The sequence below is a fragment of the Agelaius phoeniceus genome, chromosome 1 (genome assembly GCF_051311805.1).
Source record: "Agelaius phoeniceus isolate bAgePho1 chromosome 1, bAgePho1.hap1, whole genome shotgun sequence".
NCBI classification, from domain to species: domain Eukaryota; kingdom Metazoa; phylum Chordata; class Aves; order Passeriformes; family Icteridae; genus Agelaius; species Agelaius phoeniceus.
In genome coordinates this window covers 122,763,835-122,835,923 of record NC_135265.1, presented here as the reverse complement: position 1 = coordinate 122,835,923, position 72,089 = coordinate 122,763,835, and the positions used below count along the sequence as shown (strand labels likewise).

Below are 72,089 nucleotides of genomic sequence, written 5' to 3'. Positions count from 1 at the left end.
AAAGTTTCTTGTCTGAATCTTGCGAAATTTTTAATTATTGCAAAATGGCCTAAAAAATTAGGCAGAATATTTTCAGAGAAAATTATTATTTATCATCCATCAGTTGACAAACCAATCAAGAAGCATTTTCAGAGAAGTTTGCAGTATATAATATCTTGGGGATAGTCTGCATTATGTGTACTATCATGAAAATGTAATCAGATAGAAATCCCATATCTTCATATTACAGTTTCCAAAGCAGCTGTAACTAATCCAAGGTAAGTTAGAGATGCATCAGGACCTGTAATTTTAAATTTCATCATCTTCTTTGTACATAACACTTTATATCTCTATAAACTGTATCTTCTTTTATTTATGTCTTATATATATGCATAATGTGCTAACTCAACATTGCTGTAGGAGGCATAATTTGGTTGATAAGTTTCTAACTTATGCTGTTAAGTTCTCAACAAATCTTATGACTAATGTTGCATTAACATATTATTTGCACAAAATTCCTTTGCTCTTAAAAACTGTGGTGAGTAATTGCACATAAAATGGATAAGCATTTTGTGCCTCTTTTGAATGTGTGGAATATTGAAATATTAAAAAAAGAGATAAATCCAGCAAGGGGAAAAAACACCCAAACAACTCACTTGATTGCAAATTTATATAAATGCATGGAGTAATTCGTTTCAATGTGCAGTGTGAGATTCAAATGTGATAATATGCATCCACATGGCATTCTGCTCAATGCTTTCTGAAATGGCTGCACACTGAAATAAACATGATAAATTTCAACCTAGAGAATAACCTTCCCAGAAAGTTATAAGAGCTTGAAAGTTGCTGTTTGGAAAGAATATACCTTCTGAGCCATAGAAGGAGACTAGTTCATATAAAGTTTCTGAGTTTTATTCAGATCAGTCAAGAGCTACAAAAAAAAGAATTTATTTTGACTGCTTTTTAAACAATAAATTATTTTTTTGTTTTGTTTTGTTTTGTTTTGTTTTTTTACTGAGGAAATTAATTAAATAAGCAAACAAAAAATCACAAAATTCTAAACCTGGTTTTGGGTAGTTATTTGAAATAGTTTGGGGGCTCAAGAAATGAAGAAAAATATATTAGATCTCTGTCAAGCAGATCTCATACTTCAAGCCTCTTTTATTGTGAGAAAGTTGCACACCAAACATTCATAATTCAATACTAGAGTGAATTTGCTATAGTATTTCCAGCTAGGTTTGCACATTCACCTGACTCTCTTTGCAGTTACACTTCACTTCTTAACTGAGTACCAACACAGATGGGTATTCTGAACACAACCTCTCTTTGCTTGAGAAACAAAGCATAAGCAGGTCCTCATACCATTATCATCATCATCATTATACTATAGACTTTCCAGAAAATTACTTCCCTTTGCAGAATCCTAAGTAATTCTATCATAGCACTTTATGTTCCACGGATGTCAGATGTGGTGCTTTTTTTCTCAGAGCTTTTGAAATAATACTTTTCAAATAATTTTCTCCTAGTTTCATCACTGTTAAATGCTAGATGAGCCTTATGGATTTCTCAGAACAAAGTTCCAAATTTCTATATTGATAAAGCAAATGTAACAAGAGTTTCATGTGAGGGAAAAAAAAAAGAAAGAAAATAAAATAGGCATGCTATACTTCTGAAATCTTGTTCAGCTTCCTATCAAGCCCAGTAGATCATGTTCATAGGATGAACAATTTAACTGAATAAACAAAGCTATTCTAAAGACTCTATGCTTTCATTTTTGTTTCAATCCTCTCTGAAGCAGGAACTCTTTTTTCAAAGTCTGCAGGAGACAAACTCATTAATGTTCTTTGTGGCAAAATATCTTGAACCTAAATGTTATGTTGAAGTCTGTGTTTTAAATGTAATGTACATGCTTACATGGGTTACAAAATTAAAGGTATTTATGCCCTTGCTTAAAGGCAAGTATGTGCATTAACGCTGCTGAATGATAATTTTATGATTGCTCATTGTCTAGAATAATTGCTTTTTTAGAGTGTAAGACTCTTATGTAACTCCCATTTTCTTCAGTGGGAGTCTTTTAATAGCTTCAAGGAAAATTGGAAGGAATTTGGTACTTGCATGCAGAGTTCAATGTTACCACTTCCCTCAGCACTTGACACTTAATGTATGCTAGAAGAGTGTTCTTAATGAGGAGAGGAGGTTACTTGGAGAGGGAGAGGGGGCAAAAACCCATTAGTTTCTCTGTTAAATCCATGCCTGGAATTTTATGAAAGGACTCCAAGAAGTTGTAATGCAATAGTATCCGGTCCTCACAGCTATTTGCTCAACAGCCAGTGACAAGTTCAGATGATGTAATGCTTCTAGCACGTACATTGTTACTTAAGTGAGTTGCTAATTAATACCATGCTGAAAGAGATTTAGTTGGGTGTCAAGCTACTCAGAGTTGGTCTCTGCAGCTTAGGGAATATTTCTGCTTCAACTCCCTCTGCTCTTGCTGTGCACAGTCTTCTCATAGCAAGTAATATTTTTCATATTCAGGGTCATGTTGTTTGGGTTCCTTTCCCTTGATTGCCTCAGGGCCCTTAATTGCTATACACACCACACATTACAAATGCTGCTCCCAAATGAAATTTCTTGTGTGCCCTGGAAAATTATCATTAATTTATTGACACCAGAAAAATCATTCTGGCAGTAGTTTTCTAGGATGGGATTTGAACTGCAAGAGGAAATTTTAAATGGAATGGAAAAGCCATTTGAGAATGATCCTCTGAAAATATCTGTGAGAAAGCATGATACACACATCATATGCTCTAGGGATGCATGCGATTTTTTTATTTTACGTGCAGCTGTTTTTCAGTACTTGCTCTGGAAAGCAGTTGTAGTGATTAACTGATATGCCAGGAATAAAATACAAGTCCAGAGTCAGCAATGAGCTTGCTAGATAAATGAGACAAGGCCTTCAACCTCAATGATGTTTAGAGGTCTAACACCTACACACAGTTCCTATTTCCAACTGAAATAATAGATGTTAAGCATTTAACTAAGGACCAGTCATACAAATATTTTCAATAAACTAAGCCTTATCAGAGTCTTGCAGTAGTAATTTCTTAGTGATGTTTCCTGATAGGCAGTGAGTATTCATATTTTGAGGAATGGAACTGGAAATAGAATATATAATAGAATATAATAGGATATCCTATTTCTTTCCCAGGAAAATGATTATTCCATGAGAGGTGTAAACCAAATTGTGATGCTCAGGCTTTTTATTTACAAACTAGAGACAAGTATATTTATATCTTCCCATTTTAGGTAGAAGATTTATAAACTTCAGCAAGAATTTTATTTATTTATTTAAATAAGGACAAAACAGTGAAGAACAGGCATTGAATTACACACATACTTCTCATTGCTGAAGTCAGTGACCAGAGTTAATATGAAATAAATCCTTATTAAAATGTATTCACAGAGTTAGAGCTGTCTCTGTCTGGGACTATCTGCTCTCATAGGTATACAAACACATCAGCATGCCTGCATCAGAGCCACGCTTCCGTGCCAAGGCCTGGCACTACATCACAGGTTACAAAACAAAGCTTCCAGCAAACACACAAACTTTTTTCACAGATCAGCTCCAGACAGTAATACACCTACCTCACTCATTGAATTAATAATTAGATATGATCTCTCTATTTGTAATGCTGGAATTTCATTCAGGATGTCTGCCTTTTTTAAACAGTTCAAAGGAACTTACTAAAACTCTGTCTGTTTCAGCTTTATTCCTATATTCTTTCAAGATTACCTAGACCCAGGGCACATTTCAATTGGTTACTAGGAATTGTAATATATCACTATAACTACTTAAACATTATTGAAAATTACCCATACAGCCAATATATTGGGAGAAAGATAATTAAAAGCCCCTAAAAGAGATTAGTATAGGTTTGCTGAAAGCCAGCTTCTCTGAGACAGTCATGAAATATTCCCAAACACCAGCTACAATTCCTGCTGGAAGTACAGCACAGTACCCTGAATGGCATGCCTATAAAATGGCAACAGAAAAGCTGCTTCATATAGTTAATCTATAGGGTGAATTTGTGAAGGCTGTGAAGGTTAATCTAGAGGCAATAAGATACAAGTAAACAACCAAAATCCTTATTATATTTATTGCATTTTTAGCTAAAATTCTGATTGTATGATAATTCACGAGCAATAGACTGTGAAGGGTCAAGCTGGGATTGATAGAAGCCCTTGGTTAAAATGCTTGAATGTCTTACTTGTTTACAGAGTAAGACTAAAACCACTTCAGTGAGAAAGTATGCTTGTGTCCCTAGCTAGATTTCTTGTTTAGTTCACTAGGGGTTTTTTTGGCAATATTACTCCTCGGCTCTCTTCAGATGGCCCTAAATGGATTAGGAATAGAACCAGTATTCAGAGAAAACAGCTAAGTGGCAGAATATCTGAATTAAAACACACGTCATTGCATCATGTCTTGACTAGGTTGCTGTCAGGATGATGCAAAATTAGCAGGCACTCCATAGAATTAGATCTTGGCAAAAGCTCCAGGTAAGTTCTTTGTGTTATATATAATAATGACTCAGTTTCTTTCAGTGAAAGAAAGCATAAGGAAGGATCAGGTGCAATTTTCTTATGTTCAAACTTTCGAGCCTAGAAGATACCAAATGCTGATATGAACATACTGTTTTTCTCAGATTTAAAAAATAAATCTTCAGGTACTTAAACCTAGAAACTTATCCTCTTACGCTTGTTTATGGCAGTTCAGAAATCTTAAAGCATCTAAAAGCCAGACAGGTTTTTCATGTGGAAGCTGGCAGAAGTACAGAATTGTCTTTAAGTACATAAATTGTTTTCAGTACACATAGAAAATTTTTTATCCCAAAATCCTCTAGGAGATGACTGATCCTTCCTCTGGACAGCAATATAGAAGTGCTGATACATTACAAGGATTTTCCTCCATGAAAGTTCAATGTTTTTCGCTTAATAAACTAAAACAACTAGAAGAAGGTGACATCAAGGTTGGACTTGATTTCAGAGTCTGTTTTCCAGCCTAATTATTCTGAAACTCATTCTATGATAACATTACATCATCCAAAACCTAAATCTGACTTCAAAGGCATGAGACACAAATGCAACATTTTCCTTAGTAAACTAAATATGGAACCAGGTTTAATTCTCTAGCTCTGAGGGCATGCTGCACAAGAGTACAAATACTTTCCTGTGTTTTCTAAATCTGTATGTCTTTGCTTTCAAATGACCTCTTCTCACTTCTCATTGGGAATTACCTCTGGACAGTTATTTTCCCAATATTTTGCCAAGACAGTATCTTAAAAGGTCCTATCAACTGTTAGGAAGAGCAGTGTTAGAGCCCATGACCTCACCATAGAGTAGCTACACCTGCAAAAATAGTGCAGCATATACCATTTGGTATACAACAAAAATATAATATATAATATAATATACAACAAGCAAACAAACATATAACTTCTGAAGTTTATATAATATGTTACAAGAAAAATAGTGGTAGATTACACACAGGAGTTGTGGAAGACTCTACACCTCCTCTTCAGGATGCCCAGGAAGCTCAAAGTATCCTATGTGTCACCAAAAGTGAATGACTACACTCCTTGGGAACAAGGCAGTGGGTGTGCATTTGGGGTGAACTACATCTCTTTTGTGGCCCTATTAAACATGTTGATGATTTCTCTGTTGCTCGTACTGGACCTGGCAAGTATGCAGAAGTCTTCATACAGACACCTAAATTTGGGTCAGTTTAATTTAATCGAATCCACAATTAGTATAAGGATTATCTGGTTTGTGCCTAAGACATGAAAGAGGTCTTTTTTCACAAAGTAAGGACAAACAGAATGATAGATAATCCAATTGCTGTTTCATATCTTTCTCAATGAAAACAGTGAATACTCTGCTTTTTCCAGCTCTTCAAATGCAGCTGGACAGGTCTGGATGTGACAAAAATCTGCAATCATTCAACACAGAAAAATATTTTTCTCAACAGAGCATCCATATTTTTTTCAACTATCATTTACTTTCTAGTTTTCCCTTCATTTCCTACTAAGATTTGCCAACATACTCTTCTGAAGAGGGGAAACATTTGGCAGATCACTCATTTAGGAAAATTTCTGCCTGAACTACTCTGCTGCTGGATCAAGAAAGGAAGTGGGAGGAATCTGTGTCTCTCCCAGTCATGTACCTTTGCCACACCTGCCATGGAAAATTAAGTAAGTGAATCTATTGAAAATAATCTACTTCATTGTTTTACCTCTATAGCAAAAATGCCATCTAAGGTATTAAAAAAGTGAAATGAGGTATTTTATGCTTGAAAGCATAAAAAAATTCTAGAAGGATTAATTGGGAAAAAAAAATCAAAATTTTTAACAAAACTCTCAAACAGTACTAGCTATATAGAAAGAATTAGAAATAATTCACTATCTTTTCACATGGATTAAATATAGGAAAAGGATGGATTTAAATGAAACCCTTCACTACCATAACTCTTTTTTGGTCCTTGAAACTGCTGTGTGGGCAATATAAGACTCAATCAAATGTTACTGGCAAGGGGTGTCAAGCCTTATACTAGCATGTAAAACTAGCAGAGATTTGGAGAATAGCATGATAGACTGGCAGTCAGGAAACTTGGTTCTAGTCCTAACTGCTCTGCTTTCCACCTGTGTCACATTGTAATATGAACAATTTTCTAATAATGTATTTTGCAGAACCTTTTGGTTTCTCTTAATCTTAAAGTTGTCCTCCCTGCCCTCAAAAAAAAAATCCCAAAAATCTAGGTAGCATTACAGATATTCTCAGGTATAATTATTTGGCCTTGAACACTTCCAGGAATGGGAATATCCAAGTGACTGATATTGATGACTGATTGAAAACATCTGTTTTATGGCAGAGGAAACTGGTAATTGACAATTGCAAAGGACACCTCAAACATTATATAAACCTCTTAAGCCCATTTTGCTTTTGGAATTCAAATGTAGTTCAACATCTTGCCTATGTGTGTCCGGTCCTGCAAAGTTTCATATTTATTCAAAAGTTAGAGGTGTTCTAAAAACATCTTAGGTATTTATTTAACTTAGCCTTTACCATTTATTCAAAAGGTAAAGATGTTCTAAGAACACATATTTGCAGTTGTTCAGGTGCCTTTTCAGCTGGTTACATGCATGTACATCATTCCTCAATTCATCCAGATTTTGTCAGGTTAAATTTGGGGTTTTTTCCCCATATACTAGTTTGGAGTGTCTGAAGAAATAAAATTATACAGCCCAATACATCTTTTTGGACAACAGAAATTCTATACCTTGTGTGAGGGTAAATCAAATGAATTCCAATCTCAAGCCAATTATGTAAAGATTAATAGGTTGCCATATGGGTAACTACAAGAGTTTAAACAAGTATTGTAATTATTTCTCTTACTGGAGATACTGAGCATATTTAAAACATGGTATGAGAAGTACAGCTTGCTAGAAGTGCTGGTTTTGGGGTTTTCTTAATTATTTTATGCCCATAATAATAAGAAACTCTTTTAAGACAAAACATAAAGCAGAGCTTGTTTAAAAAGTTAATAATTAACTACAACTCTCGGCACAATATCTCCATTACATGTATGTGAAGACAGTTCTAATATGAAAAGAATGATATCTGTGTCATTCACCAGATCCTTAAACACCTTTTTTTTATTATGTGGTTTAAACTGGTGAACAATATGCTATATAAATATTCCTCACAGAAAGCTATTTAAGAATGAAACTTATGGCAATATCATTATCCCTCTGTATAGAGAATATGTTTTCCTTTAGACACAAAAGGAATTGATTATTTAGAATTATGTCAACATTTATCACTGAACCAAATTAGTCTAAGACCAATGAAATACTTAAGCTCAGCCTTAGAACAGATAACACAATGTAAGTGGCTTTGGACCTCACAACTTTGTAGAGAAAGATGATTTCATGCAAAAATCTAAATAGACATTGATTTTGCCATACAGTCATTTAAAATGTATAATAAATCATCTTTAGAGAATACAGAAAACAACTGCTGTGATTTTAGAATGGAACTTATCAGTCTTTACCAGCAATACAAAACAAGAGGCAGAGGCACTCTCCAAGGGAATAGATAGTAGAAAAATTCCAGAAATAGGCAAATAAAATAAAATAAACAAATAAAATAATTGACATAAACTATCGATTCTCTCTTTTCTCCCATACAAAAACAAGAAAAAAAGTTTTGAAATGAAAACCGGTTTTAGCTTTGGGTTTTTTGTTCATACAAAGGCATACAAACAGACATGCAAGCAATCACTAGGTAAGGATTTATGCTGAGAGGTATGAAAACTAATAAATGCAAGTCTCACAGAGGGCACTTAAGTTTTAAAAATATATTTCTTAGGACTTTTATTTCCTATCCTAGAATCTGTTTAGTTATAGTCAAAGAAAGACATAAAACAGTGTGAAAGACTGCTTTTGTAAAATTGTCCAGTGTCAGGTATTGAATAATAATTTTTGTTATGTCTTTTAACCTTAGCCACAGCACGTGAAGAGGCAAAGTAGAGTCATGGAGGGAGATTTTTATAACAGTCCATTTATTCCTCTTATGGAATGAATAAGATTCCAGTGATGTTTTAGTATATATTTCATTAATATAAAAAGGGCAAGAGGCAAAGTCAAAGTTTCACAGTTTGATTGTCCTCTCCAATCAAAATGTTCAATAACTGCAATGAAGTGAATTCTGCTAACACTGCTTACCTTTGTTCATGGGACAATGAAAGGACCACAGATGATTGTATTGCTTATTAAGAGCAGTATTGCAAGCAATGCAGTCTTTGTGCTTGGTGTCTAAACAGGGTTGAATTCCACCTGCGGGCAACCTTGCCCTTTTGTACTAGCAATTACATTATTATAAAATATGAGCTTTATACATGAACTAAATCCCATCTAGAATCTTCACCCAGTAAAACCAGCACTGCTGCGCCTTGTTCAGAATTTTTGTATTCCAGAGCTGGCATCCAGGTGTGTACTTGAAAAATATCTTTGATTTTACATCTACAATAAGCATAACACAATTTAAAAGCATAGATGCCACAGAGCTTAATTTAGAAACTGCTGCTTTTATTAAATTTAGCTACTTTTCCCCTGCAGCTTTACATCAATATTGACTTCAAAGTGATAGTAGCTTTCATTAAATTGAATTACTTTCTCCTGTAATTTGAAAAGTAATGAGGCAGTTACTAAATGAAGCTGTTGACAAGAACAGAGGCTATTAAAAATTACATGGCAAAGTATGAGTCATAAACAGTGATGGTTAGTGTTCAGGGGTGGTTTCTGGATAAAATTGCACAAAATCCACAAAATAAGGAATTTTTCAAAGTCATCTCCTCTGTGCAGCTAAGAAATGTGAATTCTACCTGATTAATTATGTTTCTGTTCTGTTTCAAACAGGTTCTAAAATGATGCCCTGCTCATTGTACCTTCCAGTTGAGCATTAACTGATACAATTAGTATCTGCTACCAGAAATTTCTGGTTTGTGTCATTTGTTCTTTTATTAAGGGTTGGACTTGATGATCTTGGATGTCTTTTCCAACTTGAATGATTCTACAGTTCTGTGATTCTCCTTAGAGAGAGAAGTAGAGTTTGCTAGAGAAGTATTTTGTGTTTTGGTGTGCTTTCTAAGTGCCTTTCACTTTCCAAGGGAAAGTTTCTCAGTTTACAGACAAACATGTAAATATGGTGTTCTATAAAACTGATTAAAAGCACAACGAACAGTATAGGAAGAGGATGAGTACAATGCACCTTCGGTATTCTTCAATGATTTACGCATAGCAGCATTCACAACAACGGGAGTTTTCCAAATCCTAAAGCCTTTATACCTGGAGTTCATTTTCCTGGATTCTGCTATCCAGGAAATGGGAAACTCTCCTGTTTTACAGGATGACAAAGAATTGGCCATTCAAAAAGAAATAATCTGAGCACGTTCTCCTTTGATCTTGAATCTTGAGCATACTCTGCTCTGGTCTTCCTTCTGTCTTGCTTGTTTTTTGGTAATTTAATGCTGAAATTGACTTTAACTTTGCAAGTGGTCTCTGGATTTAGTATATCAGTCCAATGTGATGGAACTTTGTACCAGTAGCTCATGATCAATTGAACAAAATGGAGACGTTCACCACTGATACTCTTTGGATGTTTACCTTTGCAAATGGTGCAGACAACAGTGATCTGTGGTCTGTGATCTGTGATCTGTGAACTGTGATCTGTTATAGTTTCAAATCAAATGTCTGTATCACATTTTTGCCTTCATGGAAGCTTCTGCCAGTTCCCAATTCTATTTCTTACCATATATTAATAACGAGAAAATTGGTGAAAAACTTTATGTACACATTGGAAACAGGGCATTCTAGATAGGTGGATGGTTTCAAGCTTGTTTCCATCAAAATGTGCATCTTCAGAGCTACAGTAACACACTTCAGAGTATACAGAAACACTCCAAGTGGAGCTATAGGGAAAATTCACACCAGAAATAACCCTTCTCTGCACTCTGTCACTAATATTATGGATTCAAATGCATAATTTTCAACATTTCTTTTAGAAAATGTGAGTTTCTGTATCTTACTTTAGAGTTTAAAGTGAAGTCAATGTCTTGCTCAAAACCAAGGATCAACTGGTGGTTTTCCATTTACTAGTGCTAACTAAATCTAAGAGAGGCAACGTGCCACAACTGCCCCCACCCCAAGTATTCACATTACTGTTTAAAAGCCCAATTTAGTAATGTGTCTGCCACCTCAGACCACTCAAAAATATTTGAACTAAAGGCAGTAAATGTTGCACTATGAACTAACTCTGAACACCTTGTCTGTTAAACAAGAAATGTGTTCATGACTTCTAAATAAACTTATATCACAAATAGGTCTTACTAGAAGTGTTGCATGTTTGGCATTTGTCTCTGAAAGATCTTTGAAACAGGCACTGAGCACAGTAGTCAGTAAGTATCCTTACTTGCTGGGCTGCAAGGAGATTTATGAAAAATGGTTCTTAATTACATGTTTCATGGGTGATAGCCAATTCTACTACGACTAAATGAATGTACATGGCAATATTATTGACTCTTCTTTCCCAAAGTCCATGTTAAATGCTTAGTGTACAGCCCCATATCTGTAAAGATCCATGGATCTGACAGGAATTTCAATGATTTTTCAGTAGCTGGCTTGTTCAGAAGTGCAGAGCAATAGAGCTGAACACAACTGAATGCCTGCTCAATGCACACTCTCCAACCTTATAGGTTAAAGTAACAAAGAGGGGAAAAGAAAAACTAGTAGTAGTGTCAAATCTGTCTCCCAGTTACTTCACCACTTCAGTGCAATTTGATGGTTTGCTTTATTTATTTACTGAAGTTCCATCAGTATTAGAGGGGTTTTAAGGACCAGAACATAAATTTTTTTGAGAAAATTTACATTCAGTGAGAACTCAACAAGCATTTTAAAAACTCCACCCCTTCTGCTAGCTGAACATGGCGTTGAAAGTAACTGGTTCTCTTGAAGAAGGACCTGGTTGAATACTTAACATTTTTACATTCCAATAAGTAACTAAATCAAAATGCATTCTGCAAAACCTGACTCTATGTCATATATATCTCCCTTTTCTTTAATGCTTAAGTCACAGGAGGCTAGAGTGTAGATAGAATGAAGTAGAGAGAAAGGAAGGAAGTGTAGATTTATATATGGAACAAGTTTCCTAGTCTTGCATGAAGTACAAGAAGATAGTAGAAGGTAAATATTAATAACAGACTTGGTTCAGTTTCAGGATTAAAGCACTTTTCAAGGGATTCTCTTGGAAAATTATATCCTGTAGAAATTGTAGCAGATAGAATGGAAAAATTTAATCACCAAAAGCTAAGCACTTTTACTGAGTTATCTTTACTAGGAAATTCCTTATGGCAGGAAAAAAAATATTTCAGTTTTAGAACTGATGCATTTTGAAACTGCTGCAGCTACCCATGAGCTTGTTGCCTTTTTGTGGGCCTCCATCTTGTCACAGTCTCTAGCTGAGTTCCTTTCATAGACAGCTTCAAGATCACTACACCTGTGGTCTGAGCATAGGGGATGAAATCCAGCATAGTGCAAGAAACTTTGCAGCCCCACTGTCACCATGCCCAGCCTGATAATGCCCTGATCCTGGATGGGTTTCCAGACCCTGCCCTGCCCCTCCAGGGAGCCCCTGCTGCCCTCAGCCCCCTGGATCAAGGGATCTTCTGGCTCACAGGTGGCCAACAGTCTGAGAGTCCAGAAGTGGATGATGTCCAGGTGGTTGGATCAAAGGGAATGGTGAACACCAGTGTCAGTCTTTTGACCCACCACCAGTGTGTGGTACCTTTTCTAACTGGAGGAATTATGCTCATATAAGAGAAGGTGTGTCTTCAAATGACATACCTGATAGACATATTATCACTGCCCAAGCTTCTTGAAAGGTATTGTTTCTGAAATTATTAGAGGTAATTTTAATTATGCCAAATTCAGGAATCTCAGTCTCAGATAAGGATGGGAGAAATACATTAAGATACTAGTAATTCAAATATATCAAGACAAATATTTTGTTGTAGCCCATAAAACTTTGCTCAGCCAAGTTCCAGTCAAATGTCAATTTTAATTTCAGTAACCCTTCTTCTTCAATAACTAGTAGTAGTTTATGCGGGAACTGTAGATTTTTCTTCTGTATAAAATTTAAGGGGTTTAAAAAGATTATTATAAAGGGTAGCACACTTTTTGCCCCTCAAACATTGTTAGTCTCATCTTACCCCATTGACAAATGATTTTGCCTTCATTCAAATTTGCCTGTTCACCTTTACCTCTCATATTAATACATCTGGTTTTGCTGTGCATACACTTTGTAGATCTGATTTTATTTTTACTGACCCTGCAACAACAAAATCAAAATTATATTAGATTGCTTATACATTCAAATAGAAAGGAAACCCTGCCTGTGGGGATAGAAATAATCATCTGCAATTTAAACTACCCCTTCAGGACCCTCCAAATATAGAGGATGTCAAACAATAATATGTGGACAAAGGACTGTGTGAGTGATGACATTTTAGAAAAAGCAAATGTTGGCATGGGAGTATAGTCAGTAATGGAAAACGAAATAAGAAAATTTTATTTCAAAACTGATTATGAACTCCTACTTATTTCTCAAGCAGGATAATTTTTGGGTTTGCCCTTTGAAAGTGGTGGTGTGCAGCATACATTGTTTTCCATTGTATGTCTGCGTTATATGATGGAGCAGTGGCACAGGTTGCCTTCAGAGGCTGTGGAGCCTCCATCCTTGGAAATATTCAAAAGCTGTCATGGTCCTGGGCAAGAGGTTCTAGATGGCCCTGCTTGAGCAGGGGACCAGAACCTGCAGAGATTCCTTCTCAGGTCAGCCTTCTGTGATTCTGTGAAATGTGACATTAATTGTGCTTATACAAATTATAGTATTCCATGTAAAAAGTTATTACTGAAATTTGACAACCATCTTGGCAGATGATAGTATAATATTTTTCCAGAGTTCAAATTGTTTGATTTCAAACAAGTAAATGCCAAGCCAATTGTTAGCACATTTTACTTACTATCTGGTTAGAAAATGGCTCTGCTTATCCATTCCAACAGAATGCAAATATTGTCACACCGATTTAACATAGAAATAATTCTCCCAATCTATAAAAGAGATATTTCCTTTGTTTTCTTTTCTCTTAGTCTCTTCCTTTCCCTACTCCTTAATATTTTCTGCATATTTACATATATATATATATATATATATATATATATATATATATATATACACACACATACACTAGTTTTCTAAAAGGCTGATGGAAACAAACAAGAAAAATATTAATATCACATTGTTTCATAATGCAGTATAAATATGTTCATGATTTAATAGCTATTTTTCCCCAAAATCATGTACTAAAATGCTTAGGTTTTCAAAATACCTCTGATCTTATCTACAAGTGCCTTCTACAGAGATAGATTTTTCAAAGGACTAGGTGAATTTAGTACTGTTTTACTCTGATTTTATGTACCTATTGTAGTTTCTAACCCTGTACTCCAGAAATCAGATTTTTTAGAAAATTTCTCCATAAATGTACAGGTAGTGTACCAATAAGCATACATGAGTACCCATATATGTACATATTAAATAAAAACCCACCATTGTTACTTCATTCAGGCTCAATTAGGACTGTTTGTATCATTAGATTTTTGCCCTGATTAATAGAAAACAAGAGGTGTGTGTATTTTTCCCTCTGAGTGTTCCTGAAGCAATGCTAAGGAACAGAGGTTTGGGTTCTGCAATACCATACATATTCATAGGATGTAATCTATATTCCACCAAATAATAGCAAAGACTAAATCCACAAAACTAATTTAGAGAGCTTCTTGTTCCCCCTCAATATTCACTAGATGTAGAGGAAAAAATCAGAGCACTCCCCTGGGATTTGGCACATTTTGAGGTCTGGGAAAATATCATCTAGAACTGGCTCACCAGGACACACCTATAAAAACAAATACCTTTTAGTTTGTATGAGATTGCTCCAAACACCTGGCTTTTTACATTACCCATTATTTTCACTGTGCTTAGCTTAAACTCTGGCTCTGAGTTCAGCTTGAATAAATAGGTTGTGTGCTGGGGGCTCTGCAGGGGTTGCCAAAAGAGCCTCTCTCTCAGTCAAAGAAAATTAATGACAGTAAAATTACTTCATGGTGCAAGCTAGAATTTCTGTCCCATCCATGCAACAAATCCAATTCTCTCCTGCTTTATTTCCTGAAACCTTCATGCTGGAAGAGATATACTCCACTGTATAACCATTTATTTATGAAACATTTATTTCAAAAGCAGTAACTTTTTAAAAACACCATCAATTTAAAGTGAGTTTTGTTTGTTTCCCTGCATTACCATTTTGTGTTGTTGACCAGGAAATGAGCCTGGGAACAGGAAATCATGCATGCTCTGTTGTATACATTTATGGAGGTGACAGACTATGAAACCAATTTAGATGTCCTTTTAAAAAGCTTTGCCAACGTTTATTTTCTGTGAGTTTTTGAAGATTGTAGCTTTAGAATTCTAAACTATACCATCAGCTCATGTAAATTAGCAAATTTTCCTTGAAGTCAAGATCGCTGGCCTGATTGACACCAGCTGAAAATTTGGCTTGAGCTTTTAACAATCACTGTGAAAAAATGTTGGTGTTGTTTTTCTTGACTAAGATTGTTTGCCAAAGTGGAAAATGAAGCAAAAGCTTCAGGGCTAGAAGAGTTTCAGCTATGCAGCTCAAAGACAGCTGGGACAATGGGCCATTGCAGGCAGTTGCTTCTTCCACATGACAGTAAAGTTAGATGATTTTTTTTTTACTAAATCTGTGTCCTTTAAACCAATAAATCCTGTTCATTATGCCAGGGCATTTATGCCCTAGCAGAAAGAGATCAAGGGAGCTGTCAGCCGTGTCAAGCACAGAGATTGTCTGAAAGCCAAAAGAACTGTAACTTCATCTCCAAACTTGGCATACCAAGTTTGAGACCAGCCCACATAAGAGAAGAGAGGGAAAGCTCAAGGCTTATCTGGGGCAGAAAGGCCTCTAGCAATGAGACCATTCCTGTTTCATTTCTTTGGTGAAAGTAAATTGTACCTTGTTTGGAAGAATGTCTTCCTGTGTCTCTGTGCACTATTCTTGTTCACAGTAGTAGAGGGCAACAAGATTGGTCAGCTTGCTGTGCAAAAAAGCTGGCATACAGAGAAATCCACCCAACTGGATCATAGCACAGCACCCCAAAGAGACGGCAAGGATAAGACTGCTGAAGAAATGTGTATAGTGGAGAGAAAGGAGTGAGATCTAAGATTAAGCCTCCACCTGGAATAATAAACACTTCAACTCAGGCTGCCTGAAGTAAAATCAGAGTCAGTCATTCTTATGTGATAGAGAAGCAAAGTATTTTAAATAACTTGTACACTTCTTTGTTAGCATTTTTCTCCCTCTGAAATAATTTCCTACTGTTTTGAATGTTCTATAATTCATGCTATTTCCTCAAACATTTCTAAACCAAAGTGCTTCACTTCTTCTGTTCCCCATAGAGCTGTTCTGGTGAAATCAGACAAATAAAACATTTTTGAAATCAGTTCATTCATTACAATCAAATGTCTCTGCTTTGTTTATGGACATAATGTAGAAAAAAAACATTTACTTTTTACAGAGTTTTGTCATATCTCATGGTATTGCAACACTTGCCACTTTTACATTGTCTTCTGAATTGTGCCTATAGCTGATGCAGACACACATGAACAGACTGACACAATGCTTTAAGTTTGAATATGTCTGTCAGTGATTACAAGACTGGGTAAAAGCCACCTGAAACAGCAAAACTGGTCATCACTTTCAGCCTACTGCTCCATTTTGTAAAAGGCATGTTCTGAGGTGGGTATTTCGGGCTCCTGACAGTGGAAATTTGGGGCACTGTTTAGAACTCCATGGAGGCCACAGATGCACATCCAGCTCGAAGACTCATATGATGAGACTGAAAAGGGTTTTTTTGGAAAATAATATGAAAATATGACTGCATATATATATATATATATATATATATATATATATATATATATATATATATATATATAAAATTAAGAATAGTGTTTGCCAATGTCTGTAGACTGCCCCCACCTAAAGAATGAAAAGCATCAACTAATCCCTACTAATCCCTGCATTAAACTTCCTGATCCTGCAGCCACTGGTTGAGCAGATTAATCGCAGACTAGAAAAAAGCACAAGAGCCAAGGCATAAAGAGGATACTTCCTGTCAATAGATCAACACCACTGTTTCCCTTAAGACTCTTGCAGAGATGATTAATGAATTATGGCCTTGATGAGCAGAGAGTGAGGTAGATTAAAACCTGGATGAACAGCGGCACCCAGAGAGTCATGATCAGTGGCACAAAGTCTCATTGGAGGCCAGTGCTCTCCAGGCACCTGCACTGGGTCCAAGCCTGCTCAACATCTTTATTAACAGTCTAGATGAAAGGGGACAGCATGTTCACAGCCAGTTTGCTGATGACACAAACTGGGAGGAGTGGCTGAAGTGCCAGGTCATATGTCACAGTCCTACAACTGAAGTGGAACAACTCTGTGCACCAGTATATATATACTGGGGGACACCCAGTTGGAAAGCAGCACTGAAGAAGAGAACCTGGGGGCTCTGGAGGACACCAAGTGGGACACAAGCCAGCAGTGTGCCCTGCCAGCAAAGAAGGCCAATGGTGTTCTCCTAGGCTGCATTAGGAGGAGTGTTGGCAGCAGATGCAGGGAGGTGATCCTGACCTTCCACTCAGCCATTGAGAAACCCCACCTGGAGCGATGGGTCCAGTTCTGGGCCACTCATCATAGGAGAGAGACACAGACACACTAAACAGAGTCCAACAAGAAGCCACACAGATGATTAAGGCACTGGAGCTTCTCTCCAATGAGGAAGGGCTGAGAGACCTGGGACTGTGCAGCCTGGAGAAGAGAAGGCTCAGAAGGATCTTGTTGATGTCCATAAATACCTGAAGGGAGGATGAAAAGAGGACAGAGCCAGGCTATTTTCAGTGGTGCCCGTGACAGGATAAGAGTTAATGGGCACACACTGAAACACAAGAGGTTTCCTCTGAACATCAGTAAACAAATTTTTACTGTGAGGATGACTGAGAACTGGCACAGGGTGCCCAGGGAGGCTGTGGTGCCCTTGGGGACACTCAAAAACTGTCTGGACATTGTTGTGGGCAATCAGCTCTAGGTACCCTGCTAGAGCAGGGGGGCTGAACTGGATGATCTTGAGGTACCTTCCCACCTCAGCCATTCTGTGATTCTGTAATCATGCTCCATTTGAATGTCCCAGTGAAGTGGATTAGCTACCTTTATAAAGGTCTCTTCATATTAAAGCACCTAGTACCAACATAAGACATCATTCAGAACAGGCAATGTTGACCCTTCTTCCACTAAAAACATTTGAAACACCAACATAAAAATCATGACATCATCATAAACTTTTGGCTAACAGCTAAAGTATTATTCTTATTAGGGAAAGAAAAGCTACCCTTATTCAGTTTTTGAGGATTCTCACAGATATTGGTGTGATTATTCTGTCAAATTACTTATACCAGTTTAACTAAGAAGAAAATCCAACCTCTCATTTATCAAATTTATACCATTTTATTGAGCAATAAAGAGCTTGATTGCTTCATAATGCTTTTTGCTAAATTTTCTAGTGCTCAAAAACTGTCTGTTGTCATTATTATTACAATGCTGAAGATGCTTTTGTTATCATGTTTCCTTGTACATGCTCCTGCTATGGCAGGACTCCTTCCCTCCCTCCCTCTCTCTCTTCCTCTCTCTGTGATTTCACATGAGCATTTCCAGTGACAGAGCCCTTCAAGGAGTCTGCCATCCCTCTAGCCCTGCTGTGCAGAGTGATAGCACCACAGACATCCTCTCAAGATTTTCTCTTCTTTTGAAACTCACACCTTTGACTAGGAAGGAAAAGAGGCATTTATGCTCTTGCTGAGACACAAAGCAGCTGGGTTAGGTGGGAGGAGAGACACTGCCTCTATTTCACAGTCACTTCTGTCACCAGGCATGAGTTATGAGAGTTGGGTAGCAACTTCAACTGTGCAGATACTTTTTGTAACTCCGGGGTCAACCCCAGAAGTTTTACTGAATAACAAGTCCTTCACTGACACATATCAGTTAAGCAGTAGGTTGAAAGATGCTATTTCCTTTACACTGGCTTTTGGGGGAAAAAAAACTGCATTCCACACAAGCAGATTACTTTCCTAGCACTGTGAGGATCATCCACATATTATTACAACTTTTACAACCTTTTACCAATGCATATTTTCTGGATTTCCACTCCTAACCCACTGCTGCCTAGAAATATATATATCAGGAGAGTATTACTGGCCAAACTGGCAGAGGTACATGGTGAACTAAAGATTGGAAACAACAAGCAGAGAGAAGAGTCTTGAGCTGAACAGACTACAGGAATATGAATTCAGTTTTAAGTTCTTGTAAATTATTAAAAATAAAATTACAGGTTGGCCCCTCTGTATCTACAAATTTAATTAAATATCCTACTCTAAAAATTAGGACATTGTTCAGTTTAGAAGACAGGAAGATGTACTTGCTAACTAATCTAAGCAATTTGAGAAACCTATTATGGCAAAATTAGAAAACAAACAACTCCCCCACCCCATCTTCCACATCCATAACCTCCTGACTCTTAGAATATTTCTTAAAGATGGAAGATCCACAATAGTCTTTATTTCATCAGAGAACAGTGAGAGCTGTAGCTCTGAATTATAAGCAGTTTCAAAGCATAAAGAAGTATTTCTGAAATACAATAAGAGATATTTCTTATTTCATCTTACAGCTATCACTAAATAACTTCAGACCCACATTTGTTAAAACTAATTGCAAATCAATTTCTTCTGCCAGTCCTACAAAACACGGGAATGTAACTCAAATAGATACCCATTTAAGTGTTTTGTTGGCAGAAAGAATAAAGCTCACAGGAAAACTGTTTTCTGAGAGTTTGAGTACTTGTGAGTGAACTAGAAAATTTGAAAATTTGCATAAGATTTTTGTGCATCAGTATACCTCGCCAAGTTCTTATCCCCCTACCAGTCAAACTCCAGAAAAATTCTCATTCTCAGCCTCCCTGATTTCAGTATTTGCCTAATTTTACAAACCAAAAAAAAAAAAAAAAAAACAAAACAAACCAAAACCAAAAAAAACCTAATGAACTTTCAGATGTTGCTTAAAGGTTATTTGGTTTGGGATAGTAAACAGACAGTTTTAAAGTATTGAGATCGCTCTTTATTAATATTTCCTCTGTTTTATAATAGTATCTGCCAGTTCTACTCATGGATCATGTGATACAAGCACGTAGGCTTATCTAATAATACATCAAAGTGCCCTGCTTTCCTTAAGAGGCATTTCTCATTTTCTCTGATATCTCAGCTATTCTAGCTTTTACTGCAAATTTGTCTCATACATTTCCTGTTAAACATTTTTCCATGCCTTTGACTTATGTTAAATCAGAAGCTGGGTTGGAACCTCAGCCTTCTCAGTGGCCACAGACTGACATTTTTATAGGAACGGTTCTGAGTTACTGTTGGGGTGATGTACTGATGTGAGAGAAATAAGAGCCTAATGTCTTCTGAGAGATTCTGGTAGAGATGATGATTTTCCTCAAGTATATTTAGGTGTTCTGATTGGACCGTATCCAGGACTTGTAATGAAAACTACAAATTGAATTGAAGCATTAGCAGAAAAGAAAGAACAATATTTTTATTGTGTAGTAGAAGCAACAGTGCATCTCAGTCAAGGTGTGACTTCCTTATTTCTAGGACAAATCTTTGCACATTACAAAACAGTAACAAATTAGAAACTAATTGCCTTATAACCTTAGAAAACAGCTTTAAAATGCTTTAAAAGCTACCAGAGAAGTATCCAAATTTAAATCCTTTTAATATTAGTGTCAAGCAAAAAAAATCACAGCATCTGCACCATCTGCACATCACTGAATGTGTTTGCTATAACATACATAAACCCTCAATCCCTGGCAGAAGGGCATGTCTTTATTAATAAGCCACCTAACCCATCTGTCTAGCTATTCCTGATATTTAAAAATGCAAACCGATCTACTTTACCCTGCAGCTCTTATTGGATAAGAGAGAAGGGCTCAGAGTATTTCACAAAATTATTCCTTGGCTCAGTTTTGTGGCTGTGCTGGAATAGGACTATCACCTCCTGTACAGCAAGCACTAAATCAACTCATACAATGCACTTCTTTGTGTACTGAACTGAGCTAAATCCAAAATCTGAGACTAAGTCCTTTTGCATAAAATGATTGCTCTGTTTCTGTGTTCAGTGCAGCCTCCAGCCTCAAAGGTCTTGGAGTTGTTCTGACACAATGAAAGAAATACTTATTCAGAGGACATGATCTTCAGTAGGCAAACAACCACCAACAAGAAACAGATGGATTTCAACAGATAAATATGGAATAAAGATTGAACTGACTACAGGGAGATTTATTTAGCAACTGTTTCCAATTTATCTTTGAGATGTACAGTAGCAGCAATTTATAAGAAGTCAGAGCCAGCTTGCTATTTACATTGCATATAAACAAGCCTAAGTGAATAATTAGACCACTGAAGTACTTGTTTTTCAAACTGTGTAGGCTGTTTGGACACCCTACTACCTCATAGCACTTCTAATTTCTTGAGGATCCTAAAAATAATTAGTATTACTACAAAGTCTTATGAGTTTCTCAGCTTGCAGACACATAAGCAAATCTAAAGGCAAGTTCTTCTATTTATTTTAAGATCATACTCTTAATATGGATATTGTCATAGAAAATCATTCATTCAGAAATAACTGCAAACGCATCAAATAAAGTTTTTCAACTGCATAACCAGACTTCATATTACATTTCAATATTATTGTTAATATTGTCATAAATGCTTATGCTTTAAATTAAATTTGGAGATTTAAAAGCCCAAGAGTTACTGATATTGGCAACTGAAGTCTTTTCTGTGCCCACTAAGACAAAGCGTTGAGGGTTGTTTGGCCAGTATATCTCAGTTTTTAACCAACAGCTTTGCTGCCAACCCTCAGAGACTAACCCCATTGTTAGCAAAGACAAAACCAATATTGGATAGAGCACTGGGGGCAGATATTGAATTGAATAACTGGGCTGATTACTGCAGGAATTGATGCAGATAGTAACACACAGGAGCTTCATGGCCATTTTGGTTGCATGTTCTTGATTTTCCTCCTGTCTCTTCTATTTTCCGGTGCCTTACCATACCAAGCTGGTCTGACTGAGGGGCTTTGCTGGCTTCTGAATATTTAACACCCATTATTAGCACTTTTTAAAAAATGCTATGATGGTTTAATGATGTAGGAATCTGTCTCCCAGCAAACAAGACAGAACAGATCATTGAACAGCCGATGGCAAATTTCAGGTGTCACATTAACATCCTATGCTAACATGGAGCAGGAATCACATTTTATTGTATTTTCACTTGTCATGTCAAGGACTTCTGCTTTACTAAGAATAATATCAATAATATAAATAGAGACCATATATAAAATACTATCTCCATCATTTATTTCTGACAGCAAAGACAGGCTAAAGCTAGGACTGCCAGCATGGATTCTTTTCCTATATTCACAATGCATGTTTTTATAAAATCATATGCAATTTTCTGAGTGTTAAAGTATCCTGTCATTTGTATATCCAAAGCTCTCTAAGATACATAGTATACACTGAATGAAACAAAAATCTTCAGGGGTTTCACTCCTTGTATTCACCCCTAGAGTTCCACAGATTCTATAAAAACCTTTAAGCCATAGAAGTGTGACTGTATAGTATTTCATACAGTATTTATATACATTTCTGAACAGAATATTGCACTGTATGAATAATCTTTGTAACTTCCAAATATTTACATTTCTAAATCTTGCCCTTTGTATGACTGCAGAAACTGCAGGAAATAAACCCTCCCTTGTGTATTCACAGGAATCTGGGTTATCTGGCTTTTAAACCAAATTCAAAACATACTTCAAAAGCAATTGCCACACAGAAGACACTCTTAATGTGAGTAGCTTGGTTACATCTCTGCTATATGAAGTAAAGGGTCATGCATTGTCCTGAACATAACTATCAATACACACAACAAAAGCTGATGTTATTTTCCTCTTCAAATCCACTGAGAATCCATAGACAGCTGATACTCTTGACATTTACATACAACTTGAATCAATTTCTTCATTTTAAAAGCTGTAAATTTACACAAAGGTTCTCCCAACCTGTGTTTCAGGTTTGGTTTCAAAATCATTTTATGCAAAATTTTTAGATCAGATAGTCCTCCATGCAGAAATCAAGACACAACAAAGTCTGTGAACCCTTTAATAAAAATTCCTCAGTATCCACATTTTAGGAAATGCTTATTAAGTTTCCTTAGTTTATGTCCAGATAGTACTATGAATATATGTCCCAAGTTCAGTAAAGCAAAAAATTGGCTTTTCTGTATTTTTTTTCATCAGCCAAGTTTTCTAATACTGTTAGTTATTCTTTTAGGCTTTGTGTGAATTAGTTGTGAGCATCTGGCCTACAGTTGCTTCTGCTGCATCAAGAAATACCAAAGTGTAGCTCCCACTCTACAACTTTCTGGAAATGTCTGCTCATTGACTTATTACTTACAGTAAATACAGAAGAAAGTTTCTCAAAGAGGTGGTGCTAGCTGGAATATTTAGATAAGAACAGGATAGTCATTGCATGGGGGAAAGCAACAGAACTCCAAAAATTTGGGCAATGGAATATGTGATGAGAAAGGGGTGTGAGTAACTTTCTTCTTGTTGCTCTGTTGATTAGCAGAGCTGCTCACAGCAAATATTCACCCATGGAATGTTGTAGCTATCTCCCTACTCCCACCAAGCACTAATTTTATTGTTCCGGCCCCAAGGGTCCACCCCTGCCCTATTGCACTGGAACTTGCACTTTGGTTTCAATCCTGAAAAATGGTTAATGCCAGTGTTGCAAAATCTATATAAAAGCTTCTTTCAATGGCCACCACTTGCAGAAAAAAAATAGGGTTGTACATAAAACACTCTTAGTCTCCCTCATCAATTTGACCCTGGTCAAAACTTGAAAAAATGAGGTTTATCCATAAGACTTCTGATGCAATTAATGAAAGTTTTGGGTCTAGACTGCCTTTACAGTTTTAGAACCTCAGATTATGGCTGCTTGCAATGTTTAGGTCAGAAAAAAAAACCAAACGAAGACATATATTCAGGGTGTCTATTACATTCTTTCTCTTGAATCAGGACAAAAAAATCAGTGAAAGGTATTCTTACAATGTAAATTAATTTTATTCAAAACAGATTAAAAAAACCAACAAAGCTTGCCTAACTACATGAGGTAGTACATGTAGCAAAAGAGAAGGCAGAATATGGTATTCTGAAATATGAAGAATATGAATAAGTTTACAAGTTGGAGTGAAATAAATTCAACAGCAGAAACAAAATATACCAAAAATAAAGTTTAACAGCTTTTCAGTCTTAAAGCACCAATACACTTTTCATAGAAAGAAACATAGTATCACCACTACATGTTCTTCATATACCATAATATGGTAAAATTAATGTATCAAGCTGTTCACCATAAATGAATTCTTTAAAATTGTGAAGCAACAAATGACATAATTGTCACTGGGCTTCGTACCACTATACTTCCTGGCCTGCAGGAGTATTTGCCAGGTCACAAGGAGCAAGGTGAGCCTTTGTTACCATTTTCTTTGGTTTTTTTTTTTAACATTTACTCCTATATTATTGTTTAGCATATTGATAACATGTACAGCTCAAGGCTGTAAACTTGCAAATTTTTTTGAATGTGTACAATTCTACATTTTCTCTGAACCCAAATTTAGGTAAATTGAAGGAATCACATGGCAAAACTAAAGCATGTGTTTGTGCAGAACTTCAGGCTTATTCCTTAATTTTAGGTTACTGCACTTCTAAATACAAAGATTTTATTAGATCCTTCAAGGTTATATATGTCTGTTTCACACACCCATCCCAAGACAGTGGAATATCTGTGAAGGATTGGGCCATAATGAATTATGGATATTTGAAGGAAAGAGCTTAGCAGCATCCAATAAATATTTTATTAATCTATTTTTAAAATAATAGACATGAATGGCCCAGTCTCTTAAGAATATTTTTTAAAGGAAAGCATGTTAGCATGACCTAGGGCTTCTTCCTATATTTTATAGGAATTTATCCCAATTTATTTCAAAACAGGTATTTGTACTTGTTATGATTAGTGTGAAATTGAGAACAATCTAGCTCTTCATTGATGCTTTCATGGCTAATGCTACTTTAAATCATTAAAACGTTATATATGTATTTATTTTACTTTAAGGCATGATTTATTTTATCAAAATATTGGGATGACTTCTTTTATGTACATTGAAAATAAAAACTCAGGCCTCCCTCTGGTATAGTTTTAAGGTTACTGTTAGTGGCATATATAAAGCACCATATAATAATATATTCAGATGAAGAAAACAAAGAGCTTTGAATTACTGTATAGGAGTAACTGCTAAGAAAATATAGCAATATTTAACACAGGATTCAAAGTAATGTTATATATCATTATAGATTTTCAAATGAATTTTTCTCCCATGTTTGTTTTTACAGATTTTTTTCATTAAGATTTATATGCAACTTAATTTTTTTGGTGGAAAGCAGTATACATCTTCTGTACAATAATGTTACAGCTTTATACAAATTTCAGGAATCACACAAAATGGCCTGTATTAAACTTTTCCAAGTGCTCTGGTTTCACTTGCCTGTTACATGTTTTACTTGCTAGATTCAAACAACAGCAAATACTCTGAAAGCCTTGCTTCCTGGTGGATTCTGTAAACTGAAACATAAAACCAGTTTTTATGTTATTTTTAAGACCATAACACTCCAATAACAACTTTTAAAAAATTTTCAATTGTTAATTCTAATATCCTGCAGCACTTCTTGTGACAACTCCTCAATTTATCTATCTAGGATTTTTTAAAACTGCTACAAATAAAAACTACATAAATTTCAGATTTTTTTCCCGAAACAGCTTAATAGGAACAAAATACAACATAGAAAAATTCAAGTAATCCTTTGTGACAAGGGAGAGTGGTTTAAAGAATTCAAGAAAAATGCTATAAGTGTTTTGGAAATAGAGAAAACATACATCTTATGCTTACTCTTCTAGCAACTGTATTTGGAGAGAACTTGCAGACCTAGGAGATCACTCATTTGTTAATTGCTTATACAATGAATAATAGATTTCAACAAAGACCTAATGTCTAACAAAACCAAAGGCAATGCCTTCTGAATGGATAAGAATCTGCTTCAAAAGAAAAGAAACAAAAATGCCCAATTCCAATGAAACGTTAATAGAATAAGTATCTTTGCCTTAAAAGTTGGACCGTGGACCAGCATGTCTTATTTAATGGTCCATTTTTTTTTTCTTCAGCCAACTCGGCCTGAAGATTGTCTGGGAAGGAAAGGGAAATGGAGGTGGAAGCAAGGAAAGGCACAATGGAAGAGGTTGGCTTCAACAGCATTAGAATTCATCATGTTCTGCTTCACAGAAAACTTGTGACTCTCTTCCAAACTTCTGACCTCCCAAACTTTACCAAGATTATTAATATGTAAATATATGTGTATTTATACATATTTTAAATTTATATTTATTTATAGTATCTAATACATATATTAAAGTATAAGTAATCATCAAATTTGCAACATTCTTCCTGTCTGCCTATATTCAAGAAAATTTATATGGACAGCAAAAGTGTCAGTAAGGAAGAACTCTAAGGGAATTGGATGATCACAAAGTAAAAAAATATGTAAAATAAGTCATCCATTGAGCAAAGAAAATCTGTATTTTGCAAGCTTCCAAAATTGTTGAGAGGTCTGAGAAAAAGGGAGAAGACATTCTCCTACCCACCATTAAAAACAAGACAAAAATACTCATTATTTTCCTACTTCTGAGTTTTCTGCAGAAAATTTTTTGAAGTTTTTTCCCACTTAAATTTCTCAGAAAGACTATAGTCTAGTTAGGTAGCCATCATTTTTAGTCTAAGAAACATTCTTAGCTTTACTGGACGAAAAGAGTGGTACAATATTTTTAAAATAATTTATTCCTTTGGAACTTGGAGAACCCTTTCAGGGATTAAATTAAATCTACAACACACAGCCATGTGTTATCATCACACAATGTACAAATACACCCAATACTGAACTTTCACAGCATCTCCATGTCTTTCACAAAAACACTGTTAAAAACAAATTATTTTAAAAAAGAACATCAAAAATATGTTTAAATTATTGTGAATTTTAATGTTTGTGAGTATTAAGTATGATTCAGGATCACTGGTTTGATACCATGTAAATCACTAATGAACAGTTCATCAGGAACCAATGAACCTGCATCATTAATGTCAATTTTTTAAAAATCCTTAAAGGAGTAACTGTAATTTTCTTATCAAATATTGTGTTAGCTGCAACAGAACCAGCAAAGCAAACAAGAGGTTTACTTTATTTCATAAGCAGCTTTTCAGGGTAATGTTGTATGAGCTTAGAGGAGGCAGGCAGCTCCACTAGCTCAGCTTCTCCAAAGTCACTGCAGCTGCTGTTACACAAGCTCTGTAAATCACCCCTGCTGGCCTGTTGGTTTGGCTTCTAGCACTGCCCCAGCTACAAGCAGACACAATGCCAGGCTGTGGACCTTATCCAGGCCAAGAGTGAAGTGTAACCTTTGCAAATGGGCTCTGTACCTTTCTGAATAGATCCCATTCTGAAAGGAAGCCACATAGACCTTTCTTTTGTCCACTGGCATCACATCAACGTAGCCACCCTGGCTGCGGACCACACCCGCGTGCACTGCCGCCCGGCAGATGCTGGAGATCTGAGGAGGGAAGACACAGATCAGCTTTGCATTCCTCCTTTTACTTCACCATTTTTAGGAAAAAAGACAAATACAGGCATTTAAACCAAGTCTAGGAAACATAAAATAATTATATTTATTGCATGACTAATTTTATTAGTCTTACGATATTTAAATCAGCTTCATTAGGAATTAGGCCATTTTATAGGAACTCAGAAAGAGCTTTCAGATCGCTTTCACCATGATGCAAAAATAATTTATTTCAGGCTATTTCAGTTCAAGGATCAGGAAGATGTTTGAATACTTCAGCCTTTCAAAATGAAAGGATCTATCAGTCAAAGCCTCAAATATTAGTGAAATGATCCATTATTGATGGATCCATTAGTGAAATGATCCTCAAATATTAGTGAAATGATCCAATTAAAGGGAGCATTGCAGTTTTCTATCCAGGCATGGGTAAATATTAAAAGCTAATTAGATGAAGGGTATAATGAGAGCATCAGACAGAAGATAGAGGTCTAAAATGAAAGTTCTCTGTTAACAGCACTTACAGCTGCTTGAAACATCTATTTTCTGGTAACAAATTTCCCTTGTGAACCCATGAGGAATAAATATCCACAGAAGGACTTCTCAGTGACATTCTTGATAACTTTAATTTAAATAATTAATTTAAACTTGCACTACTCTACTACTCTTTCAGCATTTTAATAATTGTCAGAAAAATTAAACTTCTTAGATATTCCAGAAGGTAGGTCCCAATCTTTAAAACATAGCATAGCAAACTGCAGTTCCAGCTTCAGTGTATCTCCACTTAAAAAGGAGGTTTTTTAGTGGGAAAAGTTTTCAATGCAATAGGTTTCTCCACAAACAACCTTTAAAAATTTAGCCAATATGAATAGCTGGTGAAACAGGCCACAAAAAACTGCATTTCTTCCAGTTATAATTGGAATAATTTATATATGTTATCAGAGCCATTTTCAATCTCAATGCTATATAAAATCAGGAATTCAGCAATGATTTTCCTACTTTTATTCTAAGCACAGGACTTCCCAGGTTCACTCATATATAGTTTGTCTTTTAATGTTACAATATTTAAAGCAGTAAAGATCTGAAATAATTTATGCAAATAATCTTTTGCAAAGATGCTTTAGAGTCTTTCTTTCCACACTGCTGGGTGCAGTTTTTGAACATGTCAGAAAGAATGCCATTTATACCCCTCTGTACTTTTCCTCCTCCCAAGGTTGCAAAACGTTTTTTAATACCCTGAACACCAAGAGATGCCTTATTGTTAAGATTATACCACACCTTATTTATCCATACTGTGGAGTAACTAAAGAGTAGACTGATCATGTGCAATTTCAAATACCCAGGGGGAATAATGGCCTCTGCAATACAGGATTACAGTCAGAAGAAATAAAAGATGATATTTACAAGCAATTAACTACACTGAAGAACTAGAAGAAACTATTCATTCTATTCATTCCTAGCACAATAACACAGCAGTAGCTTTGTTTTCAGTTTCCACTGGAGATATAAAAAAAGGCTGGAGGTACAACTGGGGAAAAGAAAAATCAGCTTCTTCACCTCTATAACAGTAACCAAAATGTACCCTCACCCTTTACACCATGACATAGGGGTATACTTTCATAGTTACATTTGAGGATGGCTAGGACGTGGTGGCTGTTCCAATACTATTTGGAAGTTTCTAGTCAAGTAAAAAGGAAAGGAAAAGTCAAGGGATGGAGATTTTGACAGAGCAGGCTGACTGCTTGTTGGAAACAATGTCCAGCAAAGGATGGGGCCATTGTTAGGGCTGGCACCACAACTGGACCAATCAAGTATGGCTGGGCTAATGCACAGCATTTCAAAGGTGAAGGCATGACACTTGAATGGAAAATGTGAAAAAGGAGAGATCGGAAGACTGGGGTTCATGAAGCCAGTTCAAAGGCTATTTTCAGATGAATAACAAACTGAAATTCTGATGCTACATTCCAGATGAGACTGGAGAACAAATTCACATAGTTTTTGAATAAATGAACAATTACATGAGTATAAATTCAAAATTATGAACTAGTTTGTAGGAATAGCTACAAATAGATGCATATAACAGTTTTATAAACATATAGAGAATATATTTTTTTTACAAAATATTATCTGTCCTTATCTCTCAAGAACTTCTTATTGTCTTGGAATGAGACAATTAGACATCTAAATGGAATCAGATTCCAGTAGTGATGTCACAGGATTTCCTGTGCTCAATATTATGTCATCCAGATCACACTTCCTTGAACCACTATGGCAAGCCTCCTGTTGATTTATGCAAAACAGGATTTCATTATGTCTATCACAAATTTCAGCATATTATTTGTGGTTTACATCAGCATCCCTGATTTCTACTTTCTGGAAAACTTCAAAGATTTGGGTTTGTGTCTTTAATTTTGATGAAATTCTAAAGGATGCTTAAGACAGTATTTTAAAGTTAGTATGAACACTTTATACAGCATTATATAGCCATGCTTTATTACTGTGTTGTGAACACTCCTAAGCTTGTTACTATTTTTAACAAGTCATGGGATCTGAATACCAAGTTAATTATTTTCCTTCTTCAGATACTCAACAAATACCAGTATCTACCACAGTATAGCATTACTTTACAAAGGCATTTAAACCACAAGTGTCTTTAACATACCATCATAGGAATATGGAGCTATTTAATAGCTTTCTACATCATATTCTCTATATTTTACCATAGCAGAGAATTATGAATACTTTTGCAAAAGTTTCAGGGAATATTTCTATATATGGCTACTGAAACAAAAATTTGTATGACCAAAGCCTTCAAATGGTATAAAATTTTACAACTCCTTCAAACTCTTTAGATAAAGGATATTTCCTGTTCTCTAGCCCCTGGAAGAAGTCAGGTAGACACACTGAAAAATTCAAATGAATTCTGCTCTGCAGACACCTACTTATCTACTTTACCACTGTACTCTCTGTACTAAAAACTACTGAAAACATAATCTAGAACAGCACCTTCAGTGTAAATGTCTACGCTGACAGCACCTGAATTTGATAAGAAGACTCCCATCTCTGGTTTTCCACCTGTATTTATATCCATTTTTTCCTAAAAGCAGTATGGCTGCACACATCTCTATATAATGATGATGAATAATGAGATAGTACACCTAAAATAATTTTAAAGTATACCTATATAAGACTAATTAAAGTCACCTGGGACTTCTCCAGCCAAATAAAATACATATTATGAGACTTCCCCTCTCAAGATTAAACACAAGCATGTCTTCTTTCTCCTACAATAGTCTCTTCTAACTCACTGGGAAACTTTGTCTGTAGCCCTCAATCACAATCACAGAGCTGAAAGAAAATCATCTTCCACAAACTGGACTTGCATTGAATCTATTTTCACTGCCCCTTTTATGCACGTTAAGGATCCACTTCACAAATCAATTATCTTTCTGAACTGGAAATACCATTCACACCCATTACACCACTTATGGACGAGAGCGTTTTCAGGACAAGACACTCAGGTAATCCAATGGACATGAGTTAGTTTCATAATGCTGAGGAGTAAATATTTCACACATTTCAAAGAACTGGAAAGTAGTGAAAATCATCATCTGACTCAGCTGGTTGCCATACTACTCTTTATGACATCCATAGGACAGTCAAATTAGAGTTTACTGCTGAAAACACAAACTGCTTTCTCTGCCACTACATCCTGGCTTCTTCATGGAAACATGACAAAGGAGGGGCATAAATTAGAAATCTCTTTTCAGACTTCCTACCCACCTCAGAACTAAACATGCTGTAGAAAAGACAGGGAAAAAATTTACTAGCAAACAGAATGATAAAAAAAGTCTGTTAAAATAATATGACAGTGTGGGATACTTTGCACAAATATATCAAAACTCTGTCGCAAATACTTAGCTATTCACACAGATAAGAAATATTCAAAATAATGAGACTGTAGACATTTATTTTAAGAGCGATATTTTTTGCATAGTCTGACAGAAGTTATGGTTGCATCAGGATTTAAAGTGCAAGGGTTTAAATGAGTATACACTGGTAATGTTGGACAAATGTTGAGCAATGGGAATTTTGATAAAAAAATCTGAAGTATGGGTTCAGAGCCTAGTGAAGACTACAATGAGCTTCCAAATAACCTTCCATATCATCAGCATCTGACTGCTGCTACCTTAAATGGGAGCCTCTGAATAAGATTTTTTGAAAAGAAAGGGGTTTTTTTTGTAAAAAATCATCATATGGAAGAAAACTATATTATCAATATTCTATCTTATAGTTACATTATAATTTTTTTCACTGAATTTTATGTCTCATTTTATAACACAATGTAAATCCCTGTACTTACATCAGAATAAATCCGTGTACCAACTACACGAGCGTAGTGTGGATTTGCATGCATACAGTTGTGAGGACAATACACCCTGAAAGACCAAAAACAAAACCAGAAAGAGTTAGGAAGAGTATCAGAGGATTAATATATCATGTTCAATGACATATTTAAGTATAAATAAGCATAATTAAGTATAAATCAAGTTGATTGTCTATACACATGGGTCAATAATCCTATTTTACATCTGTCAGTTTTCGAGGTTTTGACCATACAACTGAAAGCATTGCTGATGTGTTGAAGTTCATATGAAGTGCTTAAAATCATACTTTAACAAGTCTGGTCTTCTTTCCTTTGGATAAGTAGATGATGTTCTTGTTCAACATAGGTGAGGCAAGTAGAAAAGTCAGTGAGGAGACAGCCTGTTCATTATTCTATAATTCATCTGATTCTAAGTGCCCTATACAAAATGTACAGTCTCAGAAGAGGCAGATCTGACTGAGGACCTGCTTTGATGCTGATGACCTGGTGACACAAGCCAATTTAGCAACTTATAATGAAGCTGAGCATTGGCATATGTGGCTAGAATGAAAAACCTTGGAAAGTAGTGAGACTCCTAGCTGATTCTGGGAGGTCAGAAACCTACTAAAACAAACACTGTCCTTATTAACTCCATTTTGTTAACATTTGAGGAAAATTTTCTCTGTGATTCATGTCTTCTATACCTTCAAAATGAACAGGAAAAACATGTGGGAACCTAAGTATAGTACAAAAGGTGTCAGCATTTTATTTGCTAACTGTGATATGCTACAAGCAAGAACCATCAGCTGACTCTAGGTCTACTCTGAGCTATTTCATTTGAAAAATTGAACCACCCCACATGGGGCAGCTCTGGACAAGTGTTCTTCTCTAAAATGTTATCCAGGCTCCAATCAATATTTGGGAAGTCAAATCACTTGGGCATGCTAGAGTCTTGCCAGATGGGTAACTAAAACATGCTGATAAGATTCAGGAAAGATATTTTGTTAGAAGGAAGCAAGAAGTTGAAGAAGCCTGTTGAAAGCCTGCTGATTTATGAGCTGGGAGTAAGAGGGAAAAATGAGGTTGTGTAATCAATGCCATGGCTGACTACTGCTTGTAATTCCCAAGACTACACTTCAAGAATTAAGAGCATGCACGGAATCTTGAATGAATCATTGCCATTGTGAAGTTCCTTAAGTTGGCACATCAGCGTTACGTAATTTTAAACTTTGTACTTATTCTTTAATTTTCCTAAAACCAAAACCTGTTTTTCTGTCAATGAAGCTGGCTTTAGCTTTTAATAATGAAAAGAAAAAGAAAAAGATAGTAGAATGTACCCATCCACTCCTGTGTTCCAGTCCTTAGCTTACTTCTCCACATCTTCCAGCTCGAAGCCAGGAGTCATAGCCAAACACCAAGTAAGTCCATGGACCCAAGTGCTACATGAAGGGATGTTTTCCTAGCAGTTATGGCTTTGTACTTGTTTCCTGTGTTGGCTGTAGGATTGCTATGAAAGTAATCCTGTGGATATCTCCAGCTTAATTTGTGGTAAATCATGCTGCAGTGTATTTACTTTGACTCACCTATGGTTTTAAGAATTGTTACCAAACTCCTTTGTCAAAATATTGCGGTATAAGTGTCTTTTGAAGAGTTAAAACACAGGCTTCAGAGAAATCGCACAGATATTTAAAGTCAACCTGCAGACCAGGCCTTACCTTAACCAGATATATTTCAAATTTTTTTTAAAATCCAGTTTCTCCAGAACTCCCAAGCAAATTGGTAACTTCTATGATAATTATCTGAATTTTATCCTTCTATTGTATCTGTTTTACAAGTAAATAAGTTGAAATTAAGTGTACTTTGCCCAAGGTGCATATATATAATAATGGAAAATGAAAAATAAAAATGTACTTTTATTCACAGTCTTTAGTGTAAGGATTTCACTAAGATTAGCAACAGGATCTTACTGAGTGAAAGAAAAAGAGATTTTCCTAATGAAAAATTCTGCAAATCATCTTTACCTACCTTGCCTTCTACTGAGACCAAAGACTAAAATATCACTTGAGCATTTTTGACTTCATTTTTACAGCTATTGTTGTCACCTTTCTCAACAACTTAAGATGACCTAAATAATTAGTAAATGGCAGAAAATAGAGCAGCACTTAAAATTAATAACTGAAAAAATTAATGAACTTTACCTTGGACAGTGTGAGGCTGGTTTTTGAAATGGGCACAGTTGCTCCACCGTGGTTTCACAGGTGATAGCCTGAACTGAAGAAAATAAAACACAAACAAGTAAATGTTTACTATTTAGAAAAAACAGAGTAGTACTGAGTTTGTAAGAAATAAATACTTACCTGTTACTTTAGAGACAGTGAAGGAGTTGGCAGATTGGTATTTTCTGAAGAAATATTAGAAATTATCAGTAAATAACATATTTCAGTGATTTCTTTTAGCTAGAATAATTTTTATTAGAAAATATGGAACTAAAGCCAAGAGAATGTCCCCAGACAGTTTTTACTCCCTGCATCCCCTTCTCCCCAGTTGGAAACATATTTATTGCAATGACACATCTACTTTGTACTCCCAGTGAATGTGTTTCAGAAACAGGAATGCATGTTAAACTTTCAGGAGTTTCATTTGCAAAGAGAACTTGCAATAGGAACCAATTAAGCAATATATTGGTCCCTCATAATGTAGCATGTGGTTGCTCAGAAGCTTTCATCTACCAAAAGAGCTCATTCACCTTTTGCTAAAGGTTCATTCAACAACTCCAACACCGAGAAGAGTTTCTCCTCACAGCCTTCCTGAAATGTTTAATTAAATTTTACTCTTGGAACTTGCATCTCCTGTTATCATAAGCATCATTAAAAACTAGTATAACATGCAAGAGTTCTTTTTTTCCCAGTAATTATATGGCACTCAGATGTACCTGCTTCCTCTTGCTATAAAAAGTCAGGTACATAGATTATGTTGTTTCATTACAAGTTGATGAATGTTTCTATTTTATTCCCCCCATCTTCTATTTTCCTTCTCTTTTGACTCCTGGGGTATGCCTCTGATTGTGGTATTTTTCATCTGTAACAAAGAAGCTGAGGATGCCTTTGGCACCCGTGAAGTTACTTATTAAAAAAAACCCAAACAAAATAACCCCAAAAAAAAACAACAAACCTAGGAAATTATTCCCTATTCACCTTTAGAGCAAATTGCTCCTGTGGACCTCACTGTTTTGTTTGCCTGCATCAGTTTGTTTACTTGTATGACCCATCAATTGCACATTGCTCATTTATTGGATTAGCTTTCATTGATGTAGCTCATACTTCTGTTGCCCTAGCACTATCAAACACTGATGTAGGAATATGATTCTATTATTTACTAGCTTGTTGAGATATTCAGAACAGGACCCTATCCTAAGAAAATCCAGCAGCTGAAAAAATATTGGTATTAGCTATCCTGATAAGAAATCAAAGGAGCTGAAGACTAGGACACTTGCTGTATGCTGCCCTGACACTGACTTTTCTGTATTCCCTATTCTGTTTTGCAATACACAGTAGAGGAGAGATCCACTTTATTTCATCTATTCTGGAATATAATAAATAGCAGTTTATGTAAGGCTCCATCTACAGACACTGGTGAGAGTCAGGTAGCTGCAAGGCATCCCCTGCCTTATTGATGGGCCTTTTGAAGGTTTGAAACTTTGACAAATAATCTTTATTTATCCCACAGCCAAAATAACTTCCCCTGAGTTCCAATTCTCAGAGGATAGGTGCTAAATACACTCTGTAGCCTGGACAATCATACAGGTTTTTCTCATATAGCATAGAAACTCAGAGATTTCAACTGATGGGAAATCAATTGGTTCCAGTTTAAAGAGTTTTTAACAGCTTATCTACTCCTACATTTGTAAGCAAGCTGGCTCCTTATATGTTAGTATTGATATAATCTAGATCTATTTCTCTCTTTGTATCAAAGCAAGTAAAAAAAGAGAAATGTTTGTCGTATCTTCATTTTTAGGCAGGTAAATCAAACAGAGTCCAGTCATCAGATGACCCAGAGAAACTGATTGATATCAATTCCTTAAGTGCTACCCAGGTAGTCCAAATTATAGGCCATTGAATTTGGTCTACCATGTCAATGCTCCTCTCTGTGCTGGCTTAGACATGTCTGTTGAAAAGGGAAATGATGACAGGTGTCACAGCCTGTATCATTTGTTTGCACAGCACAGAGTGAGAGCACTGCCACTGATTATTACCTATCTCCTTGACTCTTGGGTTTGCATGTGAGCCAAACATATCACTCAGAAAAATTCTGTTTTCTTTCAGCTCAATATTACCCCTTTGAGCTACACATGTACCACTATTACACATATACTAAATATAGACAGAAATAAGGACATTAATGTAAAGCTCTGAAGAATACATTATGATATAGTGGAGTATAATTTGCAAACACCAGTAACACCATAGATTCAAATATATTAATACTGACATTTTTCTATCATTGGATAATTATATATGAAACAGCCAAGCATTCTCTATTTCTATGTGTTGCTTTTCTGGGTTTTTCTTTAGCATGTCTACAAGTATTTGGAGCTGTTTTCCCATACCAGTCTTAGGGAAGGCACCTCAGCAGTGCAGTACACTTCCAAACTAAGTTTCCACAGTATGGAATATTATTCCATCACTGGCCAATGTAGAAATCATACAAAATATTTGTGAAAAATATCATATGTAAACTGTGGAACTGTGATGAAATTACCAAAGCATCCAGGAAGAGATATATTTTCTTCTTTTTCCATATGCACACTACAAGAGGGTTATTTACAAACATGAACATGTAATATTATTGCTTTGTTAACTGTCATAGATTGCTCTGTCCATGTCCAAAACACATAATCTAATCTGCCAGTATGTGCTAGTTTTTGACAATAAATATGTATATATTACCAATTAATTACCTGAATACTCTCGAAATTATTTAATTACAAACACTAACTTACTGCCCAAGTCATTCTGTAAATTATTTAACCTTCTTTCACATTATTATTGTGCCAACTCTCTGTCCACCGTTAAACACTGGCTAAAGTTTCAGAATGGATACAATATCTCTATATCCACATGCCTTTTTATAACATTTTCATATTCTTTATGACAAACAGCATAGTAAAACATTATTTAAAATGTGATGTATTTCATATGAAACAAAAATAAACAGATAAAAACCTTTTCATACATTATAATTTTAAGAAAAATCTTACCCAATTGACTGAACACCATTTCTGAAAGACTTGATAAAGTAATTTTTCCTCCCTTGCCTAGTCACATCAACCCAACCACCTTCATTGTCCAGGATGCCATAATGTATGGCAGCTTTACAAATACTGGATTGCTGAAAAACAGAGCAGGAAGAGCAGATCCACATCAGACAAAAAGCAGGTTTTAATTACAATGTGTCATTAAAAACTTGGTAGAGAGTCTTTTATGTTTGACTTAGTCTGTGTAGGTGTTATTTCAAACAAATAAACCATCATTTTGCCTAACTCAAAGACAAACTATTCTCATTTACAGTACACCTGTTCACAGTACATGTCATTTTTTTGTGTAAAACAGTGTTTTCCTGTTCTACAGAATAAACTATATACTCTCCGCTAGTATTCAGGTTACACACAAGCAGGTCCATCTTACTGAAACAATTTATACAAGTATAGCCACAAATTGCTGTACTCCTCCTTTAGGACCACCTTCACATATTTATATGTAAATATGTGGACACAAAAATTCTACTTCTGTGTATGTACAAGTATGAAGTTCATTTGCACAGTACACACAGAATAGCAGATACAAATTTATGTCATCTGATGCTTTCTTAAACATTTGTTGTAAGCTTTTAGCTTTGGTGAATGCTGACATACTCAAAATCCATTCTTAATACAATTTTAACTAGTATGCCAACAGAAAAGACATTTCATCAAACACTCTACTGGTACAAAATCTAATTTAAAAGTATTTACCATTTCATAATGTACACTCCCAATAACTTTGGCTTTGCTATCCAAACAGCCAGCAGGACATTCATACCTAAGAGAATTAAATACAAGTTGGTTTTAAATCCTGGGATTACAAAAAGGGGAAATATTCCAGCTCATGTACAAATATAGCCTTTCAGAAAAATCTCAAAATGACAACTGTAAAATTTACCATACCTATTGCAAGTTGTTCCTTTGCACTGATCTCTTAGCCTTACTTCACATGAAACAATCTGAGCTAAAACAAGCAAAAAGCAAATTCACTGTAATGAATTTGATACTAGAAAATTCAATTTTTTTGACCACTTGCAAATCAGGTAAATTCCTTACACATTTGCTGTGTGCTTATCACTTCATTTTTCTCACTGTCGTCTGTGCCTGTGGAGGCTGAAGGTTGATGTGTTCTTGGCCAGCTTTGCACAGTTGCATCCTGGGCTTTGGATCGCTGGCGTTCAATCTCATTGGTTTCCTCTTCTGGTTCATGGGGGGAATAAGGTCTTTCTGAATCCTCTGTTTCAGAAAACAGGCAAAAAAGAAAAAAAATCTCTCAGAAGAAAAATAAAATCAGTATGGAATGTAAATCCCTTACCATGTTTTGGTAAAACAGCTTTGTTCTCATAAAACAGTGGACAAAAGGAAGAAAGCAAGGAAAGTCTCCACTGCTTCATAGGATGGGGAACTCAAAATTAGTAGAACATCTTAAGTATGTTTGTGATTGATAGTGAGAAAATATATATACTTTTTTTTTTTCCCCAGCATGTGCAGCACAATTGAAGTATGAAACTGCTCTTAACACTCCTGTTTTCATATCTTCATGCCATCAGAAAACCAACTGGACAAGGACAATCTCTGTTACACATGGGCAAAGTTTTACCAAGTTCATAGACAGCATGCAATTAAAGCTTATTTCATAGTAACATTCACCTGAAAACCAGGCTCTTCTATTCATACATAGTGAAAATAATTCTGAAACACTCATAACTATATCTACATTTCTTACTTAGAACCATAAGAAAGCTATTTGGGCACACACATGCAGCTTTCATATGGGCCATATGAAATCTCAGAAGTTATTAACAAAATTGCTAAATGAGCTGTTCACAGAGTAGAACAAAAAGAAGTAGCAGCTTCTTTTTGCTGTGTTTCAGTGCTATAAATACTATTCCAAAAATTGTAAGTTAATAATCATCCTAGCTGACATTTTCTTTAATTACTAATGTCTTCTAGCTTTGTTCTTGGTTTTTCACACGCACCACATGTCTATGTTACTGAGATATTTTTTCCCTATAAACAAATTACTGCATAGACTTCCAGTGTAATTATAGAAAGGCATATAAAGAGTGCACAATGAGTCTCCATCTTTGTGTACCTAAACCCCTGAATCAGCACTTATCAGCAGGAGTTCAGTGCACTCCATTCCCTCTGGTGAAACTCAGCCTCATGTATCACAAGTACATATTCCCATCCAGCATAGTAAAGTAGGGCCTAACTGGTCTTTGGGCACACATGCAATACATTTTATTCCACTATGTTAAAGCACAGTGAGGAAAGAAATCAAAAGGAAAGATACATTTCTATTCCTGTTTATAGTTGTAACAGTGAAATAGTACATACCTCTATAACAAAGGTTTTCTCTACAACCTCCTCCAAAACTAGGGGGACATGCAGAACAGGGGCGGCCAGGCTTATAAGGAGCATGACCCCACCAGTTACCCCTTCACAGAAAAAAATAGCAAAAAATGCCTTAAACAATGAGCATATTAACATGTTAATATTAAACAGCACCTAATATATCAAGAAATAAATAATGAAAATCAGCAGGCACATAGATGATAACATTCTTCTGATACTCCCAAGTTACAAGCAATAGGATGAGAGGAAATGGCCAAAAGTTGCACTAGGGGAGGTTTAGATTGGATATTAGGAAGCATTTTTCACTGAAGGGGTTGCCAAGCACTGGAACAGGCTGCCCAGGGAAGTGGTAGAGTCACCATCCCTGGAGGTATTTCAAAGGTGTGTAGATGTGGCATTCAATGGTGGTGGACTTGCCAGCATCAGGTTACTTGCTGGAGTCAACAGTCTTAATGGTCTTTCACAATCCAAATGATTCTATGATTCTACACCGAATACACAGGATATAGTTGAAAAGTCCATGAAGAAAAAAAATTAAGAACTGACATAAATCACTGTAGGATCTTTTCAGACTGGCATAAGACTAAATTCTTCCACTTCATGAGAATGGGCTTCACTCTCTCTGAGATGGAATATCCTACAAAATTTGATCTTAACCATGGGCTTCCTTTTACACATTCCTTTAAGTCACAGTGGGGAGATACGTTTATTTTTCAGAAAAATATCACACTATAATAAATGTCTCTGATGCTGTATATGTACTAAAACACAGGCCAGAAAACTGAAGCACCAGAAAACTCACAAGAGTGTTTGTGCAGCCAAAGGCTGTTTGGGAACAATGCTCTATATTGTAACGGTACAAAAGCCAGAAAATCCAGACTGATTTCCTTGCATATTATTTCCTGGACTATTATAAAGTATCTTGCCCCTTCAAGATATTTTTGGGTGTCAATCTACTTACTTAGGAGAATAATTGCATACAAGATAAACTGCTTTTGGCCAAATCTGCCCCCAGATGTTCATGTTATGACACAAATTAATTGCACAACCGATTCTGCTACTTGTAGCCCAAACAACCTATGGGAAAGAAAAGAGGAAAACCAAAGATGATCAACTTAAAATCAAAACTATCTCCAATATACAAAACTCAAATTACCAAAGTGATGTATTCCCCTCTGTTATAAATGGCTTGAAGTGGCCTAATTACAGGAGTCAAAGGCCATTCAGTTATACTTATCAGAGAGAAAATTTTACCTTGCTGGTAAAGATATGCCTCTAATTTTATACAAATGCTCTAAGCATATATTTGAAAGTGTAGCAAAACATTTACAAAGCATGATCTGAAGATCTGATTCTTGGAATCACAATTAATTGATAATTGTGAGCTGGAAGTTATGGTCCTGTGTGCTGGAGTTCCCAGTACAACCTAAAGACCCAGAGGGGTTTGGATTGGTTGGACTGGCACAACAGATATTTTTCAGCAGTAAAAGGAGGTAAGTAAGGATAAAAACAATAACAAAAATACTCATACACTGATTAGACCCAAGTAATGGGTTTTAAATGAATATGCTTCTATGCCATTGCAACCTGAAGTGGCTGTGCTCCTCTATTCATCTTTCATTGCAGATCTCAAAAGTAATCAAAATTACAAAGTCTGGAATTTTCAAATGATAAAAATATGACAGGTGTTGAAAATCTATTTATTCAAGGTAAGCCAAATCTGTAGATCCAGCAGGATTTAAGAATTGAAAGAGAGAACTATTGTGAAGAACTAGTACCACGGAAAAGCTGTATTTATGTATTGATCTTGCATGTAATAGTAAATGTAATTACAGGTTTTAGATACAGTAAATAAGAATATAAAGGTGATTTTATTTTAAAATTAGATACAATTGTAAATTATGCTAGTAAACAGAAAATAAGTGTTTAAAAATTAATAATTTTTAAGTTTTCCAATTTATATATTAAGTTTTCAAGATATATCAAAAATTAAATGTGGACCATAATGTGATCTGAAGATCATGTATTTCCCGCTCATTGAAAGCATGACTGGTACCCCTCAACAAAAATTCAGGCTAGATACACAGATTTCAGAAATAGGAAGTAAATTATCACTAATTTTAAAATCTTCCTGAAGTTAAAACAAAAAGTTAAAACTTTAGGACTACTGTTTGATCTGAGGAATTCACCTAAGAAAACTTTTTTTTTTTAATGATCTGTTTCTTCAACATATTATAGGAAGGGCTATCCAAATTTTGCAAAATGCACTGAGCCGTAATACTCAGTTTAACACAGGGGCTTGTGTTAAACTGAGTATTACTGCTAAGTTTTCCTCAGTCCTGCTGATATTTATGAGGATGAAATCTAAAGATTTGTATGACAATCTTACTTTGTCATTGATACCCAGGGCTCATAACTTGGAGTCTAAACAAACCCTTTTTGGGCAATTGTGCTGTGGAATGTACTGCAGGCTTAGTGCGCTCTGTCACACAGCAACCCAGCTGGAAGTCTCTGCCACTCTTTTCCATAGGTGATTAAAATCAAGCACTCCTACATACCTGTGTGTAATGTGTACAAACAGGACCAGAGCATCTATATGGACAATATGGATTGCATTCATGAGGATGGGGATATGTGAAATCTCTCACTTCATCATACCATGCTTGGACATGAAATGTTGGAGGTCTGTACCTAGGAAAGCCAGTAGCAGTGTATTAGATCATTCAGAAGTTGTAGCTTCTGCCATTTTTTTCTTTTATTAACAAGAAAATTTTGTTAGATTTTTAAGAATCTCATATATTGCACAAAATAGTATCTTAAACTACCTTCCCCAATGTGCCCCCAGATTTTGTCCAATTGATGGAAGAAGACTTGCTGGTCCATGCTCCCACAGACAGGTTTCAGCCCATGACTCTGCAGATCTCTCCAGTTCTGTGTCCCATGTCTGAAATATAAAGGAAAACAAAGGGAAATCTTCTTAAAAATATTTGGTGTGTATCTTATTCTTAAAAAAAAAAAGAAAAATTGTTATTTTTTTAAAATTTTTGAAGTTTCTTTTACTGAGGCAGAAGACTGAAAAGTAAAAATTGAAAAATGTACGCTGCATTTGCGTTTCACAAGAAAGAAAAATGCTTTCACTAAGAGAATAAAAAGTTTTAAGCCCTTCTCAGCATTCGCTTTAGAAACCACGTGCAGCCATGCTGCAGTGAATAAAGCACAAATATGAAACTGAAAGGCTTAGCTCAGCTTTCCAAGCTAAATTACGTGCATTTTTTGTCCCGTGAGATTGTTTTTCAGTAATGGGCATTTTTCTTAAATGAAAGGGTATTATCCAACCTGCTTTCAAACAAGGGTTTATTTCCTCTAAACTAATAGTTTATGTGAAATGAATGAGATTTCCTCTTCCTTTTCTATAACCACCTTTTGTTGAAATAATACACAATTCCAATGCAAATTATGAAAACTAGAGTAAGGCTGTCATCCATTGATTTTATGGATAGCTTAGCAAAACAAGGGACATTCATGATAGTAAAGAGGCATGCTTAAAAGAAGTAAAAAAAAGATTATGAATTGTTGTTAATCCTTAATTTTTATTCTTTAAGGGAGATGGAAGAATAAGCTTGTAGCTGAAAGGCAAATCCAAGTTTCTTTCTTTCAAAAGCATACTATGACATACTTTCCTTGAAAAAAGTCATACCATATTGTGAATATAGTGCAGAATAGTTTTTACTGCACTAAGCTGGGGTTTGCTCAAAGTGGTCCATCGCTCTAGTGCAAAGTATCCATAATTTTGCTTGACTTTTGGGATTTCCTGATAGCTGCAGAAATAGTTTCCAGATACCTGACTAATACCAACATTCAGTTTAGGAAACTAGAATGCCTCCAGGAAAGAAAAACATGTTGATAGAACCTGAAGTATTTCATCATATGTTCAGACTAAATTTCATTAAGTGAGACTATGCTATCTAAATAACATTAATTCAGTATTTCCAGATCCAAATTCCCATGCAGACACTGGAGATCGTGTCTACTAATTTTTAGCATAGATAAAAGGCAGAAAACTCGTTAACACAGCCAAAGATTGCACAAATAAAACAGAAAAATTCCGCATGCTAAAATTTATTTTTCTATGGATTTTGATATGCAGTTTTCAAATTATTAATCAGATAACTCATCAAAAACAAGTATGTCCTTGGTTATGTAAGACCATTATTATGTAAAGACTTTATTCACTCAATTTAATCCTAGAATATCTGTTCTTGCTTCTCTTCTTCAGAAATCTGTAATGTATTGGATTGGATTTTGTGTGGTATAATTAATATTATCAGCAAGTAAACAATTTGCAGGGTATATTTTGACTCCCAAAATGCAACATTTATTTTGACAGAAATACTCAAATAGTATAGTAATGACAGAATAAATCTTTTAACCTACCTATGGATACAAAGACCACTGACTTTAGAAAACTGTACGAATTTTCCATTCACTCTCCTAGGCCATTATTTCTGTGTCATAAACCACAACATTTAATCTCCAGAAATAAACATTCTAATCTTAAATCATGAGTGACAGTTTGTATAATTTTTCCCCTTCCCTTTAGTTGTCACACCACCACAAAATGTTGTTCTCCCTATTGTACCCATTGTAAAAACACATGATGATTAACACACTTCCTCCACATAAATACTTTGTTCTTATAGGCTCTAGTAGAGTTGCTTCATCTTCTACCACAAAATCACAAGACCATAATATTTTAAAATAAAAGCCACTACAATTTGTCTTTGTTGCATATATTGTATTGTCACCTCAAAATCTTATAATATGTAGATTTAGTTCTTAGGATGAACGAGACATAAAGTTAATATATTTCCCAAATAATTGCTATTAAGAATGGTTTTGCCAACTGAACTCTGAAATACAAATTTAGAATAAATTAGACTTCCGATAGAACAAAAATTTCAGCACTTGCTCAGTTTTAGACCTTCCTACCTCCAAGGCTAGCTACAATTTCTTATAGCTCTTACCACCTCCAGAAAGACAGAAGATATTCTCTTGTAAAGCATCCCCCCACATTTTCCACTTTTAAAACATCAGTCACAGTTAAAGGAATTGTACTATTGTTCTATTTTTCTCACCACACAAGTTTAAAAATATTTTATGCAGCTATTTTAACTGAAATAATTATACTTTTTTTTTTTTAAGTTTAGAGCTAGGCAATCAACAGTAGTTGCCTGAATCAGCTCTTCAAGCCTGTGAAGTAATTACCTTTAACAAAATTTTCTTTAAAGAGTGATGAAAGCTATGCATGACAGAGCCATCCAGAACTCTGAAAGTACAGCTTTTCAATGAAAAACTGAAATTCATCGTTAATCCTCCTGACAGATGAACACCCACACTCCAAGTACTGTTGAAATTGGATATGGTCTTGAAAAAAAATTCCATCTTCTTTAACCGTTTCTCTGCCTTCATCCACAGTATAAGATATTGTCTTTACTCCCTTTACCTTACCTAGCCAGAGATAAGCACACTTCCCACTTTCTAGGCCTCATCATAACGCACTTTACTTGAAGCAGCTTCATTTATAAGTACCAAGGTATAACTTAGTTTCCTTCTCATTTAATCACTTAAGTATATTTTGAGATGTGATGGAGTAAATATCATAAGTGTTACATATTCAGATATTAAAAAAATCAGTCAAGTGTAAATTCCAGTACAGGGGGAAAGAACTCGTTAAGTGCAATGTTCATTGTTCTATGGGCTCATTTTCTCATCAAAGCTTCCACTTCCTGAAATGGAATAGAAGTTAAAATAGAAGTTTCAATAGAAGTTAAAGTTAAAAAAAAAAAAAAACAACAAAATCCCACCTCTCTACTAAGGAATATAAATTTTATAAAACATTCTGGAAGAATGTCCAAATATCTCTATTCCAAAGAGTTTCCTAGAGATTAGTCACTTTCTTGATTACCAGAGACATCAAAGAAAAAACATGAATAAAGCATTGTTAATCTCCTACACCCAGTAGACAAAAAAGAGATACAAGTGCTAGAAGTCATAATTACTTGTGTCTCCAAAACCTACCATGACAGAAACCATAAAACACAAATCCAAACCAATGTAGAAATGAAAAGGTTTCCCAATCTCCAGGATCACTATAATGATCTTTAATAAAAAGAGGGAAAGATATTCAAGGACCGTTTTCTCCAAGCTCAAGGATGAGGCATACTGATGAGCAAGAAATCAGGCCAAGAGAGCAAGAGACCTGTGTGGGTGAATAAAGAGCTCCTGTCATTACTCAACCATAGCCAGGAAATACACAGGAGATGGAAGCAGGGTCAGGCCAGGGTTGTCAGAGTAAATAAAAATGAAAGAAGGAAGGCCAAGGCCCTTCAAGAATCTGGTCAAGGACAAGGACAGAACAAAGGACTTGTCAAATGCATCAGTAACAAAGGAAAAACTAAGCATACTGTGGGCCTGTTACTAAATGGAGGAGAGCCCCTAGCAGCAGGACACAGAGAAGGCAGTTACTGAACACCTTCTTTGCATTGGATCTCACTGACAAGACCAGCGCTCAGGGATCTCTGATCTAGGACACCAGAGTAATGGAATGATAGCAGGAAGACTTTCCCTCTGTCAAGTAGGACTGGGTCAGAGAACACCTACCCAAACTTGAGATCACCAAGTTTATGGGCCCTAACAGGATGCATCCAAAAGTGCTGAGAGACCTGGCAGACACAATAGTGAGGCTGCTCACAATCATGTCTGAAAGCTTGTGGAGATCAGAGTGGTGCCTGAGGACTGAAAAAATGCAAATGTCACCCCAGTCTTCAAAAAAGCACAAGAATGAGGACCCCGGAAATTACCACAGAGGCAGCCCCACCTCAATCTCTTGAAAGGAATGGAGAGCCCCATTTTGGTGGCCATCTCTACCAATGTGAAGGACAAGGTGATCAGGAGTAGTAAGCACAGATTCACAAAAGTTAAATCATGCTTGACCAACTCGATTTCCCTCTACCTGGCTGAATGAGGTGAGAGCAGTGGATATCATCTACCATGACTTCAGCAAGGCTCTTTACACTGTCTCACACAACATCTTCATGGTCAAACTCAAGAACTGCGGACTTGAGTGAACAGTGAGGCGAGTTGAGACCTGGCTGAGCAGCAGATCTCAGGGTTGTAATCAGTGCCACAGGGTCTATTTGGAGGCCTGTCTCTAGTGATGTACCCCAGGGTTTAATAATGGACCAAATATTGTTTAACTTTTTTATGAATTACTTGGATGAAGGGGCAGATGTCTCCTCAGGAGTTTCATTGATGACACAAAGCTGGGAGCAGCAAGCAAAAGCCCAGAGAGCTGTGCAGGCCTTCAGAAGGATCTTGATAGAGTGAAGAGACAAGCAGAAAAGAACCATCTGAAATTCTGCAAGGCAAATGCAGGGTCCTGCACCTGGGGAGGAAAAACCCCAGGTATGAGGGTGCCAAGAGACTGGAGCCAGGCTCTTCTTGGTAGTGCCAGGGAATAGGACAAGAGGCAATGGGCAGAAACCGATGCATAGGAAGCTCCCCCAATATGAGGAAGAACTTTGCTGTATGGGTGACTGAGCATTGGAACAGGTTGACCAGAGATGTTGCTCAGTCCCCCTCACCAGAGATATTCAAGAATCATCTGGATGCTGTCCTTTGCCATGTGATCTAGAATAACCCTGCTTGAGTAGGGAGGTTGGACCGGGTGACCCACAGTGGTCCCTTCCAACCTTACCAATTCTGTGATTCTATAAATGGTATCCTAATCCCTGATGCAACCACTTGGAAAACTATCTTTAATTTATATCTGACTACTTCAGTAATGCAAAAATTATACTCTGGTGCTAGTAACATGAATTTGTATGAAATTTCTGAAACAAATTAAAAACTTGTACAAGAAATCTGTAAGACTGCAATGCCACATCACAGCTTACAGGTATTTTTGAAGGCCAATTCTACAGTTACATGTAGGTGGAATTTGAAGAATTCTGAAGATTTTCCACTGAATTATCAACATGTTTCAGACATGGGATCAAGAACAGAAAGGAGCCAGCCACTTTACATTTTTGATACTACCTTGAATTTTGTTCTTCTCTTTCAGTAATTAAAATAAGAGATCCAAATTTCTTTCCTCAACTAATTATTCTAATTGAAGTTATATGAAAAAAGCTGTGCATCTTAATTCTAAGGATAAAAGACTGTTTATTTTAAAGTATTTTTATACTAATCCTGTCAGATTAGTTCCAAATATAATGCATTTCATGCACAAAGTAGGCTAAATGAAACAAACAGGTAAAATAATCTCCCCAAGTATTTAAAATATACCTCTTTAATGGAATACAAATTTTATTCTTGTGCTTTTAATAGCATTCCCTTATTTCACTTACATGATGGCAAGCTTTAAGTTTCAAACAATGAAAGCATCTCCATACACAAACAAAGATAAACACCTAAGTTTTCATGTTCATTCAGATCAAATAACAAAATTAATGAGTTCAAATACAAAACTAATTAGTGATCTTTAAAATGCCAAGGTGCTTGGGATTTTAAAAGAAGCCAGAATAAAAATGGAAGAATATGAAGAGTCACCACAATCTATTTATTTTACATCCTACCAGAAGTAAGCATTTCTCAAATTTTAAGCACAATGTCATTAGTGATATTAAAATCTGGCTACTGAAATAAATATAGAGCTGACCTGAATTAGGCTTTAAGCTTAATTCAAGAAGTTCTTCCACAATACTCAGAAACAGTCAGTATTTTACAGATTTAAACTAAGGACATTTTTAAAACAACTTAACTCTTTGAAAGAAATAGTAAAGTTGAAAAGAAATCTCTGCATAGCTATAGACAAGGATCTTTTTGTTTGCCAAAGGATGAATTAAATCTTCAAACACTGTTACTTAAAAATATAGGAAATTTCTTTCCTTAAAAAAGGAGACTATAATTTTTTGAAAAACAGGTGTGCACAGCACCTGATTTCTCATCCAGCAGTTCCCTCATCCATGCTCTGCTGTCACCAGGTTTCAATGACTGCTCTATGAGAATTCCTTGGTAAATGCAGGGTACTGAAGGGAGCACAAGAAGATGGAAGTTCATCAAGGTAACTGATTCCCAGCACTTTGACTGGAAATCGTTTGATACTACATGCAAGGTAATTCAACTTGTTTATCAAGAAAAAGTATTGCTCACTTTGTCAGAAAAGTACCACGAGATTTATCTTTTGGACAAGGTACCATCATCAGGGTTGGCTTTCTACATTGAGATAGGCACACACTGAAAATTTCACAAATTTCTTGGCAGTATGAACCTCCTTGAAACTATTCCTTTTGTTTTGCATAACACTGCTAGAGTGCACTTTGAAGTTGTTCATGGGTATTCATTCCACACAGAGAGACAGAGCAGAAAAAAACAAACCCTGAAATGCAATTAGCATGAATGTCAGGTTCTCAGCATCAATTCTTTTGCTCTACAAATCTGCTTGAATGGCACCACAACAGTTGTCAGCACAGGCATTTCTTTCATCAGTATCCTGTTAAAACTAGTTCACCATCAAAGAAAAACAGATATGGATGGCACTATCAGTGTTTCACAAATGTTCTCAAACACTACCCTGTCTGAAGCCAAAACCCAGCTGGGCAGGTTAAACTAAATTGTAGCAGCAGTTACTGCCTCCAGCTGCTGACTCTTCTTCTACCCCAGAAGATTGCACCACATTTTGCAGCAGGGATGTTGCAAAAAATATGGATCTTATGACTGCTTCTGGTTTGCACCATATCACATTTACATAAACCACAACTAAAGCCAGTTTAGCTTTACATACTGGACTACAAATTTTGGAATTTAACCTATGTCAACACAGGATTTAGGTACAGTGTGGACTGAAACCAATGTCCTGCTTATTGGAGGAGCTGCTGTTTCAGTGAGACTACCACATCTTAAATTAAAATTCATCAACAGCCAAACAAATTACATGAGGTGGGATTAATGTACCCTGAATTTAAACAGCCTCAAAGCAGATACCTACATCTGAGCTAATTATCTAAATAACTTTTGCAGTTACATAGACAAATAAGCATCTACAGAAGGAGATAATTTTAACCACCCACTTTTAACTGAGATAAACTGTGTGTTGGAGGTTCTCATTTTTCTCTACTAATTAAAGGGGACTGGCCCAAATGCAGACATCTACACCACAGACATCAGAAGCATTGTGAGATGAATCCCACCATTTGTGTTGCATGAGTGTTAAACCAAAAATGTACATTCTCATCCAAGGCACACCAGCAGGAGTCCACCTATTACACCAAAAAGTATAGCAACAGAAGTGCAAAGGCCAGTAGCTCAAAAAACATTTTCCAGCAAAAATAATTTTTAAAAAACCCTCAACAGAGGTAACATTTTAATTGGATATATTTTCACATGTTGGAAGGCAGAAAAAATCATATGGACTGGGACTATACGGAAATTAAAGAAGAGCTAAACTTCAAGCTCAGTAAAGATGGAAAAGTAAGTACAGTGGGCACCACTGAAAGTAAACATTTACCATGGCATAGTATAAATACCTCATTGCTGTATACATTCTAAATATAGGGAAAGAGTGGTAAAGTAAATACCACGGTACAGTATGGGTATTTATTTACTTTTTAAAGGAATCCACTGTATTAAGACTAATGACACTGAGAAGGAAAAAAAAAAGTAAAGATGAAACATAGAATGAGAAATGCCATGAGCAAATATGCCAGAAATACAGTTGAAAACTAGAAATGACCTGCATGGCACCAACAGAGAAAAACAGAAAGGTACACTTAAAAATTACTTCAAGAGACTGATCCTGACTGTAGTCTATCTAGCCTTTTCCACTGAGCCAAATATATGTGTATTATCCACATTTTTATAATTTAAAATAGTAACAGTATTTTCAGAATAATATTGACTTTTATTTCCCTCTGGATTTTTATGACTGTAAGAGTAAAGAGGATCTCCTTGGTATGCAACCTAAACCTCCTGCCCTGCAATGCTAGCTGATGATTTATTGTCACATAAAAAGAAATCTCTCTCTTTCCTGTAACTACCTTTATTTATTCATTTATTTCCCTGATTGGCCAAATTCAGTTGCTTCATTCCTTCAATCATCTCATAAATCACATATTCTGTCTTCATAATCAATCTTATTAATCTTTTTTATTGTCTCTAGAATGGGTAGACCAGAAATGGACATTTCCATCTCAAACAAATCAGTTTCACACATGGACAACTCCCTTTACAGATTGGTGCCACATATTATTTTTTAAGTCAGTGTAACTCCTGCATCTTTATGTTGCAGTTTTACCTCTACATTTTATCCCTTGTACTTCAACAGTTTGATTTCTTCCTCATTCCATACCTTGCAGTTAAGTTTCAGCATGTTCATCCCCAGCCATTACTTCTACTTCTCAAGTTCTAATTTTAATCATGTTCTTTAAAACAATCCCATCCTGTGCCCAGAATATATATATATATGTGTGTGTGTGTGTGTCTATATATATATATATATGTGTGTGTGTGTGTATATGTATATGTATACACACACTGCAGTTTTCAGGTGTACTCCTTGCTCACACAAGTCATAAGTGTTCAAGCAAAACAGAAGAGGCTCCAACACCTTCAATCTTCTGCCTGTTTAAAAGGAGATTCTGTCAATTTTCTCTCACAAAAACATCAGGGTAGAGAGTATCAAGAACTTTCCAGAGTCAAAATATGGCACCTACTACTTCCCTAACTACTGGGTGATTAAAAGAGTAAAAATGGATTGGTTTGACATGATCTCTTTTTGATGAACAGGCATTGGCAGTTTTCATCAGCTTGTCTTTGAGTCATGCTTCAGTGAGACAATTTCATCAGTACAAAAATACTGAAGGAAGTCCATGAAAACTAATCATAATTAATTAGCACATCTGAAAAGCAAATAATTTTCACTCAACTGAGATGCTTACCTCCAGTTATTTGAGTCAGAAAAAAAATGTGGTCTCCCCACAGCCTGAGGTCCTTTATGCGGCAGTGACCACAAAAACTCAGGCAAAAACACCAGGCAAAATTTCTCTGAAAATAAAAACCCAACACTACTAACTAGTACTGATATATTCTTTTAAGCACAAAGAAAGAATAGTTAAAATTGCCAAACTTTCCTCTACCAAGAAAGCTAAGACAGGCATTTTCTGCTGGAAAACTACTACCTGGCTAGAAGTGAAATGTAAGGAACTTACATGCTACCATGTGGCAGCCTGGAGTTTATAGAGCTTTAAACTGGGCAGAGATCCCTGAATAGACCTTGAGGTTTTAGCTACTCTCTTGGAAAAGAGTAAAAAGCAGGAAAACTGTGGCTTTTGCCTGGAAACAGGAAAGTGGTATATGGCCAAAAATATTGTTCCCAAACACTGAAAAAATTGCACCAATATTTAGAAGTATCTCCTTATTACAGCTTTATGTGTTTGAGCTCCTTGTGTTGAAGAAGTAAAACCAGGAATAGGAACCAGCAGACATGACTAATCACGTTTAATTCTCTGTGTACTCTAAGCATGTTAAAAACACCATGCTGGAATATTCAGCTTTCCAAGGTGTTCTGAAACAGTGCATTTTCTTTGCTGCTTTTTAAAAGGAGGGCATTGAGACTGTCTATGAGGACATGACTAAAAATCATTCACTTCTATATTCTAACAGGAATAGAAGAGAAGCAACAGCATGAAAGCTGATCTTAATTTCTCTAGTTTGTCCATTGTCAAATAATGAATTGCACACATTCATTACAAATAGTATTCATGAATATGTATAGCTAATCACAAACTGACCAGAGCACAGGTCCTTACCTCAAATCCTAGTAGTGATTACCAGGTTAAACTCACTGTAACTGATTGCTTTCATACAGCAGTTTTAGACATGTTACAGAATTTCCTGGACTTTGAACAGGAATTAGCTGTGGTATCTCAAATATGTGTCAAACTAAATGCTTTTAAAAGATGACCACTGTGTTTTGACATAAGTGAATTGAACTTACTGCCAGAAAGCATTCATTGATCATTTGTGACCTGGCATTACTCTCAGAAATATTTTCAAATAACATCTAAAAAAAAATTGGAAAATGTATTAAAGGAATCCCTGACCACTTGAAGATCCAACAGGGAATTCAGGACAAATCTACTGTGATATGTATCAGGCAGCCAAATTCAGGATTTAACAGCCTCATTTGAAGAAACTGTTATCTTCTTTCATAATAAAGTGAAATTTGTCCATCTTTATATTACTAGAGGATAGTCTTTTGCTTGAATCACACTTTTTTAATGATAGTGACTCACGCCAAATCTAAGGCTGATTATATTTACATAGAACAGGATAACTTCATATCTAGCATTTCAATGAAATAATGTTGGGAAATAAGTATTTTTTTTTCTCAATTAAAAAGAAAAAAATTAGTTGAGGAAGATTCTGAGGCAAATATCATAAAAATGGCAGGCAACATGGACTATTCAGGGAGCTACTTTCATAGATTTCATTGATCCTTTCTGTGTTCTGCTCATATGTTATACTTTAGCTTAGATTCTGCTACTACTGATTAATATTTAATGATCTTCTTTAATTTGGGGACAAAAAACTTCTCAAAAGGAAAAGTAAAAGATGAACAGTGTCTGTCCTGTGTTGCTAATTATTTTATTTTGGGAGAGCTCCCTTAAACTTTGAGACAGTGAGCCTTTTTGCTACTTTCCACTTTCAGTTTCTTTACTTGGAGTTGCTTAGTTGTTGTTGGCATTACATCAATAGAAGTCATACCACTTTTTTTCCTTGGCCACTTCACATTGCACAATCCTTTGCTAAAACTGCCAGGGAGAATAAGAGGATAAGTCAACGTCACTGTGTGCTTTGATGCAGAGTCAGTAGCCTTTGAGCACAGGCAAAGGAGCTGAAGCACTTCCACCAATCTTTGAAGTGAAGCAGAAAAGTGGAAAACCAGAGGGAAAGAGGGCAGGTTCACTCTGAATAGAGCTGCTCTGTTCTTGGCACCCAAAGTGCTCTTCAGCCACTTAGGCAATTCCACAAACCAAAGCCCTCTGCTCAAAAGGAACAGGAATTGTTTTTAATCAAGCATCCCTGAAGAGTTTTGGCAAGATGGGTAAGATACACTAAACAGAGACATCAAAATGTTTTGTCAGAAAGGTCTAGGAAATTTAAAAGGGCACTTCAGAACAGAAAAATTCACCAAAACATGAATATGCATGGTGAAGGTCTTCCTTTATGTTTTCTAATGCTGTTTCAATTCTCCTAGGGATACTACTAGAATAAATAAAACCTCATCTTGGAACTTACAGATACACATAGAGAGGAGCTGCTACTCCCTGATTAAACTGATCATAAAACCTAAATGCATCACAAAATAGCAAGAAAATTTATTTTGATCCCTTATTCATACCTATGACGCCATGAATAATCTTTTACTATTATGCAAGAGCTCTATGCACTAGTGGGTTCATATTTATCCAAAGTCCAATGGTTTCTATTTAACTATAACAGAAGATTGACTACAGAAAAATTTTTTAAAAATCTGAATAAGCAAGATTTCCTAATTTTTTTTCTTCAGAAGTCTTCCTGAAGCTACTGAAAGGGAGGCAAGTCTTCAAGCCTCCCAAAATATAAAGCCCTTCAGAGAAGTCATGAATTAGTCATGGTTTTGAAAGGAATTATATGGTATTAGCACTTTCAACACATCACTACCAAGGTTTTCAAAGACCTACAGAAATATTATACCAAACATTATACCAAACTAAGAAAAAATATTTCTTTTTTTCCCCCCTCTGGGAACAAACTATGGGTCCAACACTGCTGCCAGATACACATCCAGAATTTTCCTGAAGAACCACACAGCTATATGGTACAGCTATACACAAAATATGCACAGCTATAAACAAAATATGCACAGCTATAAACAAAATATGCACAGCTCTACACAAATAAATATTCTAATCTGAACTGTTTTAAAAGCACCTCTAGAACTTTGTACTTTCCTCACAAGTCTTCCAAAGTAAAACTTTATAGAAGCAAGTTATGAGCTTTGCAATGCCATCCCTGGTATTTATTGGCAGGATCTGGCCAAAAGACTAGAGATAACAAAATAAGCAAAGACTTCCTTGCCCTAGAAGACACTGGTGTCTCCAATTACAGTAATTACAAAATGCAGTGCATGGCTTGGGGCCAAGAAATACCAGGTTGAAATGCTCTGCTATCTATCAAGCTGAAACCTGAATACTCTTTAAGTACAGCAAAGGCACATGCATGGAATGAGGATCTCACATTAATCATTTGACTTCTTTCTTTGGGAAAATATGTATGAAATCAAGGAATGAATACTAAAAGAAGGATTTAAAATAGAGTGCATATACATTCATTAACCAAAATTACTTTTGTGAATATTATTCTTGGTGATTTATTTCATTTTGCAAACTACAACTGTTTGGAATATAGAGGAATTAACAACTTCCACTATCCAAATAATAATGATGATTTTTGTAGTCTTGACTGCAATAATCACAAAGGAAATCAGTTTTCATTAATATATTCAGATTTAATAAGGTGCAAGGTTACCAATGAAATTATTGGGAAAAAAATTTTTCCCAATTTCAGTTCATGATACACAACTAATGCTTCAAAAAATATATATATTAGGAGTTCAGGAAGTTTTTTACCTTTTTATTAAGCCTTTACAAACTAGTAAGAATTTATTAATAGGCAGCAAACCCTTTCCAACTGAATAAGAGAACTACTTCACATGAATCCACAACAAACCATGTATCAAAGCATGATGGTTCCCATTTTTTCCTTAAAGGATAGGTCTTTGGCAAGAGAGGCTGGGCAGGCACAGCAGCTCCAGCACAGCAGAGGGCCAGGCCAGGACACCTGAGCCCTGCAGAGCAGCAGAGCCACAGCCCCCCCTGCTCTGGTCAGACTGACAGGGCCAGCAGCCCTTGGCCATAGTTCCCAGTACGTCTCTGCCACACGGATGCACCCCAAGGGCACACATGGTGTGAAGGCCACACTGGTGGCAACAGCCCAGGTGGGACATGCTGAAAGCATGACACAATGCTCTAAGCTCTGCTCAGGTGCTTTAGAGGGGGAGCAGGGAAATCTCATTCCTCTCTCCTCTCTTTCCAGTGCTGTTAAATTCATGTGCGCAGCAAAGAGAAAATGTTCCTTACACCTTTCTTTAAAAGGAAGCAATCCAAATAGAAAAATATACAGCATGCATTTGCCATGCATTTTCATAACACACAGTTCATCATAACCTCAAAAAAAGATTTTTCTTTTTCTATTTAAGTCATAATGTCAACAACCCAAAAACTCTCTCAGCTTTGAAGGAGGAGGTCTAGGAAAGAATGATCTAACATGCAGTCATAAGGTCATATAAGGCCACTGCAGAAGAGTTTAATGAATTTTTGCAGTACTGTTCCCTACAGAGGAGCTTATGCACATTCCCACACCAGAATTCTTCCATACAGGAAAAGAGACAGAAGGTGAGGTGGAGGATCCAAATCAGCCTTAAGAAACAAGAGCCAAAACTGAAAACACTGACAGCATCAAATTGCCAGGACCAAGCAATATCCTTCAAGAACCTGGAAGAACTTTCTCATTAAACTTCTGATTACTGTGCAGTACATTATCTCTCTTGTTACCACATTAACAAAAACCAGCACATGGTTGATAATATTTTTAAAAGCTTCTAGAAGATCCTGAGAAACCACAGACTAAAAACTGACTTCCATTGGAATGATTTTATAGGGCAAGTTAAAAAAATATGAAATAAACAGATAATTACTCCCACATATATTACACCTTGAAGGTGTCAACATATAAATGCAGTGAAGCTTTCCACAGAGTTCCTAAGTTACTTAAAAATAACAAACAAAATTAAGCTATCATAAGGAAAAGGAAGAAGTGATAAATGACAGAGAAGGGATTTGAGAATACAAAATAGTTTTCAGATTCCCTGCAAGAGGTGTCCATGGTCTCTGCAGCATACCTTCTGCAAAAAAGCCCAAGAAAAGAGAATGCAATATAGTGTTCACTATTTAAGATAGGTAAAAACAGGATAGGAAAAATAAAAGATAAAGACAGGAGACTCATTAATGCTAAGTGATTTGACAACAAAATGATTTATAGCATTCAATATGAATGAGTGCAAAGTAATAAGGACATTGCTGGAGATAACAGCCAACTATATATACACAGGGGTGTAGTAAATGACTTCTTAGCACATTAAAAAGATCTTGAAGTCATTGTGAATAGCTGTATGAACCATGTCAGCTGTAGGACACTAAGTCAAAAAGTAAAAGAATATAAGAAAGTATTAGGAAGTGAAGAAAATAAATACAAGTATAACAATTTGCAGTATGCCATAACTATCCACAGTTTGGTTCGTCCCTTTTGCATTAAAAGGAAAACAGGACAACCATTGCAAAATGGAACAGCTTTTCACATAGAACAGTTTTCAAGTAAAGGAATTAGGATTCTTCAGCTGAAAGCCTTGTGATCACTGAGGAAATTACTATTTCTCACAATAAAGAAAAATAAGGCATCAAATAGAAGAAGTTTAAAGGAAAAAAAAATCTACTTTTTCACCCACTACATAATTAAATTTATAGAGCTTTGCAAATTGATGCCATGGATTCAAAAAACACAAGTGGACTCAGAAGCTTTCAGATTAATAAAGAAAATTTCATGTGAGAGTATTCCATCGATGCAAAGAGTACAAAAGCAGATTGAGGAAGTCCCTTAGCTGCTGGTTGCTGGAAGCTGGGGTGCTTCATTGCAGAAGTTCACATGCTTTATTCTTATCCTCTTATCTTAGGAATCCATTTCTGCTCACCACCAGAGCCACAGTACTTGGGAAGATGACCTATTCATACAGTAAGTTCAGCCAGACAACCATGAGAACACTTTGTTCATTAGACCTAGCTGCTGTGAATCTGCCTGTACTGTAACTTTAGGTCTCTGAACTATGACAGCCAGTAATGCTTGCTTTTTCAAAGCTAATGGAAAGAGTGTACAGCTCAGTAATGCATGCAACTTTTTCATTTTCCTTGGGGTTTTTTTGGCTTTCTTTGGTTGGGGTTTTTTGTTTTGTTTTTTTTTTTTCTTTTTTGTTGTGTTTTTAATAGAACCAAGGTCTTATGCTGCAGGCCTTATCTCAAAGGTAAAGCTGGACTTTGTAAGTGAGTAATAAAACCAATACCTCCTACCCAATGTGGTTCTCAATCCCACTCATTCCTCAGTTATGCATTCCAATGTTCTTTTATCAGCACTGGTACTCATCTGATTCTGCTGCACAGGGAGATAGTGTCATGACTCAGAATGAAAAAAAAAAAAACTAAAATACATTTTGTAAAATTAAAACTGATTATTTAAATACTTGGATCAGTCTCATCATCAACTCAGGTACATTCCATCAGCATGAGCAGGACAGAAGCACTTCAGCCAGAGCTGCCTTTTAGTCTGGAACATCTCAGGTAACCTAACAGTGCAGTGAGAGCATGCAGCCCCCACATACTTTTCCCAGCTCCAAGCACTCTTGGATATCTTAAATTTCTCAACTCTACCACACATTTATAGAGATACAAGTTTATCAGGGAGGCACCTGGACCTTGCTCATCTCCATTCAGGTTCAGTGAGACATAAAACTTCACTCTCTCAAGCAGAACTAGCTCTATTCACAAGGAGAGGGTTTACTAATACAAAGGGCAGTTTACAGGGACATGAGTGTGCCAAGAGCAGGAGACCTGTTTGCCAGCATATCTATATTAATAAACGACACCAAAAGTAGACAAAAAGTATTTCAGCTGCATTCATTTATCTTGCTAAACATCAGGCAGGCATTTAGATGGATGGTTTCCCTCTTCTGGAGCACTAATAATTATCTTTGTTAAGACATTGAAAGGAAAATCTCCAAGAGTACCATAAAAATATATGTGTAAACAATCAGCAGGCCTGTCCTTTCCTCGTTCTGCTCAAGCAGCATGTGCTTCCCACTGTCTTCTGAACCCTCCTGTCCCCATTCCCAGTATCAACTCTCACCTGCTTCCTCCAGATACCATCTTCCTCCCCACTTACTAACAGGTTTAAACTTTTCAAATAGCCTCTCTTAGCAAATGTCTGTGCTCTTAACCTCCTTCCATAAACTTCTGATCCAAATCACAGTCACAGGTCTTAGAGCATTTGAGGAATGGATATGGTTAATCTTTCTCTCCATCACAATGATTTCTCAACACCTGCTTGATCACTCAGGCTCTCTCCACACCCTTCTCATACCCTCCACAGGTATCTATCCCTCTGACCACACACTTTACATAGACCCTTTCACAGGTCTCAAACCCCTGCCTATCCTAATCCCTCATTCCCTAGGATATTATGCCAAAATTGAATCCCACTCTCTTGAAAGCTGCTACCCTGTTCTGAGTAACATCCTTGATGTTAAAACTGGGTAATTGTTTTTCCATGCTACTTGTACTCTCTGGCTCAGGCATCCTTGGAGAGCACAGAAAAAACAACAAAACCAAAAAAACTTGTTCCAGATGTAGACCCAACACAGAGTTTAAGCCCAAGTGTGTGCAGTGCTGGAGGAATCTTTGAATAAAACTGTCAAAAACCTTACTTCTGTGAGTATATCCAAATTCTCCTTTCCAAGATATATAAGACAGGCAAATGTAGTATGGCATTAGGAATGGAAAAAGCCACATAATTACAAATACCTATGCTTTCAGAGAATTTCAAGAAAAAGGCTTGCAGTATTTTAACAAGGGAAAGCAACAGTCTTCCCAATTCTTCTTTTACAAAAAACCTTAATAGCTTGTTTTTGAGCTTTCCAGAAAAAAGTTGGCCTGAGTAACTGGGAACAAAATGTTAACCTCTATTACAGCAAGGTCTGAAAAAGTTGCAACAGAAAACAAGGTTTATGAATATGTGCAGACAATTGTAACTGAATGGGTTAAAGGGGTTTCGGGTATTATCATCCCTTTGTTTGGAGATGGTATGTGGCAATATATCCTGTGATTTCATTCCTGACGACTCACATACAATAACACTCACATAGGTAAACTTAAGTTAAACTGTCTTTAATGGGGGATGGACTAAAGAACATTTAAAGGTCTCCTCCAACCCAAACCATCCTATGATTGTACTGATGGTTTAAGCAAGCATGGCTTCTCCAGGACCCATATATACTCAGTTCAAACAGATCTCCAACCTGAAAGACACCACTCCAGTCTAGGAAAGATATTTTTATCTGGAAATGTGTTAATATAAACCTCTGTCATGGAAAGTGACAAGAAATCTGTAAAATATTTGATATAAACAACTCAACCTATACCAATACTCTTTCTCTGGTGCATGAACAGATAAGTCAACAATATACCATGTGGACACAGGAAAAAGGTGCAGAAAAAAGAAAAGTTGCCCATTTTTGTTAAAGCTCTAGACTTCTTAAAAGCTCTAATGACCTGATTTCATCTACTTAGCAAGGAGAGATAGAATTAGCCTTGAACTATGGCATAAAAACAAAGTTCAGAAACATGGAACTTACTGCCACTAATAATAGGCCAAATATAGAGGCTTCTTAAGGAAAAAAAAAAATAAACAGAAATTACATTATTAACTTGAACACAGAAATATACAGCCCTCCAGTAACATGTGCCAACTTAAATAGAAGACGTTCTTGTTGTAAGATCCTCATTTTGTTCAGAAATCCCATCCAGCCTAGAAGCATGGGAAAGAATACATGCATGCTATCTTGAAATTTCATTGCTCAGTACTCTTCTCAGATGCTAACCTTTTAGGCCACAATTGCAATCAACTCAATAGAGTACTGCAATTTTGGAAATTGGCCCCTAACACTGAGGAACTGCCACTTAAATTTAGCAGAGCTATGAGAGAATAAACACATTAATGTAAGTAGAGCATGACACTTGATCCACAAACAGGCATTTTTATCTCACAGTTCATACCTGTACAAAAAAAAAAAAGAGACAAACAAGTGACAAGTACTTTAAATGAGAAAACAAGCAAGCTAAGACTGAAAGTATGCTGTTTTATAAAGTGATAGCAACTATTCTAAGAACATTTTTTTCTGCATGTCACTATCCATTTTTCCTTACCATATATTCCATATTGGAAGCTGGTGGATACACCTGACCCCGTAATTTATTATGAAGATCCAAGATACTTTGCATATCACTGTCTGTGATAGCCCTTTTCCCTCTCTGCTTGGCGATCCACCACTCACCATCTTCATCCATGTACTTTTCCAAAAGTTCCTCTAAGAGCGTGGCATTGGGAAGAACCATTGGAGAAACTGCTTGAGCTATGAATAGCAAGGTAGTTACTCTGAGCCATTCCTGTACTACATACTTCATGATGAATGATCTCAAAATGCTCAGGAGTTAGCTCCAAGACAAAGTCTTTCTTCCAGGTTTGCTGGCTGTAAATGCATAAGAGAGAGTAATGTAATTTGTAGACTGAAGGACTGGCCTGTATGGACTCATTAAGCAACAAAATCTTTAGTTCATACAGATTTTGTAACTGTTGTTCAAGGGGGAGAAAGCCGGATGCCGCATTTTTTACTCTAAAAGTGCACACTGTTGATTTGGGAAGATAGCTTATCTTCAGCCTTATGAACTTCTGTTTGTTCAAGTGGTTTTATATATTACATTGACATGCACATTTCAGTGCCTGCATGCAAAAAGCATGCTTTTCATATCTGCTTAAAAGGAGCCAGACATCAATGAAGATTAGACTGTAGATAAGGTCTTCCAGTATTGGAACTTAACAAAAGAAGGTTAAAGGCTTGCAGTCATTGCCAAAGTGTAAACTGAAATCCACAATTAACTTGATACAAAGAATCCCCTCAGCGCATTTCAAAATATGACCTTGATTAAAGCTTTTGTTTTACGATTTCCAAAACCCTAATTAAACTAAAGGTATTCAACTCGGACACGAAAACGGGGGAGACGGCGTTTTGCTACTCATCAAGCAAAGGAAAGCACTGAAAACTCGCAGAAAAAGTAGCGCCACATGCAAGAACGCGATACTCTAACAACGCCTACTACACGACTGAGTGCTTTAGGCAGCAAAGCCGAGGTCGCTCCTTCTCCCTGGGCGAGCACGCGCTAATCCCGCCACACCGGACCCGGCGGCCGGGATGGAATCACAAAGAGGCGCTCGGGCAGAGCCGAGCGCTCCCCAGCGCGCTGCCCGCGCCCGGCCCCGCTCTCGGCGGGGCAGCCGATCCGGCCGGAGCGCCCCCGGCCGCCGGGCCTGCCGCCGCCGCGGGAGGATGCTGCGGGAGGATGCTGCCCCCGGCCAGTGCCCTTACCGCTCCGGCGGCGGCTGCCTGCTCTCCCGGCAGCCAGCTTCGCTCCGCCGCCGCCTCCTCGCCACGCCCGCCTCGGGCCGGGGGCGCGGGCACGGCCTCGCCCCGCCGGCTGCGGCGGAGCGGCGCTGGGAGCGGCGCGGCGGGCTCGGACGTGTCCAGCAGCGGAGCCGCGGCGCGGGGCTGCCGCCGAGCTCAGCCGCCGCCGCAGCCTCCCCCGCCCGCCTCCGGGTCGCCACCACCGCCCCGAGTCGCTCCACGCTTCTCCCCACGGCTCCCGCCCCGCCGGGCATTTATCGCAGGCGGCGGTGACGTGCGGCGGACACCCCTCCCCGGCATCCCGCGGGGCGGGACGGCCGCGCTCCGGGCACCGCGCCCGCCCCCGGCCCCGGCCCCAGCGCCCGCGCCCCGGCACCGGCATCGGCACCCGGGGGCGGCGGAACCCGCAACAGCTCCCGGGGCGATTCCTGGAGTCCGGCGGGCAGCAAGGGCTGGCTGGCACCGCAGCCTCAAGCAGAAGCTGGCCGCGGTCCTGCAAAAGCGATCGCCCAGAAAAGTCGAGGGGGGCCCCGTCCCCAGCCGCCTCCATCCTTGGCAGCAGGCAAGAGGATGCTAAGCCGGCCTGCTCCTGCTGAGACTCAGGAAAGAGTAAAGCCTGTGAGCTCCGCAAAAGTCCAGAACATGTGAATATGGCTGGAGGTATCAGGACGGGAATTTTATTGTGGATTCAAACCAGCCACATGAGACTTCTCTTTGCAAAGTAGAATTCAAAAGTTTGTAAGCACTCATTGCTGTGCCAAGCAAGAATAGGCATCAGATACATACTTTTTGTTGTATCAAAGTCTTCTAGACTGAAATTTTTTGCGAGCTGATGGGGTTGACATTTCATTTACTTAGTATAATTTGTTACACTGAGCTAACGGCCGGATTGACCAACTTCCAGTCTTCACAGGACTGCTGTATCAGCTTCCAAAAGTTTTCTGTATTTTCATTTTCAGAAACTGAGAGGCTGAGGTTAAAATTCATCAGAATCCAGCTGGCTTCAGACCAGCTCTATAAATGCATCCAAATTTCATGGGCCCAAGAGAAACAATGCCATGCAAGTAACACACTGCTGCTTCTTGTGCTCTCTCTTTCTCAGTTTTAGTTATAATTTCCCTAAGGGCTTTGGAACTAAGTGCAGGATGCTATACATAGTCTTTTACTTACACACTTTTACTTGCACATTTACATACACGTTCAAAAGTTCTTATGCTCCATATTGGTTTTTTTCTTGCAATCCTGGAATTGGATTTCTGTGCTCAAGTATTGGGCACTAAACTTTTTTAATAGCAAAACTGTGTGAGGTAAAACGCCACTCTGCAGCTGCATACACAGACTAGATGCAAGATTTTTCAGTGTTTATGTACCAAGATTACTTATCACTTGTCATTTTGGGTACAGAAGAATGAGCCATACTTACAGAATGAGCCATGTTCTTACTTACATACTTACTTCTGGCTGTGCAGAAGAGTTTAAAGAAACAGGAAGGAAACAAAATATTAGAAGCTTTTGCTGGAGTCTATATGTCACATCTGGATTATTTTTTTTAAATATTCACATCACTTTTGTATTGCTATATCTTGTTTCCATCATCTTTAGGCCTCTGGAGGCCAAAATGCAGATTCTGTTCTGTGTAGGGTCACAAGTGTTATTTCAATATAAAGCAGCAGAATAGCTGTATTATTAGACCCAGTAATCCTTGCACACAAGAAACTGAAAAATTTTAAGAGAGTGAGGATATTTGTGGGGTTCACATCAACTGGAAGTTGCATTAGTCGCCCCTTTCCATCAGCAGTGGATACTTGCTGGGCTTCAAACAGAATATAGATCAAATATCACTTACTGTCTTTGATTTTGAGTATTCATCATACTTTTCCTTAAAGCACTTGATCATATTTGGTCTTTGTCAAATTGAAGACATTGTTTTATGATGCAAGTTTCAGATTCATTAAAATAAATCCTAACGCAAAAAGAGATAGGCCTCATTGAAATAGTTTTTTTTTCTTTTTGTTGGTTATCAATTAATTTTTCAGCAAATGAATAAACCCTTTTCAGTCCATGACTGGGCCCTTTGAGTTTGATTTATGGCTGTATGGTTTGTAGTCACATAAAAGTGTTCTGATTTTGACAAACAATATTTTGACACATCCACTAATTTTTGTGTATTAGTATAATTAAACATTTCTGGATCTCTTAATCAGAATTGGAGTGGCCCTTTTCTCTTTTTTTTTTTTTTTTTTTTTTTTTTTTTTTTTTTTGTATTGTTTGCTTTTTTGGATTAGTTTAAAACTCTGCCATTGGATACAAAACTGCCACCCACCATTTAGAATTATTATAATAAACAGTTAAGCACCATTACATCTCTTGAAACTAAAACTAAGCATCCTCCCTTACCAAAGGCACATGCAGACAGTGCATATGCAAACAGATGGACTGACTGTTTTCTGAATAACTGTCACAGCAACAACAATAGTTGCAACCAAAAACCACTTGAAAGAAATTAATAAGAGGTCACCAGGTACATGGTGCACAAACACAGACAATTTGGCACTAAGAAAATTCTGGAAAGGAAGATTTTAGCCTGAACTTTGGGTAAAAGAGATTTAAAGTGTGAGAGGAAAAAAGTATCTTCTGCTGATGGAATCTTCCTGAATTTGATGAGAACAAGTTCCAGCAGTCATTGTAAATAAACAAGGGTATGAATAAAGGATACTTCACTTCACCATCAATTTGCTTTCCTAATAGAAAGAAAACATGGAGTATGCAAATATGGGTAATTGGGCTAAGAAAGAGTGACACTGCCAATTAAGGAAGACAAGAAAAGACTGTGATACAAATAAAGAATATTTAACAAGTAGGCTGAATTATAAGAGCTGGAATTTCATTTAGAACAGAAGGAAGAATCCAAATCCAGGCCATTTTTCTGTTGATTTTAAGTGTTTTTAGTTAATCCAACTTGTGATATTCTGCTTGATGTTACAACATCACAGCACTGTATTGACTAACCACTTAAAAGTCTGATCCATTGCAGCGATTTGGGAACATCTTGTATTTTACCCAAAAATTAGACTCACACAAACAGTGTTTAATTGTTACCTAGTCCTGACAATGACTAAAAAGGCAACTAATAATCATGGGAACATTTTTTTTGCCAGAAAGACCTGCTGTACACCTGAAGTTTAACCCCTGGAGGTGTACATTACTGAGTTTATCACAAACCTGCTGTCAGACACACAAACTCCAGTGACTCCCAAATCAGGACCCCCATCTGCCTGTCTGTACTAACACTGTGGCCAATTGTTTCAGACTCACACAAAAATGGCCAAGCAGGAGACATTTCAAGAGAGATGTCTGAAGAGTGAGAGACCAATTTTCAGATTTAGTCTCTTCCTAATGTGGAGCAGGTTAGTGAATGCTCCTTTGCTGAGATCTAATATGTTGCTGAATGGTCTGAATTGATTTTGCTTTTGGTGACTCTTGTTTAATCTGCTCTTTTTTTAATTTTTTTTCACAATTTTTCGCAATACACAGAACTAGAGAAGGTAAATATACCCATGAGAAAGTTGCTGATTAAAATGGATGAACTCTGCTCAAAGCTTTGCTTTAAGCTTTTGCCCAAACTGTCCAAAATTGTTTTGTTTTGTTGTTTTTGTGGGGTTTTTGTTTGTTTGTTTGGGGATTTTTTTGTTTTGGTTTTGGTTTTGTTTTTTTTTTTTTTGTTTCTTTTTTTTTATTTTCTGCTCAGATTAAAAAAAAAGAAAAACTCTTCTGGGGAGGACAACAAATAAAGAGATGATGGATGTCAGTATCCCTGCTGTTCTGGGTGTGGTTACAATACTGTGCAAGATTATTCCAGTGCTGCAAAATCTTTTGATAGATGGAATATTTCAGCCACAAATATCTTGGACACATCCTTGTTGAAGACTTTGTGAACTGACTTCTCCTTGAGAAGCACAGCTTTATTGGTAGTTCAGAGACAGAACTCAGGTGGAAAAAACTTCACATACACACACATACACACGCACACACACACACAGAGGGGGAAAAAACCCAAAAAACAAACAACAACAAAAAAACCAGAACAAAACAATTGTGGAAATGAGGAATAGCTTTCCTTTGGCTAGATTTACAAGAAAAAAAAGATTAATTAAGATCCTGTACCACCTATCAGCAGTTGTACAAGTGCCTAGAAAAATTGCATTTACCAGGGAGCATTTCCATGCATTTTCCTTTACCTTCCATACTTTTTCCTTTTGGCATTACTGTACATTCGATGGTAAAGTTTGTGCTACATAATGCTCATTCAAGCATTATGGTCATCTTGGACATCTTTAGACATTGTAGCATCATAGAGAAAATTTTGTGTCCATAGTTTTTGCTGGTATGCCAGCAGAGCTCCCAAGGATCGTATTTACCATCCATCTCTCAGAAAAATATTTAAAAGACTACATCTAACAGATACTTGTAGCACATCACAGTTCCTGGCCTTCAGTAAAAGTAGCCATGTCTGGTATCATGTACTATCCATTGCTAAGATAAAGAGCAAGATTGGCAGAAATGTTTTTCTGGACCACCCTCACCAGCTATTTCACAAAAGCAGCTGAAAAAGTAATAATATAAATCTGTAAAAGTGAATAGTCAAATATAAATTGCTATATAAAGATATATAAAACTATGAAATGAAGTCATGCAATGATTCCTAGAACAATTAGTTGAACATAAGTTTTTATACTTGTTAGGAATAGATGGAATTAAGCTTTTACTTTTTTGTTACTAGTTTAAAAAAATTCATTTTAAAATTTTAATACAGTGATTGCATGAGGACAGAACTATTATTTTATATCATTGTATTACTTTGAAAAAGGCGTTCTTGTGTATTTACAGGGATTGGAAGCAATTATTTCTACTAAGGGGAGCTTCTACTCTGCTTCTAATTGAGACTAAGAACTGTTTATTTTTTTAGTTGGATTTTGTCTAAGATCAACAATGAACAAAAGTTATCATCAATTAACATTCTTCAACTGGTATGAAATCCAATAAAGATTTTAACCATTGGGGAAATGTCAGAGCTGCAGGCCACTGGGGAGCTGGTGTAAATGGAAGGCAGGATATCATTAAAAAGAAAAATGTCAGGATTTAAATTACTCCGAAGATACATTTTAAAAGAAAGATACAGGAAATTGTTCTGATTTCTGAACTGTAGTTTATTATGTAACTGGTTAATTTACTCCACTTGCCTCTTAAGTGCATCGAGATCAAAAAGTATTTTGTTTACCAAACAAAAAGCTCTTGAAATAAAGAACTATTGGACTCCTTCAAAATAGTCTCTGACATTAGATTTTAGTACACAGAATCATTATTTCAATATGGCTGTTCATTAAATAAAACAAAAGACACATACTGCCTTTTCCTTTGCACTGTATCACAAGAGATGATCAGCCAGCATCTGAAGGAATAGGTTTCCATTTCCACCCTTCTCTAAAAGAATTTGAGCCTGATTGCCCATGATTAATTTCCCCAACCTGTACATTAGAGTGAGTCAGAACAACATTCTCTCTGTCACTTCTATTTCACAAAATAATCAAGTATACTTTGAGCCAGAAGGATGTGTAGTAACACTTCTGTAACCCAGTGATGAGGGCACTTCTGGTAAAATGAAGTCACACAGAAAACCAATATTTACATTTAATCTATGTGAAATAAAGAACTAATTGTGGCAGGTTTATGGTACCATATATATTCTTATTGATGTAGTCTCACATTTATGCTCACTCTCAAGCTCACCACCATATGCTTTTTGTGTTTTGGGGGAATAGGGTACTTATGAGCATGTTGTTTTTTCTGCCTAGACAGATATACCCAGACAGATCCAATAAATTCAAGCCTTAAGCACAGAAACACTTTGTTTTAAATCCCTTTGCCACTGATTGATTTGGAATACAACTGAGAACTTTGTTGGAGGTTATTGTCTCCAGCTATTTGTGCTGGTAAAATTAACTGAATTAAGTGTTGCTCTTGTACACAGTGTTGCTGCAGAGACAAGACTTGAGCATTTTGCCCAAAACTAACTTGTATTTCAAGAGAGAAGTTTTGTCAGGATAAGTTTGGAACAAAACCTAATATCAGATTTCATTATTTTTTCTTATATTTTATATTAAATGTGAAGGGAGCTGTCGCTCAACCCAGCGAACAGTTCTGCAAGAGCAACTTGCCAGGTAGAGATGTGGCCTCTTTGGGGGGACTTCCAGCACAACCTGTACAGCTCAAACTGTGCACAGCTGTGGCACACACAGCCTGCAAGCATCAGCCTCACACATGTTACCCATGGTGATGGAACACCTCACAGGTGTTACACCTCATCTCTACTCTGTGTTGAAAATGTTGGGAGTACTGGAGGAGAAATAACTGGTGATCTTTACTGTGTGGAAAAAATGATACAGGCATCTATGCTGAACTGCTTTGACCACTGAACAAACCAGAGGTTCCCACTGACAGTGAGGAAGTTGCTGTGGGTATCTAGAAGCCGCCATCTTAAGATTCCAAATATTATATTGCCAGCAAATTCCAGGCTGACCTTTACTGTGCAACTGCATGTGAATTATGCATTTTGCTCTCTGGAAGGAAGGTGAAGATGCATTGTCAGACTTGATGTCCTATTATTTTTTGTGTGCTTTGTCCTTCACGGTAACAGTAAGGCCGATGATTACAAACTATAACTTCATGTGAATTTGTCAGATTTCAGCAGCACTATCATCCCATCTCTGGCAAAAGCAGCAGTTACACAGCACTGGAATGACCAGCACTGTGAGGTAGCTTGAACTGATATCAGTGCTCAAAACCCTGCAGGTTCAGAGCTCTTGTAAGTAAGCTGGGAGAGATGCATGGGTGAGGTGATGAGAAGTGTAGGAAATAGCACTGCCCAGCCCCAGAGCTAGAAACAGTGCAAGGCATAAATGTTTCCTGCTGACAGAAATGCTTGGGTCTGTCTTGTCCCTGTTATGTACATACTTATAGAATCAAGGAATCATTGGTTGGAGAAGATCCTTAAGATCATCGAGCCAACTGTTAATGTTGGACTGCCAAGTCCACCACTAGAAAATGTCCCTAAGTGTCATTTGTTTGGTTTTTAAATCAAACACCTATGGAAAAGGACCTGGGGGACTGCTTCTACACGGTCTGCTCTTCTTTACTTACAGTTTCCTGCAGCATAATCAGAGGATTTCAGATGTCTTGACGAGTCAGGAGTAATCTTTCTCTAAAGAACACATTTTTACCCTGGGAGAGACTCTGCCATGTCTGTGCCCATATCTTGGATTCATCTTCATCATCCTGGTTCTTAAAATCTGTGTGCCATGGTGAGGTTAGGAAGTGGAGAAGAGCCAGCCTACTTGCTTAGGTCAAACTTCATACCACTGAAAGAGAACAACAAACTAGGCTGACAGTGACACCAGCAGAGGCTCTTCATGTGAGAAACTTGTTCAGGTGCCAATACAGAATCATCTGCGTTAGCACCAGTAACATCTCACAGCATCCAGGCCACCCTAGTAAGTGGCTGTTTGGCAGCAGCCTTCTAGAGATCTCATACATCCAGCACATCTCTGTAGGTGCAGATATTCATTGTCAGATCAGGCAGTAAAAACCAGTATGATTTACAGGTCTCAAGCCTTGCTTGGTCTTCTTAGCCACGTCTTTTCAATCTGTGCAAAAACAGTAAGAATATTTAATTCTGATTTTATGTTGGCATGAATAAGCATGCTAATCCTACTGTTATGGGTTGTTAGTAATCCTTTTTTTATATACATATAAAGCACTTATACCCTGCTGTGCAAAACAAGGTCTTTATAAATTATACCAGTATGGGCAGTTATGGTCAACCTATTAAGAATTAATTTATGTCGTCCTACATATCACCTCAGTTTTCAATACCAACTCATTCTAAATGACAAAATATCAACACAATGTTTAAAACAAAGATTTCAATATTATTAATCTTTATTATTATTGTATTCTCTGTAAATTTCCAGATAAGTATAATTAAATATAAGTTTTCAAAAGCTCATGAAAGGAAAGAATGGTTTAAAAATTGATTCATAAAGGAAGTTTTAATTAGAATTATGAAGGACAATGAAAGCAATGAACTTTGTCAGTAGGAATATGGCTCTTTCATAAAGGAATATGGCTCTTTCAAAGCAGATCTTTGAAGAAGGTGGTCATTAGCATATTTCTATATTTTGCCTGGGAGCACTTCAGCCAGACTTATTCAAGTTTCATTAATATTTTAAAATTTGTGGCAAAAAATGTGACTTTAATTATGGGGTTGGATTATTTGAAAATTAAAATACTGCCTTCAGCTGTACTAAAAGAGCACTCAAAAGAGACCTTGTGAGAATCTTATTTCTCCTTAAATCCCACAAGATGGAATCAATTTCTATTTTAATTAATAGCTTATTTGCCAGTCATTTACAATTCAGTGCGTAGCCTTGACTGTTAGCACCTCTAAATACTCATTCCTCATGCCGGGTAAATTATTTTCCAGCATCAGGAAAAAGTGTCTGCTGCAGTGTCTTTTTTGAGGCAATGATGGCTTTGGGAATTGATCCACGTGGCACATTTGGTTGTCTCAAGGAGATACAGATATGAACATGGAAGACTAAAACCATTGCAAGGATGCCATGATGTGGATGGGCTGCCCCCCTTGGCAGCAACAGCAGCTTTCAGCTCTGTGCCTCCAGTGCAGGTGGTGCAGGAAGAACCATTCTTCCCTCATTTCTCCTTTAAACTAAAGAGTGTCAAATGTTAAAAAAAGGAAATCAGCCAATCCTCCACTCTACTTCCTTCTGTCCCAGTCCCACACTTCCCCCTCCCTCCACATGTGTGCTGTGTCTTCCACCTACAAGCAGCCAGATTCTGTACTCTCACAGCAAGACTCAGTCCCTTATTTTATGCCTCTTCAACTTTGTTGCTGCATTTACTTACCTGCCTCATATTGGGAAATCTGACTACTCCTCAGGAGCAATGTCTTTACAATTCCTTAACTTCCTACCTCACCACTCAGAATAACTGTGCACATTTCTAAATAGGTATGTCATTTATTTACCACCTTTTTTGCCTGTATAGCAAGTCTGTGCATTAAAATCCTACATTCAGAAACAGTATGGGCCTGGGTATACAGGTGGCTGAAAAATATAAAGGGATGTTTATTAGAGACCTGCTTTTCCCTAGGAATCTCCCATTTCATCAGTCTTCCATATTCTGATGTTCTGCACCCCATAATCCAAACTTCCTCTTTCCTCAAACCCACTGTTAAAACAGAGCACCACAGCCAAGGGTTGGGGAAAGTGCTGCATCCACAGCTGCTGCAGTGGAAGGCAAATTCACACAGCTACTGCTACAGCTACAGCAACAAGAGGGTATGTGAGGATTTGCGTTGCTGCTTTGAAGGAATAGAACCTTTAAAGGAGTGCAGAATATACACATCAAAATACTGACCTGTTTATGTTATAAAACATAATTAGTTGCTTACAGAATGTGGGGCCCCAGCAGAGGAAGTTCAAGCAAGCAGTGTAGCACAAGCTTTGCAAAGAAGCTTTCAGGTTTGCAAAGTCGATCGGCGCTTTCCAAAACGGCGTCGCCAACGTCAGCCCGGTAGGTGCCACTGCAAACACCACCAGGGTAAATACTGAAAGGTCAGCTCCCCTTTTGTGCCAGTTGTGTGTGCCTGTTCTTCAGCCTTTTTGCTCTAAACAGACCGATATCTGTATGTGTGCAAGTATTAAAACATACATTCTTACACTGGTGCCAGTGTCTGTTTTTCTTAAAGAAGCAGTATTCATATGTGCAAACAAGGCTGTTACAGAGGGTATGGACTGCAATATTTACACACCACAGATCCTTCTTGCCTTGAAAAAGGGGAAAAGGGACAGGTCTTTCCTGATGAGGAGAGTTTTGGGATCTTGGCATCTTTGCAGTAGTACCTGACCAATCTGAGGAAAAACTTTGTGAGCCATGTGGTCTTTTGCAAATGATCCTCCAAAGGATGATAGAAAATTCAGTGCAGCCATGTGGAAGCAACCTAACAAC

At 36.8% G+C, this 72,089-nt stretch overlaps 1 protein-coding gene across 2 annotated transcripts; it reads right to left on the bottom strand.

The window, feature by feature from the left end:
- Nucleotides 1–25,151: 25,151 nt before the first annotated feature.
- CRISPLD1 (cysteine rich secretory protein LCCL domain containing 1) lies at nucleotides 25,152–62,242 on the bottom strand. 2 transcript variants are annotated; one of them, XM_054637750.2, is made up of 15 exons: nucleotides 61,971–62,242; nucleotides 60,754–61,076; nucleotides 42,391–42,509; nucleotides 42,124–42,256; nucleotides 40,527–40,642; nucleotides 39,548–39,648; nucleotides 38,264–38,443; nucleotides 38,111–38,171; nucleotides 37,919–37,985; nucleotides 37,166–37,296; nucleotides 34,266–34,309; nucleotides 34,107–34,179; nucleotides 31,906–31,981; nucleotides 27,406–27,536; nucleotides 25,152–25,502 (listed from the first exon to the last, which is right to left on the bottom strand). In XM_054637750.2, the coding sequence occupies exons 2-15, from the start codon at nucleotides 61,009–61,011 to the stop codon at nucleotides 25,451–25,453; spliced, it is 1,542 nt and encodes a 513-aa protein (XP_054493725.2). In that variant the 5' UTR covers nucleotides 61,012–61,076; nucleotides 61,971–62,242; the 3' UTR covers nucleotides 25,152–25,450. The 2 variants fall into 2 exon arrangements, with proteins under 2 accessions (XP_054493725.2, XP_077042711.1); XM_077186596.1 differs by lacking the exon at nucleotides 61,971–62,242 and having other exon boundaries at nucleotides 60,882–61,022.
- Nucleotides 62,243–72,089: the final 9,847 nt, after the last annotated feature.

Coding starts and splice junctions, on each gene's coding strand:
- CRISPLD1 (XM_054637750.2), bottom strand. CDS start 61,011: ATGAAGTATGTAGTACAGGAATGGCTCAGAGTAACTACCTTGCTATTC. Junction 40,643..42,123: donor TTTGTACACATTACACACAG/GTATGTAGGAGT, acceptor TCTTTCCCATAG/GTTGTTTGGGCTACAAGTAG. Junction 31,982..34,106: donor CCAGCCTCACACTGTCCAAG/GTAAAGTTCATT, acceptor TTGGTCTTTCAG/GGTGTATTGTCCTCACAACT.